The 72089-nt window shown below is 41.0% G+C and overlaps 2 protein-coding genes and 1 long non-coding RNA gene across 3 annotated transcripts; 1 reads left to right on the top strand and 2 right to left on the bottom strand.

The window, feature by feature from the left end:
* The first annotated feature begins 13553 nt into the window (after positions 1-13553).
* On the top strand, positions 13554-15264 carry LOC115680346 (protein EXORDIUM-like 7). The gene has a single exon (XM_030604147.2). The coding sequence runs from the start codon at positions 13822-13824 to the stop codon at positions 14842-14844; it is 1023 nt and encodes a 340-aa protein (XP_030460007.2). The 5' UTR covers positions 13554-13821; the 3' UTR covers positions 14845-15264.
* Positions 15265-15815: 551 nt separating this feature from the next.
* LOC115680348 (uncharacterized) lies at positions 15816-39420 on the bottom strand. Its single transcript, XR_004005635.2, has 3 exons — positions 39296-39420; positions 38545-38737; positions 15816-16383 (listed from the first exon to the last, which is right to left on the bottom strand). It is a non-coding gene; the product is annotated as an uncharacterized LOC115680348 (long non-coding RNA).
* A 2279-nt stretch (positions 39421-41699) lies between these two features.
* LOC115680437 (cytochrome P450 CYP736A12-like) lies at positions 41700-43737 on the bottom strand. Its single transcript, XM_030604242.2, has 2 exons — positions 42876-43737; positions 41700-42592 (listed from the first exon to the last, which is right to left on the bottom strand). Exons 1-2 carry the CDS (start codon positions 43566-43568, stop codon positions 41771-41773), a joined length of 1515 nt encoding a protein of 504 aa, XP_030460102.1. The 5' UTR covers positions 43569-43737; the 3' UTR covers positions 41700-41770.
* Between the last annotated feature and the right edge of the window lie 28352 nt (positions 43738-72089).

Below are 72089 nucleotides of genomic sequence, written 5' to 3'. Positions count from 1 at the left end.
TTTCTACTAATCAAACATTTGTAATGAAGGCTGCTCTTCTTTGGACGATAAATGACTTTCCAGCTTATGGAATGTTATCTGGATGGAGTACAGCTGGGATCTTAGAATGTTCGATATGTTTGGAGATGTCGAAGTCATTCAGATTAAGACATGGTAAGAAGCCTTGCTATTTTGACTGTCACAGGCAATTTTTGCCGATGAATCATACATTCAGAAGGAATAAAAAAGAGTTAATCAAGAATATGATTGAAAGAACTCCTCCACCATTGAGGTTGACCGGTGATCAAATATGGGAGCGAGTGCAGGACTTTCCAACTGTTGTTGAAAACCCTCATGGCACAACTATTGCGTACGGAAGTGCACATAAGTGGACTAAACGCAGTATATTTTGGGATCTACCATATTGGAAAGCTCATCTTATTCATCATAATCTTGGCGTTATGCACATTGAAAAGAATGTTTTCGACAATGTCATAAATACTGGATGTCACGAGAAAAACAAAAGACAACTTGAATGCAAGAAAAGATATGAGAGAAATTTGTGATCGGCCAACATTAGATGTGGATGCAAGCAGCAGGGGATCAAAACCAAAAACAGTTTATACATTGGATAAGGAGCAGAGACGAGTCGTTTGTCAATGGTTGAAATCTGTGCGGTTTCCTGATGGATATGCTTCGAACATCGGGAGATGTGTTGATTTGAACGAATGCAAGTTGACAGGATTAAAGAGTCATGATTGTCACATATTTATGGAAAGACTAATTCCAATAGCTTTGAAGGAACTTCTACCAAACTTTGTATGGGGCGCCATTACAGAGTTAAGTAATTTCCTCCATGATATTTGCTCAATAGTGTTAAAAGTATCACACATGGAGAAACTGGAGAGAGACATTCCAATTATTCTTTGCAATTTAGAAAGGATATTTCCTCCAGCGTTTTTGATTCAATGGAGCATCTTCTAGTTCACTTGCCTTATGAGGCTAAAGTTGCAGGTCCCGTCCAATTTCGATGGATGTATCCATTTGAGAGGTAAAATTTTTTTCAAAATAAAATTCAAAATACTTTATTATATATTATGTTCTGATAAACTTCTTTCTATTGCAACAAGGTTCTTATATCATTTGAAGAAAAAAGTGAAGAATAAGGCATGTGTTGAAACTTCAATTTGTAATGCATATATTGTGGAAGAAGTGACAACATTTGCATCATACTATTTTGAGCCGCACGTGCAGTGCAAGAGGCGGAGAGCAGGAAGAAATGATGAGGGTCCCATCGATCCCAATTGCAAATCATTCTCTATTTTCAATTATCTCGGTCGACCAAGCGGCGCATGTCGGTTTCGTTGCTTAACAGTGTGAAGAACGGCGGCAGCCATACCTATATTTTACGAACCGTCCGTAAGTGGAGCCATACTTCCAAGTAAGTGTATATTTTTGCAAATATATGTATTGCGTGTCAAATATTTACTAATATTTAAATGTAAATTGTTAATAGGATTTTTCAAAATTCAATGTATGGACTACCACCAAATGAGTTCGACCGTTTGTGCGATGAACAATTTGCAGCATGGTTCAAAACATATGTAAGTTACCTATAGACCAAAACCAAGTTATTAATATTTTATACATCATTTAAATATATATTATTGACTTTGCGTGTGTAATCTTATGTTCACAGTAATCATGATCAAGTTGAAGAGCAAGGATTACTATATTATCTGTCATGGGGTCCACAGTCAAGCATACGAATTTGGCCAACATATTTCATAAACGGGTACAATTTTCACACTCGAGAATATGGAATGGAAAAAGCCACAATGAATAGTGGTGTGTGTGTTCGGTCATCCAATTGTGGTAGTTCAAAAGATGATTTTTATGGCTTGTTGGATGAAATCATCGAGATAGAGTACCCCGGACCATTAATGCGGGTTGTGTTATTTAAGTGCATGTGGTTCGACCCCGTCAAAGGAACGAAGGTACATACGAAGTTTAATTTGGTTGAAATAAATCACAAGAAAAGGTATAAGAAATATGAACCATTTGTGTTGGCACAACAATCAATTCAAGTATATTATGCATCATATCCTAATTTGAAACGTGACAAAGCTGATTGGTGGGCTGTATGTAAAACCAAAGCACGAAGAAAAATCGAGGAACACTGGAAGGATACAGCATATCAACAAGAGGAAGTTTATAATGTGGTTCAAACTGAGGAATATAACATTCCTACTCTACGAGATCCATGTGGAGCAATGATAGATGTAGATCTAACTGAAATTCGCGAATCAAATTTAGAAGGTGTTGCAGAAGCTGATTTTCAGACAGAGGATGATGATGATGATGATGATGATGATGATGATGATGATGACGACGACGACGACGATGACGATGATGATGACGATGATGACGACGATGACGACGACGATGATGACGATGATGCTGAACAAGAAGATTAAGATCAAGATGAAGATGAAGGTGAAGACGAAGATTTAGATTTTTGAGACTTTTTACTAATTATATCGTAATTATTATTATTATTATTATGACAAAGTTTATTGTTGTTGTCATATTTATTATTGTTGTTGTTGCCGTAATTATTAGTATTGTTGTTGTTGTTGTTGTGGTAGTTATTATTATTATTGTAATTGTTGTTGAATATTATTATTGCTATTATTGTTAATGAAACGTCATTGTCCGGAAAAAAAAATGAATTACGCGAGTGTGGGATAGTAGAAATGAAATTCGTGGCTAAAATCTGTGGAAAATTTGCCACGAAATTTAGCCACGAATTTCATGAAAAAATCCCACTCACAAGGCTAAGTAATTTTTCATGAAAAGCCAAAAATTAATTTTAGGAAATTCGTGGCAAAAATCCGTGGCAAATTTGCCACGGATTTTTTTTAAAAAAAAATTCTATTGTATTCTTTTTTAGGAAATCCGTGGCAAATTTGCCACAGATTTTAGCCACGGATTTTTTTATTAAACAAAAAATCTATTGTATTCTTTTTTCAACGGATTTTTTTTTAAAAAAAAATTCTATTGTATTCTTTTTTAGGAAATTCGTGGCAAAAATCCGTGGCAAATTTGCCACGGATTTTAGCCACGGATTTTTTTATTAAACAAAAAATCTATTGTATTCTTTTTTCAGGAAATCCGTGGCTAAAATCCGTGGCAAATTTGCCACGGATTTTAGCCACGGATTTTTTTAAAAAAAAAATTATATTGTTATTCTTTTTAGCGTGGCAAAAATCCGTGGCAAATTTGCCACGGATTTTTTAAAAAAATTATATTGTATTCTTTTTAGGAAATTCGTGGCAAAAATCCGTGGCAAATTTGCCACGGATTTTAGCCACGGATTTTTTTATTAAACAAATAATCTATTGTATTCTTTTTTCAAGAAATTCGTGGCTAAAATCCGTGGCAAATTTGCCACGGATTTTTTTAAAAAAAAATTATATTGTATTCTTTTTTAGGAAATTTGTGGCAAAAATCCGTGGCAAATTTGCCACGGATTTTAGCCACGGATTTTTTTTATTAAACAAAAAATCTATTGTATTCTTTTTTCAGGAAATCCGTGGCTAAAATCCGTGGCAAATTTGCCATGGATTTTTGCCACGAATTTTTTTTAAAAAAAAATTATATTGTATTCTTTTTTAGGAAATTCGTGGCAAAAATCCGTGGCAAATTTGCCATGGATTTTAGCCACGGATTTTTTTTTAAAAAAATTATATTGTATTCTTTTTTAGGAAATTCGTGGCAAAAATCCGTGGCAAATTTGCCACGGATTTTAGCCACGGCTTTTTTTAAAAAAAATTTATATTGTATTCTTTTTTAGGAAATCCGTGGCAAAAATCCGTGGCAAATTTGCCACGGATTTTAAAATAAAAATTATATTGTATTCTGTTTTAGGAAATTCGTGGCAAAAATCCGTGGCAAATTTGCCACGGATTTTAGCCACGGATTTTTTTTTTAAAAAATTATATTGTATTCTTTTTTAGGAAATTCGTGGCAAAAATCCGTGGCAAATTTGCCACGGATTTTAGCCACGGATTTTTAAAAAAAAAAATTATATTGTATTCTTTTTTAGGAAATTCGTGGCAAAAATCCGTGGCAAATTTGCCACGGATTTTAGCCACGGATTTTTTTTTTTAAAAAAAAAACGTGTGCAAGCTTTTTGAGGAAAGTCGTGGCAAAAATCCGTGGCAAATTTGCCACGGATTTTAGCCACGAATTTGAAAAAGACCCCAAAATTACCGCGACAATTTTATATTTCGATTCGAATTTGCCGCGATATAATAACAATTCGTGGCTAAAATCGTGGCAAATTAGCCACGGATTGGAAATCGTGGCTAAATCCGTGGCAAATTAGCTACGAAATAAGATTCGTGGCTAATTTGCCACGATTTTAGCCACGATTTTAAATCCGTGGTTAATTTCAGCGAAAATTCAACAAACGGCGTCGTCTTCATGAGCGGGTACAAATTAGGGTTCTTCTTTTCTGTTCTCACGATCGAACCTATCTTCTCACCTTACCTCTGTCTCTTGTCTGTCTCTGTCTTCTCCCTCTTTCTCTGTCTCTGTTGCAGTTCTTCGGCGTTCTTCGGCGCGATTCTTGGCGTTCTTCGGCGGCAGACGCTGGGAAGCGAGGACACCCAGCGCGCGGTCTGCTTCTGTTGGGTTCTTCGGCGGCGTCCGAGAGTGTTCGGTTTGCTTCTGTTCGGTATGCTTCTGTTGGGTCTGCTTTTCGCCGTTATTTCTAGGCATTTGCGTCTGCTTATGCTTATGCTTCTGTTCAATATATGTGTTGGGTCTACGTTTGGGTCCGCTTCTCGCTCCGTGCTTCGCGCTTCTATGCTTCGCTTCGTGCTTCGCTCGCGCTTCGCTCGCTAAGCTTCGCTTCGCTAAGCTTCGTGCTTCGCTTCCGTGTTGGCTGGCTTCGTGGTTGGGTCCGCGTCTACCCGTATTGGCTGGCTTCTGTGTTGGGTCTGCTTATGCTTATGCTTCTGCTTCTGCTTCTGTGTTGGGTCTGCTTCGTTCTGTTCGTGGACGAAACAGATTGGGTCTGTTTCGCCCACGAATTTGGTTCTATTCGTGTGCGAAACAAACCAGTTTCGTGGGCGCTTCTGTGCTTCGGCTTCTGCTTCTGTGTTGGCTTTCGTGGGCGCTTCTGTGTTGGGTGTTGTGTTGGCTTCTGTGCGAAACAGATTGGGTCTGTTTCGCCCACAAACAGAATCAAATTCGTGGGCGAACGAAACAGATTGGGTCTGTTTCGCCCACGAATTTGATTCTGTTCGTGGGCGAAACAGAATGGTTCTGTTTCTGTTTCGCCCACGAAACAGAACGAAACATAATCAATTTCTCATATTTAGGTTGAAATTTGGTCGGATTTAGGTTGAAATTTAGTTGAAATTCGTTTGAAATTTGGTCGAAATAAGGTGAAATGTTGTCGGAATGAGCTGAAATTTGGTCGGTCAAGTGGAAACGGCCCGCTGATCGAAATTCACCGCCTATGGCTATGACGCAAGCCATTTTTTTGGCTTTTTGGAGTCGTTTAGATGGGTTTTTTGGCAAAAAATGATTCTGGTGAATAGTGTTTTCCGTGACATTTCCGCTTTTTTTTTTTTTTTTTTTTTTTTTTCGTTTCGGAGTCATTTTATCATTATCTAGGTTTGAAAACTATTTCCAAACCGTTTTTGGCCTAGGTTGAAGCTTTGGCCATCGGGGTAAAACTATTTCCGTGACATTTGCGTTTTCTGGAGTGGCTCCCTTCGAGGTAAAAATTTATTGATTTTCTTGTTGAAGTTGATATATTCATTTTGAACAGAACTTAGTGATTTACTTGCATCATAAAATTTGTTGTGAAAGTGTAACTTATTAAGTTCTAAGGCTTTCAAAACATGCAATTAAATTTTAAAACAAGTCGAATTACAGAAATTAACTGAAAATTTGATGACCCTGACCAGCTAGATGAGTTCTTCCTTTTTTACCGTTGTAGGACCAGAAATTTAGCTCGTAGACATTTCCGGACAGCTTCCTTTTTTTCAGGGGCCATCTCTCTTGCTCTCAATAACAAAATGGTAAGCTTCACGACGTACGTCATTATGTGTCCTTAATATATGTTCATAATTTTCTTTATTTTTGTCTAACCTTGCACCTTTTAGTATAAACGTGGAGGTCACATGCGTCGTGATGATGCTTCACAAAGAAGATTAGGCCTTTCCTCTTCCTCGTCCTCATCCCCATCCCTTTCCGCTTCCCCTGTCCTTGCCCTTTTATCTAACCCTCAACTAGTACATGGACACATTGGCCCTTCCTCCGACCCTCAAATGCGAACTGAATTTACTTCAGTTCTATCGCCTTCGGTTCCACCTTCTTCTTCAACGCAACACTCGAATTATGAAGAAGATACCCGATTCATGATAGCCCCATTTGGAGATTCGTAAGTATTTCATTTTTTTTAAATATATGTGAATTATTACGGATGCTACGTATGTTGAAATAAGTTATAACCCGTTTGCAGATTCACGGATTCTACGCGTGTTGTGAGGAGACTTAATAAAATAATCGATAACTATTGGATGGGGCAGTTTAGTAGTTGGACCACTGCTCCAAAAGAAGTAAAGGAATTGTGGTGGAATGAGTTCAAGATAAGTTTTGTCCTTTTATTTCCTCACAAACTAAGTTCGATTTAGCATACTGAGCGTACAATTATTTTTCTATTGATTGCTTGCAGCAGAAGTTCAGGTGGGATGAAGCGGAAGAGAAAGAAGTTGAAAGAATTTTTAAGAAGAAAGCCGGTGATCACATGCGAAATGTGATGAATAGAGCAAAGAGAAGACAAGAAAAGCCGAATTTTATTACAGCTGACAATTGGGCGGAAATCAAAAGAATTTGGGACACCGAAAAGCATAAGCAAATCAGTGAAATTAATAAGAAGAATCGAGCTTCTAGTTCTAGTGAAGGGTCTGCCACATATGCTGGGGGCTCTATTAATATCGGGGGGCATAGAAAAAGAATGGTAAGTCTTTTAAACATGTTGTAAAGTTAAATCAATAATTACTCATTTCATTTATGTTTATATTTTGTAGGCAGATGAATTGGGGACGGAACCAACATTTATGGCTACATTTGAACGCACCTTTCATAAAAAAGATAAGACATGGACCGGCAATCGAGCAAAAGTTATTAAGGTATGTAAGGTTATATTTTTTATTTATATATATGAAGTTTTTTTTTATTTTTATTAATATTGTTAATGTAGGACAAATATGATGAACTTGTAATGAGCACGGCTGCTGCTAGTGGTGATGGTGATGGTGATGGTGATGGTGATGGTGATAGTGCTGCTGCGTCCGAGCCATCGGTTGACAGTATGGCATTATGGATGGAGGCATCGGGTGGAATGAGAAGAGGTCAAATATTTGGGATGGGATCCTTGTCAAGGATGTACAGAATGCCGGCTGCTGCAACTTCATCCTCCAGTGCGGCTTTTTTAAGGGCACAACACGAGGAGCGAACGGACCAAGAATTGAACCGCTTGAAACAATTACTGGTACAGAAGGATGAAGAAATGAAACAGTTACTTGTACAGAAAGACGAAGAAATGAAACAATTACTTGTACAGAAGGATGAAGAAATGAAAGGAGTGAACCAACGTTTGCAATTGATCATGCAACACCTCAACCTCGAAGCTGATGACGGTCCTCCTGTACCTCCTACTAATTCAGTAGGTGATGGCCACAATGATGATGATAGTGAGATTCCTGATGATGATGATGATGATGATGATGATGCTGATGCTGATGCTGATGATGATGATGATCCTTGCTAGTTTAAATTTCCAAGAGATACTTATATTTTTGTGCTTCTGCTTTGTGCTTCTGCTGTTGAATAGATGTGAAAAAATTAACAGGGGTTAGGAGTTTGATATTGTGATGTTTGCGCTGCAGATGGACAGGACTTCGATTCTTGGAAATCAATAGTTTGCCGCAACAGTTTGCCACAACGTGAAAGAACTTCTTTGCAAGATCAATAGTTTGCCACAACAGTTTGCGAACTCGCTAATTTAGAACATTGTTTCATTTCTTTCTTTTTGGGGTTTGTTCTTGTCTTGACTGTGATTTTCTATCAATGTTAATCAGATTTCAAATCGAAATCGTTCCTAAACAACATTCGTCGCTAAAGTATTCATTAAAATTCGTCGCCAAATTTGTTTTCGAATAATGTCGGCCGCAATAGTCAAAATTTTTCGTGGCAAAATACTGATAAAAAAAAAAATTTTGCGGGCAAATTAGCCACGAATTTTGCCACGAATAATTCCAGTGGCAAATTAGCCACGAATTTTAGCCACGAATAATTCCAGTGGCAAATTAGCCACGAATTTTTTTATGGCAAATTAGCCACGAATAAACTCGTCGAAAATTTTTTTTTTTTTTATTAGCCACGTGATAATTAGCAACGACTTTTTGCCATGAAAATATTTCGTCGCAATTTCGCGACCAAAAAATAAATCAAAATAATAGCGACGACTTTTGCCACGAATAGATCTCGTGGCAAATTACCGACGGATTCTTGTCACGAATAATATTCGTGGCAAATTAGCCATGGATATTTGCCACGAAAAATATTCATGGCAAATTAGCGACGGATATTGGCCACGAATATTATTCGTGGCAAATTAGCGACGGATATTTGCCACGAATATTATTCGTGGCAAATTAGCCACGAATTTTGCCACGAATAATTAGCGACGAATTTTGCGACGAATTATTTTTCGTTGCAAAATTAGCCACGAATTTTGCCACGAATAATTAGCGACGAAAAAAATTCGTCGCAAATTAGCCACGAAAATTGGAATTTTCCGTGGCAAAATTTTGCGACGGCCTATTAGCGACGAATTTTTTTCCGTCGCTAATTTCGTCGCAAATTCATTTTGCCACGAATTTTGTCGAAATTTTTCGTGGCAAAATTCGTGGCAAAACCCGGCTTTTTTTGTAGTGCAACAACTAAAATTCATAGATAAAAACAACATTTGGTGTTCTTATGAGTTCATCGGTCACGGAAGCACACAAGCCATTTGCTAAATGAGAATAGAAGTCTGCACCCGCATGACCACATTAACAAAAGACTACTCTTCAAACTTCTCAATTAATAAACCATTCCCCCCATCTAGTCCACCAAAAGGTATATCCATTGCAAACTGGATAACTAAATAGGTTCTTAACATAAGAAGAATAACGAGAAGTGAAAAAGACACGGCTAAACCTTATTACTTCATCCGAGGAACTTATGTTTCTGACAACAACTTCAACCCAGCTCTCGCGATAATTGAAACGAGGAACAGCATCTAGCAAAGTACAGATGCAGCGAACCACCGCATGTTGATACAAGGAGACCTTTTCTAAAACCATCAACTTCTGCAGGTGTGCCTGTTAAATAAAATTTGAAATAGTTCAGAGCAAATAAAATCGGATCGAACCAAATTCAAAATCAACCTAGTGTCACTGCTACCCAAAAAGCACACATGTACAAAAGAAATAAGGTAAGAGTAGCTTATACTATGGAATTGTCCATAAGCTCAACAATGATTAACATTACACTAACTTAAACCGGAATGTAAGGGGGCGCATGATAACTATTCTATTTCTGTCCAGAACTAGTTTTCTGTTTTCTGGAATAGATTTGGAATAGAAATTCGTTTGGTAACGCAATTCCATTTCTCTATTTCTGGAACAATTTTTTGTTCCAGAACTGGTTCTGGATCAAGAATCAAAACAAAAAAAAGGTAGATTTTCTATTTCTGGACGAGAAATGAGAACCATTTCTAAAAGAAATTTTGAAATTTTTGATTTTTGATTTTTGAAATGGCTTAGAATACCTGTGAAATGGTTCTCATTTCTCGTCCAGAAATAGAAAACCTACTTTTTTTTTGTTCTGATTTTTGGTCGAGAACCAGTTCTGGAACAAAAAGTTGTTCCAGAAATAAAAAAATGGAATTGCGTTACCAAACGGATTTCTGTTCCAAATCTGTTCCCGGGAATAGAAAACTAGTTCTTGACAGAAATAGAATGGTTATCATATGCGCCCTAAGTGAGCTGGCGAAAACTGTTGGTATTAAAGTGAGCGCCGTACACAACTTTTGACACTTTTAGTGTCCTTCTTCCCTTTTTGCTAACTGCCTCATGTCTCTTTAGGCTTTCATGCCTTTAACCGCAAAACAACCAACATGTGAATCAATCATTGGTATTCATATACAGAACAATACGATGTTGTTTTTCACAGGAAGAATAAATAGACAGCATTTTGACATTTTTCTATGTTGTTTTATCAGTTTTCATTTGCAGCAGATTAGTGTAATCACACAGACGCACACATACATATACGCTTCCATATCATAGTTTAGGGCAAAAGGACACTATAAGTGCCATAACTTGTGTACGGCGCTCACTTTGGTGCCATAACTTTTTTTCAGATCACTTTGTTGCCAAGTCGGAGGAAAAACGATCACTTAAGTGTCATAACTTTTTTTTGGATCACTTTAGTGCTAAAATTTTTGAAAAACGATCACTTAAGTGCTAAAATTTTTGAAAAACGAACATTTAAGTGCTAAAATTTTTGAAAAACAATCACTTAAGTGTCAATCTCCGGCGAGACTTCGGCGAGCCACGTCAGCTTCAGAAATTAATAAAAAAAATGCCACGTCAGATTTCCGGCGAAAAATTGTGTACGGCACCGGAGTTGGCACTTAAGTGATCGTTTTTCAAAAATTTTAGCACTTAAGTGATCGTTTTTCAAAAAATTTAGCACTAAAGTGATCCAAAAAAAAGTTATGGCACTAAAGTGAGCGCCGTACACAAGTTATGGCACTTATAGTGTTCTTTTGCCCATAGTTTAGTGTCGAATAATTCCCTGCAATTTTTTGAAGTGTCCCTAAATTGAGCTTCCTCAAAATTTAGGATGTAAATTGATATGTTTAATTTATCACCTTGAAATGGTAGACACATTAGCAATCAAATGAAAAAGAAAGGTTTAGATTGGAGCGCAACGTCAACAATTTACCATGTAGCTAAAATGCCCTTGCATCTAGGAAAAATCACATCTACCAATTCCTCATCATCGGTCTTCCTCTTCTTTCCTCTCCTCTCTTTGTCATTGCCTCTGCCGCACGGTGCCTTGCAACACTACCGTCGCTCGCCTCTGCCGCCTCTAACAATGCCAACCAACCATCAAGGTTGCAAACGGTTCCGCCGCCGCTGCCATCATCCTCTCTCTCTCTCTCTCTCATATCAGATGCTTTTGCAACCACGTTTCCGTCGTTCGGATTCTCCGCCGTCCTAGCAACCCTCGCGCACATAACAGGAAACCTCTATACCGTCATCGTGTAGAACAAATCTTTGGCTACGTCTTTACATTTTTTTAAGCAGTTTACCAACTCGAGTTTAGTATCCAAAGAATGAAGGTCGTATAGGATCTACCACATGCACGTTGTCAGCGACTGACAGCAACACTCCGCAAAGAACATGAATAAGTGCTCCAAATGTACGTCGAACGACGATCCACTACAATGGGGCTAGCTGGCTGACCAGACAGCATCGTAAGCATCATCTTTTCTCCCATGTAAACTCAACGAGTTCGAATTGCCCATCGATAACGCTCAGTCGCTTGTAATTTAAGCAGTGGCCCGTTGCATGTTCTGCATCGGATGCGGCTGTTTGGCAGCGACTTCCGCGGGAGTTCTTTGGTTATGAAGCAGGCACACCTGCCTCTCTTAATCAAGTCAATAGTGGAATATATTGTTCAGAAGCTCTGCCTCAAGTGCTGACCACTTACTTTGCGAACACATGGGCTGTGAACATGGTGGGGGGAAATTAAAAATGCGTACATAAAACTCCACAAAAGATGTAGGTTTTTAGGAGAAAATTACTCAATTGGTTCCGAACCTATTGTACGGATGTCAATTCAGTCCTCAATTTTTATTTCATTTTATCAATTTAATCATAAATCTTTGCGCGAAATTTACCAACTCTTGTTAGAAACTATTAATAATTTAAAGGATTCATCAACTTTTCCTTATTACTATATTAACCAGTTCTAGAATTTCAACTTCCATATGAATTACACTAAATTTTCTATTGAGTTACTAAATCTGGAAAAAGGAATGTTGATGAGTAACTCGAAGGTTGATAATTTCATGTAATGGTTGGTGAAGTTAAGAAATGACGGTACATTTCCAAAGTAATTAATCACATACGGATCTGTCAATCGTGGGTAAGTAAGATTCTTCTTTGCTGGACAATTCTACCTTGGTAGTTTGAAAACCTTGTGCTTGATCAACAAAAATCTTCCATATCTCCGCACTTGGCTCGTCTTCTGATGTCATTCAACAAAAATCAATTGACTTGTCACTTGAACAATGGCTTTTGGACAAAAAGAACTGTAGTGCGGTCCAATGTCGTATAAAGGGTCAAATGATGTCAGTCCAAAAGTGAGATTACTTTGCGAAGGCAAAACATCACATGGTCTGGTTTTACCCAAGGGGCACACCCATAATTGCTTATTGGTACTCAAATTTGTTGACTCTAATCTTTTGAGCTGCGATTGATTCTCTCCAAGACCATTTGTCAAAGCAGTGAGGCGGGATTAGCAATTGATTAAGTTAAACCGTGGGGACTCGTGCTACTGATGTAGGATTCCCAATTTGATCATGATCTTGCTGGTCAAGGTTATAAAGTAAGGGAAAACTTTACTTCCCTTGTAACAACCGACCCCGGTCCATAGGGGCCGGTACTTGAAAAGAGGCTTTCTGGCGTCCAGTGAAGACTCGAAGCATCCATAAAAGTTCACGTGATATAAAACCAACGCCGTCATCGAGGCCAGTGTATATAGCTCGAAACCACAGCACGCAAGATAGAAGTAGGGGTGGCCACGTGGGTTTGGAAGGCGGCTCCTACCATGGAGCATTTTTATCCCAAACTGGATTCAAAACGGGTTTGATCGTATCTTGTTTACTACACTCGTATCCCTAGCAGCGATATGATACGATTCACATTGAGCAAGCCCTAAAAATAAACGATATAATGTTATGTGAGCGAAGGGACGAGTGCCGATGATTGAGATGAAATTCTGCAGTTCTATATCACTAATTGATATTCTATTTCCTACTCAATGTGAGTGGGTGCCACGACTTGCGTTTTAGGTATGGTGAAATTAGTAAATTTGTTCCCAAGCGATCGAAAGTTAAATGAAGCCTTTCCACTTTGCGTGCATGATTGACTCATGCCATGCTTTCTCTCCTTTCCTTTTCAACCACCTCTCCTTTATGATTCGCCCTACTTTCTTCACTCTCTTTTAATGATGGAAGGACAATAGCTATGCTAATCCAAGTAAAGATCCAGTACATTTAGCATTTCTCTAATTGAAATACTAAACTCCATCAACCGAACGTCGTTCCTCGTTCGCCGAATAAGAATTGTTTTCCGGTGGCGCATATAATAGTAACAAATTTCTTATAATAGTCCAAGTGCTTCGAGTATAGTAATGTATGGGCATCAAAAAGACAATCAAATTGAAGAATCCCAATTGGATCTCGAGAAGGAGGGACAAGAAGATCGAACACGAGATGTGGGGGCAAGCAACATATTATAAAGCAGCAACCATGGAAAGTCGGAATTTATATAAATATTGCAAAGAGAAGAATCTCTCCTTCCCATTACTGAAGAAGAAGCTAGCTACCCCACGTCTTCTCTTTATAATCACTTGCTCTCTCTCTGGCCATCACCATCTACAAGACAACTTCATCAGTAGACAGAAAAACAAGCAAAAATGCAGAACCGGTGGATCGAGCTTCTCTTGCTCTGTGTCTGTCTCTTGAGGTTTTCTTCCACGGCATCGTCACTGGACCAGAGCGGAGAGTTCAGCGAGGCCAAGAACTACGAGGGCTCGTCGGATCTTGTGGACCTACAGTACCACATGGGTCCTGTCCTTGCATCTCCCATCAACGTTTACATCATATGGAATGGCCATTGGTACCAGAACCAGCAGGCCACCATACGAGATTTCATCTATTCCCTCTCCGCTCCATCGTCCTATGCCTCTCATCCTTCGGTCGCCGACTGGTGGCGCACCATCCGGCTCTACACCGACCAAACCGGGTCCAACATCACCGGAGACATTGCCCTTTCCGGGGAGTTCTACGACTTCAAATACTCCCACGGAGGTTACCTCAGCCGCTTGGACATCCAGTCCGTCATCAAACACTCTGTCACCGCTTCAGATCCACACGCTCTGCCACTCAATCCTCACAATGGCCTCTACTTAGTCCTCACCTCCTCTGACGTCCAAGTCCAGGATTTCTGCCGCGCCGTGTGCGGGTTCCACTATTTCACGTTCCCCACGATCGTAGGCGTCACCGTTCCTTATGCGTGGATCGGCTATAGTGGGACGCAGTGCCCCGGGATCTGCGCTTACCCGTTCGCCTGGCCGAAGTACTCGGGCAGGCCGCCGCCGAGCACGAACGGGGGCAACGACCTAATGAAGCTGCCGAACGGGGATGTGGGGGTGGACGGGATGATCAGCGTGATCGCCCACGAGCTTGCCGAGGTCTCGAGCAACCCGCTCGTGAACGCGTGGTATGCAGGGGACGACCCCACGGTACCGACCGAGATCGCTGACCTATGCCTGGGGGTGTATGGGAGGGGTGGGGGTGGAGGGTATGTTGGGGCGGTGAACAAGGACTCGTGGGGGAGTGGGTACAACTTGAACGGAGTTAAGGGGAGGAAGTACCTGGTGCAGTGGGTATGGAACCCCGTGAGCAGGAGATGCTATGGTCCCAATGCTCTGGACTGAGGAGGTTGACTTGTGGAGATGGGTACATGCTGACTTCAAGAATGAGTTCCCACTTCCCACTGTCAATGTCCGGAGACCGGCATGGCTTGCGGAGACCGCGATGCCGGAACCGAACGAGGCTGTGTTGGCACGCCTTGTGACTGCAGCAGCTCAATGAAATTCCCCGTCTTTGCTTCTTCCGACGGTGAGGATCCGGAGAAACAGTGCTTTTGCAGCATCATCCTCCTACAACAAATGAACTCACTCGTGCAGTTCCCTATCTATTGCTTCTACCGTAATAGTACAGTTGCTATCGCTTGTTGTAACTCCAGTAGTTTCTTGTTTTTGAAGTAAATATTAGTGTTGACCCAGCTTCACTATGCCAGTGACGAGGTTTCCAGTATGACCCAAACTACTACAAGGCAATCCAGGAGTACCCACACCTAGTAGTAGAAGCAAATGATCCTTGTTACTGAGAAACGAACCGAAGCACAAGAATGCATACTCTACGGATGCCTAATCCTCGTTTGGTCGTCAAACTAAATGACAACAATTATGCAGCTACTACGTTAGAGAATGAAATTGGCCTTAAAGTTCCAACGAAACTAAATGACAACAATTGTGCAGCTTACTACGTTAGAAGATGAAATCGGACTTAAGTTTCCAACGAGGAGGACGAAGTCCAAAGTGACTGCCGAATATGTAGGTCTCCTGGTGCTTCTGATATAAGTCGTGTACCAAACAACAGAAACAAAGATGTCCAGCTGAACATGCGAAACGTCGCAGGAGGGGACAAGCACGTACACTTTGCTGTAAACAAAAGCATAATCACACATGCTTGCTCGTTGTCCATTTCCTGGCAATACAGGATAATTGCAGATGCCTAGATGATATGATTACTGATATAGCAACGAAGATAGCATACACAATCCTACACGATCAATGTATATAGCAACAGTAAATATTAATTGAAGGGAAGAACATTTTTTCCATTGTAAAAAGGGGTGAACCACCGTTTCCAATTTCCCACTAATTCATTTGTGCAAGCACTGATAAGGAAAAGAAATGGAAAAACTCTTAACACGGATAATAAAGAAAATAGCTGTACAACAACATATATGCCCACCTAACATAATTCCGTATATGGTCGGCTTTCTTCTGAAGCCGTTCCCGTAGGTGGTCAAACCCCCTTCTTCATGGAATTTTCTTTATCATTAAGACGAATACGTAAGGCCCCTACTCATAACCAAAAACTGGGCCACATGTCAGAGCAATAAACCTGAATCTCCTCAGCATTTGACCAGTGATTGCTTCGAGCCAATTAGGGTGCTAGCTGAAGTCTTCAATCAACTTGAGGAAAAATTGGGTGCATTTCACAATACGTCAGAGCAATGGATACATCTGTGGTCAATTAGCCTGGTTACAAGACTTCCTGGCTCAGGAACAAGAGTAGAAGTAACGCTGTTCCAAAAATGAAATGTTGAGGATTCATCCAGAATTTTTCTGAAAAGAGAATCTTGTTGTCCACGTTCAATTTCCGTTGAAGGAGTAACGAAGTATCTGTTTGCAGCTCACAAAGGTCAATTTAAGGGCAGACTAGCTTTTGACATGAAAACGTTAAGCTCTATATGGTCTAAATGACAAAAAAAAGATCTTAGGAAACAACTCAAATGGCATCAGCAGTCAAGAAAAAGTTGTTCATACCAGATCTAATGTGCACGTTTGAAAAGGACTGGCACAGAAATGACATGCATGCGCAACTATATGCCTGTGTTCTCGTCATAACTGATAAATAGATGTGAAGTTACATAGCGTATCATCCGAGAGGGTGCAATCAACATTATTTTTTTGCTGGTTCAAGTTTGTAAGATCACACGCCTCTCTCATAAAATCAGTACGACAGAGGCATACTCAAGGTGCTATCACAATCAGTATTCCTGGTTCAAGTTGTTGGAAATTGACATCTCCAGTTGCCAGGATTAACAATTTAATAATTGCTGCAAATTTTCATGAAAATGCGTGGATTTTTCCCCATGAAACAAAGGCTAAAAGAAGACCGTTAGAAGCAAGCATCGTGAAAGCCATCTACTTAGATTCAACGGCTTTCATCATACTCCATCAAGCCCTGTTTATTATTAAGCCCAGAAAATCCAACTTCATCACGCATGCAGGATAGACATTATTTTTGCACCTTCTCTCAATCACGTCAATACAACTGAAACCTATCTAGACATCCCATCACTTCAGATTGCCTATACATGCCTAATGCTTTGTTTAGCCACACCAATCAGATTGTGATGCTGCTCAATTTTTCAATTGAAGGTTTGAGAAGATTTTAACTGCTGTAATTTAAAAAATGAACTCTCATCTCCCGACATGAGCAATATATCTAGTTTTCACTTCCTCTACTGTCTTGTGTGGAATGTTTCTGGTTCGGGATCCATAATCTAATGACAGATCAAGCATTTTGCCTCTATTAAGCTGATCTATTTCAATTTGCAGCTGATGCTGGAAACCATCCACATACTTGTCGAGGAGGAAATGATGAACTTCACATCCATAAGGATTATAATCCTCATCACAAGCAAAAAGTATTGTTTTTACTGTCTCCCAGAAGTGGTGCAGAAGATAAGAGCGGGTTGTTTCTCAGAAGCAATAGTTATCTCAGCATCCTTCCAAACAGTGACATAATAACTGGACCCGTCTGTGTTGACACTTTCAGTCATTCAAAGTTCTTATATTTCTTATTTTTCCAATTTTCAATCAACTAGCCTTAAAATATTCAGCGGTACAGTCCACCTTCAACAACAACACCTCCACATGGCAAGACAAAACTTATGTACTTTAACAGATAAGAAAGCTTGATTAGAAGGAAATGTAGGTCAGGCTTTCAGCAATTACCATATCCCATGTCCTATCACTTAACTATAGCTGTTAATGTAACTTATCCTTAGTGCATTCTTGCTTCATTTTATGCAATCAGCTTGGGATATTTTCTCATGGTCTCACCTAGTTTGTATATTAAGATGTTCACAGCTTTGAATGATACATCCAAGTGAACTTATGCATTAAGACGTAGTCTGACATGAGGCCTGTTGACACTAAAAATTACCTCTGGTGGGAGTGGGCCGTTCACAAGTTAGAGAGGATGTAAAGTGCGGCCCACATGGCGAAAATCCGAAAAAGGCCGCAAGTCAGGCCCAGAAACATTGAGAAGACCTAAGGTAATTATCGACAGGACACGTCATAGAGGTGTCGACAAGTTTAAAATCATGAGCCTTGCACGTGACATCGACGAGTTCAAGATCACGAGCTTCGCACGTGGCATCGACGAGTTTAAGATCACGAGCTTTGCACGTGGCGTCGACGAATCCAAGATCACGAGCTTTGCACGTGACGTCGACAAAATTCAAAATCACGAGTTTTGCACGGAATCATATGGTAATACACATTGAAAAATTCATTTACACGTGTCAAAAGGTAAAGATATGACCGTGGGCGTGAAGAATGACAAGAAATAAAGAGACACGTGGAAGAAAACTAGCTACTACGTGATGCCCAAGGAGCGTAAGCAATATCAACAAGTCAGGAAACGGTTAAAGCGCGAAACGTAAGGAAGTGAAAAATGACTTTCAAGGAGAAGTGTTCGGTCAACAGTTGTCAAGCTGCTCTATAAATACTCAAGGATTTCCAACGTAGAAGGACCCCTTTTCGCAAACAACACAACATATCTTTTATCTGGCTTTACTTTTAGCGCATTAGGAGTAGTTTTAGCTGTAATTTTCAGATTTTGCGTCGTAGATTCAATTCCGGCAAGAGTCTTTATCGGGTTCAACATTGTTGATTAAATTCCAATGTTGTGTCATTAGTTCAGCGTCGTCGATTAAATTCCGGCGTTGTGCTTGGAATATAGCTGTTGATTAGATTCCAGTCATATTCTCTCAAATTACGTCATTGATTAGATTCTGACGTACCTTGAATGGTAATACCGCATATTAGTTGTGTTGTTGATTAGATTCCGACATAGCTTGGTCTCGGTATTTGCAAGTTGTCATTTCATTGTTAGTATCGTCGAGTTCGGCATCATATCGAGTCATGGTGTAAGATCTAAATTGGGATTAATAAACGCATTTGACATTCTCTGTCCAAGCTTGACTCAAGACCCTAGTCTCCCCTAATAAAATCTGAAACGCAGCGTTCGGTGAAAGATTTTCGACGGAGTAAAAACCGGTGAAACATCTTTTTGGCACGCCCGGTGGGACTTCTATTGAGTTAAGTAGAGAGAGTGCTATGCCACGCACCCGGAGTAGAACCAACTCGGATAATACTACTGACAAGCAAGCTGCGTCGATGGCGGAAGATAATACCTTGCTGAGACATCATCCGCTCAACTTCTTCATACCGAGGTTGCTAACCAATCTCGAGAGGAGGTTGCAGATATGTCGAGGCAGCGTGTTGAAGATAGAAGGCAAACTGAGCTCACACCAGTTGCACTTTCTACCATGAGGCGGACTATCGAAGAAACTCAAAACGAGTTTGCTGATTATGTGGTAAGGCGTATGACTGAAGTGATTAGGCCTTTGATTATTAACACTTATCATGAATGCACGCAAGGTCAACATGGATGGAACATCGTACCGACCCAACTGAGAACAGGATCTCCGTCAGCATTGGGGGGTTCTGCAGTACAGTTTGGAACAATGATGCAAAGTACGTCTCCGATCCCACCCATTCGAATATTACCAAGGAGAGAAACTTTGCCAATAGCACCCAGCGAGGAATTAACTCACGCTAGTGTGGACCCAAATGGAGGAATTGCTCGACAGTCGATGATCGATGAAAACCTCCAAAGGGGACATCAGGTTACTCAGGTGCATGGCCCCTCTGTGGTCTAGGTAAATCGTCCACCCGTAGTCCTAGATGTTTAGAATCTTGCAACACCCTTGCTTAGGGGGCAAGAACAGATCCAACAAATGAACATTCAACCACAACGTCAGGCACCCCAGCTTGTGGCGCCTAACGTAAATCAGCATTTTCCACCCCCTATGGGTCCAAATGTTCAAATCCAGCAACCATTGCCAGCACAGTTAAACCCACCAGCTAACCCACCTCTGATTGCTCACAACGTACCACAGCTAATGCATCCACCACCTCAACAGCAGCCACAGTTACAACAGAAGCCATTTTACCAATTGCCTCATCAAAATTTGAATCAACCATTGCCACCTAATTATATTGTAGCTCCTGCGCCTGTCGTGGGTCAAGTGCAAAATCAGTTAGTAGCGGACCCTGTAATGAGGGGATATGGCCATGATATGGGATACCTCCCAAACGTTTATAGAAAATCATATCCTGATTGGATGGATACTATACCATATCCAAGAGGTTTTAAAATGCTAGAATTTACATTGTTTACTGGAGAGGAAGACCAGTCCACTTTTGAACATGTTAATCGTTTTCTGGCTCAATGTGGTGATGCGGCTTATGCTGATTATTGGAAGTTGAGACTATTTCTCTTATCCTTGTCAAAAACCGTGTTTACATGGTATACTGCCTTACCTGCAAATTTGGTTACATCATGGGAACAAATGGAGAGGTTATTTCACTGCCAATTTCAAAGAGCTGTGCCGGATTTGTCGGTAGCAGATCTATCGACCATGAGACAGTTAGCTAATGAATCTGTCGATCAGTTCATTTCCAAGTTTAAAAGGGCAAGGAATAAGTATTTAGTCCCTTTACCTGAAAAAACTTTTGCAGACCTCGCTTTTAATGAACTAAAGTTTGAAATCCGAGAAAGAATGTGTAACATCCTGAATTTCGACTCATTTCCGGGATCAATAATATTGATATTATTTCTGATTTTAGTAAGTCTGGCCCGAAATTGAGCTCTCTCGGGATACTAACCGATATGGAATGGCTAATTATAAAAACGGTGCGTGGACCAGGGACCCGATCGCGAATTGAGCACCGATTCCGAGAAACGACGAGGAAATATTTTGGGCCAACGTAGGCCGATCCTAGGAGGGTGACGGATTTAGTTTGGCCAATGACGTACGATCGGATCGCGGGTGATTCCGCAAGACCGAGAGTGCGCGTGGCGAACAAATCCCGAACTTAAACCGAACGATCGCGACCTCCGGAACTAGTAATAATTCCTCACGTTCTCCTAGTAATCGAGGCCTTCATAACTCGAGTGACCCTAGGTCGATACGCGTAACCCCTAAATAGCCGCCCGTTAGTGAGAGACCCTAAAATGGTAAATTGAGCACTTTTGATCACGGAATTGGATCCGGACTTGGTCGTCGGATTTCGGGGTCGTGAGCGACTATTTTGCGAGGACGATGTCGTTTTAGTGTGGCCACATGTATTTGGGGTTAGTAAGGTCGAAAAATGGAATTTCAGCCCGAAATTAAAAAATGACCATTTTGCCCCTAGGCTAATTTTGGGCATTCCGAATTTTGGATAATTTTGGGGATTAATTTAAGGCTATATTTCAGCCCAACAATTCAGCAAGTGAAAGACCAAAATGCCCCTCCATTATTGGATAGGGTTTAATGAGGGCCAAGTGTTCAAGGGCATTTTTGGAATTTGGGAAAATTGGCCAAAGTTATTTATTGCCCTTGTCTCTCTCTCTTGATCATTCCTTCACCCCCAAGCCAAGTCATTTTCTCTCTCTCCTTCCTCTCTCCTCTCCCGCCGGTCTTGTTCCCCTCTCGGCCGTCCACCGCCAAGCTCACCGGAGCACCACCACTCGCCGCCGTGCCACCGCCCGAGCACCACCCGACCGTCCATCACCCTTCTCGTCCCACACACACACACTCTCTCTCTCTCTCTCTCTCTCTCTCTCTCTCTCTCTCTCTCTCTCTCTCTCTCTCTCTCGTCTCTCTCTTCCGTTCGGTGAGGACAGCCGGACACGCCTAGGCCGAGAACTGCCGACATGAAGGAGCCGCCAGACCGCCGGGACGCCGCCGCTGATTTCGCCGCTCGCCGGTGATCGGCCGCTCGTTCCCCATCGTCTAGCCTTGTTTGGAGCCTAGGATTAAGCGAGTATAACTCCCTAAACCTTAATTAGGACAATTATGCGTTTCTAGACGGGTTTAGGTAGATTTGAGGGATTAATTAGGTTGTTCGGGACTTGGTTATTGGACTGAAAATGATTGGCTGGTTTGATGACAATTTGAGGAGCCTAAGGAGGTTTTTAATGATGATTTTGTGGTCTGATCGGACTTGAATAGTGGCTGTCCCGATTGGTTTAATTTAGCCTAAGTTCGGATTGTTTAGGATTTATATGTGAAATCTCTAAGGTGCCATGATTGATTGATTGGTGGTTGATTGGTGCCCTTTTTGTACTCAATTATGTGATGCCATGCCGTGTGGTTGTGTGACCAATTAATGCGGTGTGCGATTGGCCATTGATTTGGCGTGAATTAGGGTGCCTAAGAGTGTGAATTATGTGTTGGGCTATGTGGAATTATATGCTCATATGAATTAGTGATTTATTGATGTGCCAGTGTTGTAATTATATGCTCATGTGATTTGCATCATTTGCTCGAGTGCAGGAATTGCATGGCCACGCATTCCGTATGCTGAGAATGAGCATGAGACGAAATTGTGCGAGTATGCGTGCCTGGCATGAGCATATGATCACCCCTAATTGCCCGATGCGTTTTACGCTGGGTTCAGATAAAAATTGGCTGTGTGCCGTGTGATCACTATAAGTCCTAAAGGACAGTACCCGGTTCGTCCGAAAGACGACGTTGGTCCGTGAGGAGATCGGTGTTGCACCTGATGCGTTTTACGCGGGCTAGAGACACCGGGCCGGATGCGCTTTGGCGCGGGCCGTGAAGTGTTGTTGGCCTACGGGTCGTGGCCTTCGGGTCGGTTTATAATGCGGCCTTCGGGTCGGAATATTTGTTGGCCTTTGGGTCGGAATATTTGTTGGCCTTCGGGTCGGTTTATAATGTGGCCTTCGGATCGGAATATTTGTTGGCCTTCGGGTCGGTTTATAATTGCAAAATGAACCGTGTGCGAGAAAGCATGATTGAGCCGGTCATGAGCATGGTAGATGTGTGCTAGAGTATGTGGCTAATGTGCGTGTCGGTGACTCGTGTGTGAGATAGGCATTAATGAGCATGAGCATGCATATGGCGTACGTGTGACCAATGTGTTCGCGTATGTGCCGTGAATATTATTATAAAATGCCTAACCTGTAGGGTCGATTGTATGCTCGATCTGGGCCGAGGGCCTAGGTCAATTGGTTGCAATTATTATGCATTGTGTTTGTTTGCCTGTCAGGAGGTGTATGTTAGCCTAGTTTAGGTTTAGGGGTTTTTACACGCTGAGATTCGTCTCATTGTTGTATAAACCCAAACTTTTCAGACCCCCGGACCTGAGGATGCCGGATGCTCCAGTGCGTTTTGGGATTCCGCGCCAACTAGGGCGGACGTCGACCGAGCATCCCTTATGGAATGGGAATGCATATATTAGGTATCATACTATGATATTGGTTGACGTGGGAGAAGGGTACCCCCAGCACCACGAATATGTAGCCTGGTGTTTTAGAGATCAATTCGGAGAGTATGGACCCCTTCGTACCTTTGATGTCCCGGTTAACGGGCAGGGTGAGGTAGACCCGCAGTGTCCTGATGGAGACGTAGTTAGCCCCGAAGCCTCGTCTGATGGGAGTTCGAGTGCTGGAGTTGAACCTGTTGTCTGGGAGGTAGATGATCTGGAGTCGATGGAAGCAGAAGAAGAACCAGAACCCATGGAGCAGGACATGGAGCTAGAGGGTGCAGTAGAGCCAATGGACGCGGATGAGGAGGCCGCGGAGGCTGAGTACGAGTTGGACTCATTAGATTCCGAGGAGGAGCTGCCTGATAGTTCTTCATCCTCTGAGTCTTCTGGTTCTTACCCGGACTGGGTCCCCTAGGTTGATCCCAGCTTTAGATAGATCGGGCTGTACCTTTTCGACTAGAGCCCCATCTAATCTAGTATCCCTGACTCCCGGCCACTGTCCCTTTTTGATTGTAGTGGCTGTTGATCATTTTTGGGTCTGTTGTTTGTACCCCTGTAAATGAATATTGTATATTTTATGGTAAGGCAAAAGTGTGTTTTTAATCATATCGATTTTCGTTGTTGGGCTATCCATGGTTGTCTTGTTTATTGTACGGGTGTGTGTGTGTATATATATACGTTGCTTCCGCATGTGCAATGATCTGTGCGTTGGGCGTTGGGTCGGCGACTCTTCCTGGGACGTCGCAACAAATTCGACCTTTGCGTGGGATGCTCGTGCTTCGTGGGGTACGGGGCGTGACAGAATGGTTGGACAACCATATTCAGATCTGTTCCAGTTATCAACCATAGCTACTAAGCATGAAAGTCTCCTTCAGGAAAAAGACAAAAGGTATGGTCGACGGGGTGAAGTTCGTTGGGCTGACGCTAACGAGAGCGAGGATGAAACTGAATCAATAGATATAGCAGATGTGGCTCTCGCTAAAATGGTGATAGATAAGTCATACGTTTGCAAGGCTCTAAAGCCAGCAAGAGTTAAAGAAAAGTCTAACCTCATGTCCAAGGCTAAGGAACCTATTTTTTATTCTTTCGATATCAATAAGACAGAGGAAATATTTGACTTATTATTAGTCGACGGACAGATCAAACTCACGGAGGGTCAGGTTATACCTACCAAAGAAGAATTAGCGGGAAAGAAGTATTGTAAATGGCATCATTCAAGGAGCCATGCCACCAATGACTGTCTTGTATTTAAAAAAACGTCCAGGAAGCTATTAAGCAAGGGAAGATAAAATTCTCTGAGGACAAAGGTAAGTCCCCGATGGAAGTTGATGTCGATCCTTTTCCTGTAATGACGGGGATGGTGTCATTAAGGACAAAGACCAGGGGGCATCAGCCGTATCGTTTTTGCGAAAAGTATAGACAACTATTGGAACAAGACAAACATTACTCCAACAGTCGAAGACGTCCGCCTAGTGAAGTTGTCGACGGATTCCGCGACTTGGTCCTCACTGATTCATATGATGAACAAACTCCTCCTATGGGTGTTAATCATCATAGAGGCCGTCGAAGCCATAATAAGACTATTAAGTCATTCAAGCAAAGGTACGAAGAAGGTGATCCGACTATTGGTACTTTGGGAGAGCCTAGTGGTAAATATGATTATTATGTTAGTTATGCTCCACCACCTTCGTACAATGGGAAGATTGAGCCAAGCGGATGGGGTTCTAACTTTCCTGATCAAGAGGATCTTTACACAGACCCTCATCCATCACGTCGACAAACTCTGAGAGTGCCAAAAGACCCACTTGTAGGTCAATGGTATGAGGCCCGCCGAACTCAAAACCGTAGTTTAAATTTGACGCGGACTCAAACAAGGAGAATGCTGAGGAAAAGAAAGGAGTATCAGCTCCAACAACAAGTAAGTCAAGTTCACATCAAGCAGGTTAGACCAACCTTAATCGCAGAACAAAAGGTCAAGCCAAAGTACCATAAACGTAGAAACTTAGTCTGGAAAAGAAAACCAGGAATTCAAGTGTCGACATCTGATCGACCTCAGCAATCTTCACCAAAGCAAGGCATTGAGCCTGCACAGTGTGAACCACAACAATTGTCAAGATCAATCTCGTCATTAAGTTCTTGTATGGTTCGAGTATGTCTTCCATCAAACCTTCGGGTTATGACGGTGGAGCCAAGTCATACGGAAGAAATTACAATGGAAGAGAAAGAAAAAGCAGAATTTCACTTTGATATCGAGGAGGTGGTTGAATTCGAGAAACCTCCACCCAAGGGTTCAAACCATTTAAGGGCTTTGAATATCAACGCAAAAGTTAATGGCCGACCGGTGTCTCGAGTATTAGTGGACGAGGGATCTACACTGAATCTCATCCCATATCGTTTCTACAAGAAACTGGGAAGGCATGACGATGAGATTATTCCGTCGAACATCCAATTGTCCGACTTTACTGGAGAAGTCTCCGAAGTTAAAGAAATTTTCATTGCTGACTTGACCGTTGGCACCAAAACTTCCAGGACATCCTTTTGTGTGGTTAATGCAGATGGATCTTACAATTTGCTATTGGGCCGAGACTGGATCCATGGTAATCAATGCGTACTATGAAGTCTCCATCAGATGCTAGCATTTTGGAATGGAGATAAGGTAGAATACGTCAAAGCAAATACCAAGTCACAGACAACCTATACACATGCATTGGCGCTGGAAGACAGTATATCCATCAGTAAGCCACCTCTCGTTGACCCCAATAGTATTGCATTTTGCTGTTTCGACAAAGGGATCGTTGAGTGGCTCCCGAAGAGTCAACTGGCAGCACAATTAAATGAGGTTGTCCATGGAGAACCTTATATTGTCAAAAGACCTCATTGAGAGGTACTCGACCTATCAGGCCGAGCTCGCAGAACAATTCACAGAAGCTGTCGATGGAATCCTTGAGTTTGAAGAATCACCTATAAAAGAAATTGAAAAATCAATTAAAGCTCAAGACCTGTTACAAGAAGTCAACCTTGGGCTAGGCAATGAACATCGACCTATTTACATAAGTTCGTTGATCGATGATGACTTCAAAGCTCAGTTGATAAGACTCCTGAAGAAGTATAGGGATTGTTTTGCCTGGGACTATAAAGAGATGCCAGGATTAAGTAGAGATGTTGTTGAACACCGACTACCCATAAAAAAGGGGTTCAGGCCTCATAAACAGCCGCCCAGACGATTCGCCTCGGAGGTTGTTCTTAAAGTAAAAGAAGAAGTCGAGCGATTGTTAGCAGCAGGGTTTATTAGAACGGCATGGTACGTCGAATGGTTGTCTAACATAGTCCCGGTAAAGAAAAAGAATGGGAAGTTACGTGTCTGTATTGATTTCTGAGACTTAAACGCAGCCACGCCCAAGGATGAGTACCAGATGCCAATGGCAGATATGTTAGTTGACTCGGCTTCTGGAAATGAAATTATGTCATTAATGGATGGTCATTCAGGCTACAATCAAATATTCATCACTAAAGAGGACGTCCATAAAACTGTATTCAGGTGTCCTGGGGCTATTGGCACCTTTGAATGGCTCGTCATGCCATTTGGATTAAAGAATGTAGGGGCAACTTATCAGAGAGCCATGAACTTCGTCTTTCATGACATGATTGGGGACTTTATGGAAGTCTACATCGATGATATTATTGTCAAATCAGACTAGGTATGTCATTTAAATTATTTAGAACAATCTTTTATTAGGATGCAGAAATTTCACCTAAAAATGAATCCATTGAAATGTGCTTTTGGAGTAAGGGCTGGTAACTTCTTAGGGTTCCTGGTTAATCAAAGAGGAATTGAAATCGATAAGAATAAAGCTAAAGCCATCTTAGAATTGCCGCCCCCCACAACCAAAAAGTAACTTCAGATGATTTTAGGGAAGATAAATTTTTTGCGTCGATTTATTGCTAACCTGTCAGGAAACATTAAGGTGTTTTCCCCATTGTTGAAGTTGAAAAGTCAAGAAGAATTTGTATGGGAAGACAAACATCAACATGCTTTTGACCAAGTAAAGCGGTACTTGGTTAATCCACCAGTATTGATGCCGCCAAGAGCGGGTCAACCATTGAAATTGTACTTGGCCGCTACCGATACTACCATCGGATGTATGCTGGCGCAGGAGAATGGTGAAGGCAAAGAGCAAGCGGTGTATTATTTGAGTCGGATGTTGAATGATCCTGAAACAAGATACACTGCGATTGAGAAGCTATGCTTGTCATTATTTTATGCATGTACAAAATTACGTCATTATATGCTGCCGACTACGGTACATGTGATATGTAAAACAGACGTGATTAAGTACATGTTGACTCGGCCTATTGTTCAAGGCCGAATTGCTAAGTGGGCATTTGCTTTCACCGAAATAAATCTGGTCTATGTACCACTTAAAGCAATAAAAGGACAAGCCATAACATATTTCATTACGGAATATCCTGGAGCACAAGATGAAAGCTGTCAGGGATACGTTCACGTGGTCCCATGGCAGCTTTACTTCGATGGATCTAGTACCCCTGGGTCTGCTGGGGCTGGGATCATGATAATATCCCTTCATAGACAGAAAACGAAACTTATGTTCAAAATGGATTTTGAATGTTCCAATAATCAGGCCGAATATGAGGCCTTAATCATTGGCTTAAACATCTTGGCCAACATGAAAATATGTTTCGTCAAAGTTATAGGGGATTCTCAATTAGTGATAAAGCAATTATCTGGGGAGTACCAGTGTCTTAACGAGAATATTATATCTTATTATTCACTGGCCAAGGAGCTCCTAAATCACTTTGACGACTTTGAGTTGATCTATATTAAAAGAGAGCATAACGTGGAGGCTAATGATTTGGCACAAATGGCTTCCGGTTATAAAATATCAAAAGAGCTTGTTGGCCATATGATTACTCAGACCAAGGTCTTACCATCGATGGACAATAGAGTCATGTTTACACAATCGATAGAAACTTTTGTCGACAACATGACTGTTGAAGAAGTAGTAACCCAAGATTGGAGAACCCCATTTATAGAATATCTCAACAACCCAGTCTCTACTGATAAAAATTTCAATAGAAAAGCCTTCAATTATTTAATGATTGGAGACGAGTTATATCGTAAGACTGTGGATGGACTATTGCTCAAGTATTTAGGATGACAAGAATCTGTGATAGCAATGGCCGAAGTTCATGAAGGCATATGCGGGGCCCATCAATCAGGGATAAAAATGAAGTGGTTACTCCGTCAACATGGTTACTTTTAGCCAACTATTACCCGAGACTGCATAAGCTATGCTAAGGGATGTGAAGCTTGTCAAAGGTACGGACCCATTCAACATGTTCTTGCAGCCGTAATGAAACCTATTATCAAACTTTGGCCGTTTAGAGGCTGGGCTATGGATATAATAGGAAAAATCTACCCCCTTTCGTCAAGAAAACATAGCATCATTCTAGTTGCTACCGACTATTTTATCAAGTGGGTTGAAGCGGCCTCGTATAAGAATATAACACAAAAGACAGTGAAAGAGTTCATCGAGGAGCGCATTATCCATCGATTTGGCATTCCAGAATCTATAACTACGGATCAAGGCACGATTTTTACTGGGCAAGAGGTGATTAGTTTCGCCAAGGCTAGAGGCATTAAAATAATTCATTCAACTCCTTATTATGCCCAAGCCAATGGCCAAGCTGAAGCCTCCAACAAAGCCATCATTGCACTAATTAAACGACACCTGAAGGATAATCCCAGAGAGTGGGATGTGTTGTTGTTGACTGTATTATGGGCTTATAGAACGTCCAAAAAGACTACTACCGGAACTAGCCCATACATGCTCACCTATGGACAAAAGGCAGTTCTCCCTATTGAAGTGACGGTTCAATCCCTACGAGTCAGACTTCAAAATAACTTGGCCAAGGAGGAATATGACGAGTTAATGTTTGCCAACGTCGATGAATTATGAGAGAACAGAGCGATTGCCCTGGAAAAGCTAATCCTCCAGAAAGATAGAGTTGCCAAAGCATATAATAAACATGTAAAACATAAACAGTTCGAAATTGGCGACTTAGTCTGGAAAACCATTTTGCCAATGAGTTTGGACAGTGAAAAATTTGGTAAATGGTCACCAACTTGGGAAGGACCATTCATGGTAGCCGAAGCATTTGTCGAAAATGCTTATCTATTAATGGACATCGATGGAAGGGAATTTCCCCGTACTATCAACGGTAAATATTTGAAGAAGTATTATCCTACTATGTAGGAGATGGGAGACATGAAGGAAGAAGAGACTGAAAATTCTGAGTAAGTCCAGTTTCATTCACAAGCAAAAGACAGATTACAAAAAAAAAAGGAGGGGGACATTATTTTGGTTTTCTTCTCCTTCTCCTTCTCCTTCTTCTTCTTCCTTCCTTCCTTCTTTCCTTCCTTTCTTCCTTCCTCCCGAATCCAGACCTGCCAGCCATCTTCACTCTCTTAGGCCGAGACCGACGTGTTCTCTAAAACGGGCCACGAAGTACTGCATCCGCTCTTCTAAGCGCTGATTTGCCACTTCAGCCTGCTCTTTGGCCTCCTCGAGTTTGGGGAGCATCTCATCCAGGTTCGACAGCCGTTTGTTAAGCCCTCGGATAAGTTCAAGGTGGGACTCCACCAGTTCATCCGACTTTTCGGCCAGTCGACCCAAGGATGTGGAAGCGGAGGTGACAAAGGTTTCACAACGAGAATCCATCGTGAGGTCCATCTCGATTTCATCCTTTTCGGGGCAAGGAACTCCTCGCCTCAGTCATTTCTCCGCTCCCCAGATCCGATCAACAATCGGCTCTCGGTATTTGTTAAGATGCTCTTGGGAAGAGTGAAGTTGGCCCTGCACGTCAAAAAGTGTGTTGTACACCACATCAGCATGCTCGACCTCCTCCTTGATGCTCTCGGACAAGCGTTCCATAACAAAGTACGCACAGATGGCCTTCCCATTGTCCTGGAACCGGTACACCCCGTGCTCGAAGACGGTCACGAATTCCTCATTGTCAGCAAGGAAAGGATGATCGGAGGGCAGGTCATCGAGTCTCCCCTTGCGAATCAGCTTCTCGACCTTGGCTACCGCCTGGGGCTTGAGGACTAGAACGGCGTAGGTCAGGTTCAGGTAGGAGATGATCTCCTTCCATAAGGCCTTGAACTTGCGAGCACTCAAGGTTGGTGACGAAGCACTGGATTCCATCGATGATCGGCACAATAAAAGAAAGAAGATTTTTTTTACAAAATGAGGAGTTGAAATTCAAAGTCAAGTGGTGAAGTCTTGATCGCAATAGACCCACTATTTATAGCCCACGACTTGAGTCTCAAATCTTCACGAATCGGTACGAGAAGATCAAATGACGTGACGAATATCTCGGTTCGCACGATCGTATCTGTTTGATCAGCCCAAGATACACGGATTGGAATGTTGCGAGTAATGGGTATTTATTCCTTGAAGGTTACGAAGCAAGATTTGGGAAAAACGTGCCGAAGATTACTCCCAACCGTTCGATGGTTTACACATGTACCGATGGGATTTAACTATTACTTAGGCGCATGCCCATACGACGACAGAAGTGAATTGTACCGATAAAGATTGATTACGTATCGTACTAATTCATTAAATGCAAGTGCAGAAGGGTGCACACATACGTCTTTTCAAGACCATAAAGAAAGGGTAGTTTGGTCAATAATACCATATAGGTCATCAAAGCAGCGCAGACTATGATTATTTAGATAATATTCAAGGAAAAGGAAAAGCAGAGCAGTAGAAATATTTACAGCAGTACTATTCTCAGCATTAGTAACATGGAAAACAAAGGAAAAGATGGTGCTAGCTGTAAATTAAACGAAATGTTGCTCGAGGCCCAAGATGAAGCCGTGAAGTTGGACTTCTCGATCACAGTTTAATTCTAGAATTTCGTTCTTTCTAGCTTGGCTGTCCTCCACCTCAGTGCTCAGTTGCTTCATGATCGCTTCAAGGTCTAGAATGACCTTACTTTGACCAAAGAGTGTCGACATAGAAATACTGTCGTTAATACGGAATGCCTCAAAGACCTTACGGGCCCCATCTAGCTCTTTTTCTTTAAGACTCAAGGTCTTCTCTTTGCCCTCGATGTTATTAACATATTCAAGCCTTGCCTTAAAAGCCTTCATAGTTACATCGAATGAATCAGAGAATTCATGAAGAGCAAAGTCTAAAGCTCGACAAGGTAAAGGGTAAAGTAAATTAGTCAGATAATCAAGCAAGGACCTGACTTTGCTTTCGATCTCTGGGACGTCACAAATGACGTCGTACCCTTCCTTTAGGAGCTCACAAAGTTGGGCTCCCTTTGAGCGAATTTCATCATGATTAGCAGGAGGGAAAAAGTTGCTTACCGAGGGACGTTTACCCCCAATGACTTGAATGTTGTTAACCTGAGGAGTTTTAAGGGAAGAATGATCCATAGTAGAGCTCACTTTGTCCATCGATTCGCTTAGAAATTCATCCACATCGGAGAAAGATAATGATGGCGTGCTCGGAGATAAGGGCATATCGGACGTAGGAAATCTCCTGAAAGGATGTAACAACCCCATTGGGAGCAGGGTTATCCTCGACAAGGCAGAATCTAGGTCTTCAGGAAAAATCAAGACCTTATATTCATCCCACCATTGATTAAATGACATTGAACCATACGGAGTGTTGAAATTATCGACAAGCTTGAACTGTCCGAGGATATATTTGACAACCTCATTGTAACATGACAGAGCATCATTCCTTGGAGACAAAGGATAAGGGAAGTTCACCGAGTAGATGATTGGCATGGGAATACCTTGCACCAATCCAAATTGACGGGCACAGTAATGAGGATTGTATGCTTCAAAGCCAATAGAAAACCTTCCTCCGAAAGTGAATTCCAGTGGAAGATCGGTGGGAACAAGGATGCTTGCCCAAAATATTAAGGTGTCATGTTGAACAGGTGATGGGTCACACACGAAGTTTACGCCAAACCTATGAAAAGTGAAGTCCTTCAAGGTAAGCAGAATACCCAGAAAGTATTCCAAGACTGGAAGCCCTCCAATTGGTTGGAGAAAAATGCTACAAAACTTTCAGGGGCCAAAAGCAGTCTCTATGGGTTGCTTCTGTGCATCATACCAGTCGATGGGTGTGGAACCGTAAGACGTGAATAGATGAGGAAAATATGATCGAACCCAACCATGCAATATCCACAGAGGACCGATGAAAGGGTCAGGATACGCACTAAACAATGAAGATTGTGCATCGATCAGGCCTTTATACAAGGCACACAAGGCCATTCGACCTAACCCCATATCGACACCCTGAGTAAGGGTGTATGCGATGTCCACAAACCCATACGATATGGAAGTCGAATAAACGATATATCGACAGAGCCAACAAAGCAGGAATGCAACATGTTCTTGAGAAGTTATTGGTCCGTCTGGCTTGCTAAACTCCTTGATGAAGTCATGAAATGAAAGATCAACGGAAGAGATACCATAAAAATCTGGACATGACCACGACTTCTGATTATAAAATTCCACAAAAGGGGATAGGCCAGTCAGTGACCACATATCGAGCAAAGTGATGGTTACCGGACCAGGGGGCAGGAAAAAGTAATTAGTCGATGGTGACCAGAGACAGCAAAGAGCTATGATAAGCCCATATTCCACAGGATCTATGGAAAGATAGCTTAGTGATAAGGCCTCTTCTATCTTTGCCGCTTTCCAAATGCTGGACATCTCTGGCTTCATCCTTTGGTACCACCGAGAGAATTGTTCGTCATAGCACGGATACGAGTTGAAACGAGAATTTGGTGATGCCCAAGTGGAGATGCTAAGTCGAGATCGACTAATGGGAAGAACCTCCTTATAATGACCTGGAAAATGCTAAGTAAAGATGGATGGTGGAGGTGTTGATTTGAGATACGGACCTAGGATCACGTGACGAGCTTTTGCATCGTAATCCATAAAGGATAGGGAAAGACGCCCTTGTCGTTCAAAGCTCCGAAGGTTCTCAAAATAATTCAGGCGAAGGAGAGCTTGAGCATTGGCTGGGGAAAAAGAAAAGTTAGCCATTATGATGGAATAAGTGATGAAGCTTGTTAACAGCTACTAGGTATTTATACTAGTCTATTTGGCCGATGAGTTAGGCCCACTAACTGGTGACGTGCACATAAACGAAGATGCAAGGCTCGGGATCCATTATCAAAACTGGTTATGAACAATCGTGGCACACGTAGGACACTCAATGAAAATAAGGATATTTTATTGAGGAGAAGAAGGTTTATCCGACAGAAAGTCGTGAACCCCTCGTTGGAGCAAAAACAATTGAGATTCTAGTCTATTCATCTCTGAAGTACATGCGCTTTGATTTTGACGATGTTCTATTGCGGAGTTCAGTACTCGAATGTGCTCCTGTTGCTTCAAGCTTTTCAAGACACCGACATGATGACGCAGTTCTTGCTCAATTTCTGCCTGTTGACGAAGCTTTATCTCTCGTCGTCGACGAGTCTCTTCGAGGATCACCGTAAGACGCCTTTCCTTCTCGACAAGGACACTTACTTCGTCCGTAATAGCCCGAAGGGACTCACGACGAGTGTTTACTGTCTCACTAGTCTCCTTCACAATGTCAGCTGGCTCTTCATGTATTTCTGTGGGAATGGCCACCTCTCGTACGTGGCCCAAGAGTTGTTGATATTTATCGAACATAGTCTGAAACTCTTGGGAGAAAATCTTGAGTCGTTTCCTGAGTGTCGAAGGAAGAATAGACCCAACTTCGGCATTGTCATTCCCAAGACGCTGAATGAGGAGTTTGAACTGCTCTAAGGCTGCGGTATCATATGACATCCTCGCAAATCCTCCATAGAGAAGTCCAAAAAGTGCGTCAACTCCATCTTCTTCTTGACAATGGCCAGTTTTGATTGACAAGAATGAGGCGACAAGTCATATGGATTAAATGCCAAAACAATTCAGCCTCGTTTATAGTGTGCATTGCCTTGTCCGTATAAACGGTAGTCGACTGATGATCAGGAGTTGATGAGACAGGCGTCGATGATAAGGCCTCAGCAGAGTTAGTTGCGAGAGCCGAAGCTACGAATACTGGAGAAGACGTCGATGGTAAGACTGTGGAAGGATTGACCACAGTGGCTGAAATAGTGGTCCGTTGGACCATAATACTTGTCGATGGGCCACATGCTGTAAAACCGGAATAAAATCTCAATATCAGAATTAGAATTGAAGACAATGTAATGTTTGAAAGACATGTACCTATCTCAGGCATAGTTGTCTCACGTCCAACCATATTAGGAGCGACAGTGGTTCCTACGGTGGAATCAAGAATCGGAGCAGTTCGGGCAAATGAAGAAGTGGGAACAATTGCTGGAATAACTAGAAAGAGAAGAAGAACAAATAAATCCAGTAAACACGAGCAGAATACGCCAGGCAAAGACAAAAGTTTACCAGGGGTCACAATAGTGGATGAACCAGGCTGAGTGAAGAGCTGTACTCGGGATGCCATCGAATTGGTAACAGAGGCGCCGGAAGATATCAAGGTAGTTGCGGCCAGTGTGGTGCTAGAAATACCAGTCGATGGAATTGAGATGTTGCTAACCCGCTCGACAGAAAGAAGACCAGTAGATGCCAAGGTGGTAATAGGGTTCTGAATTGTGGGAACAGAGATGCTATCTCTCGGACCTTTATCCAAAGAAGTATTGGGTTTTGAAGAAACCACATCACGTGCAACCGGCTCAGCAGATGGTTCAACAGATAAAGTGCTGGACTTCTTTCTTGGAGAAGAAGGAGAAGATCTTTTCCTTTTTCTTTTCAGCAATGATACCATCTCTTCCAATGTTTCCTCTTCGTTTATCCCAGAGACAATCCAGAGGGGAGAAAGACCTTATAAGTAACAAACTAATATAAAGAAGAGGATAAGGTGAGTTGACACAGAGGAAGAAAGACAGAGATTTACCATCAGTAGGATTTTCTACAGCATTGACACCCTCTGCGTCAAAGTCTTCTTCTGTTTATGAGTTGAGAAATGGTAAGTTAGAAGATGCACCGGATTGAAACTGAATAAAAACGTAGAATGGTGGTGTCTATACCTTGGGTAATCGGTTTCTTAGAACCACTCCGCTTCACACGACCAATCGCGGACCGGAGGGCCTCTTCGTATGTACTTTCAAATGCAAAGGAATACCGCCAAGTTTGCCATTCAGCAAGGTATCCTGGATGGGCTCTGAAACCATTAGGGAGGTCTGCACTGAAATGGGTGCGCATTGTGTTAGCAATTTCAATATAACAGATAAGTGGGCTTCGATTCTTGAGAGAGTATTCTTTCTTCTTGGTCCCTTCCGTGAAGCCCATTGAATAAGGAATTGGCATGGGAATTGCTTGCCAGAGTCCAAATTGCCTAGCACAATATTGTGAAGAGTATACCTCAAACCCAGGATAGAATCGACCCTTCAATGAAGTCCATATGGGAAGATCTACTGTAGATAGAGCACAAGTCTAGAAAGGCCTATAAAGGTTGAATCGAGCTGGATCGAACAAATAATCAAACTCTCCATGGCCATATTTAAAGAAAATGACTCGGTCATGATTCAGTTCAATAAAAGCTCGAAGATAGAAGATAAAAGGAGGCGCTTGAGAAGCAATATGCCGAGGGGAACAGCTCAGCAATCGACACCCCAAGGGTAAAGGTACAGGTCTTCCATACCCTTGCAGAGACAATTAGGGAAGATGACGATCACTTTTACTAAAAAGGGAAGGGAAATACAAAACTATCCATGCTTGAAGTATCCAAAAAGCGCTCGAGATAGTTCCAGAATCCCCGAACTTCATCGCCCGAGAAGCATGAGTAAAGCCTCTATATAAAACTGCAAGAACAAGAGGGGCCAATGCGAGGCGTTGTCCCGTGGCTAGGGCTGCGGCAATTTGCAGATAGTCTTTGCAAACTTTAAGGGCAGGACTAAAAAACACATATTTTAATAGCCAAAAGAGCAAGAAAAAGAGACGCTTATCTTGGGTAACAGGACCCGAAGCTCGATGAAATCGAGATAAGAAATTGCTGTATGCCAGAGCATCTTCAGAGATAAAAGGAGTGGACAGTACAGGCAAATTCTCGATGGCGTGACTAACCAATTCAAAACCCGCTATGGCAAACACATCGAGCATAGTGATGGACATGTGGCCCTAAGGAAAAAAGAAACAGTTGTTGGAAGAGGACCAGAAAGTGACGGCGGAGCCCAATAACCCACGTTCTAGGTCATAAGATGACATACTAATCTCGAGAGCGATGTCGATTCTGGCAGCTATCCATAAAAGTCGATTTTCTTGGTCAGCCTTCAACCAAATAAACCATTTATGAAAATCCTCTTCGTAAGAAGGGAAACCTCGAAATTGAGAAGACCCGGTGGACCACACATCCGTAATAAAAGAATGTTGCAGTGCCAAAGTCTCACTGTGTTTATATGGGAAATGGAATTGGAGATTCACAGGTATATTGAGATGGTCCATGAAACTGGGGCCTAGAGAGAAACAGTTGCATTCATCCTCGACAGCTTTCGGTAAATGAAAAAAGTAATTACCAGCGCGCGGATCGTCTTTAAACTTATCAAAAGCTGCGATGTAATCGCTGGCTGAATATTCAGACTTTTTGGACGCCATAAGAAGCGATGGATCAAGATCGGAAAAGGGTTCAAGAAAGGATCGTCGGTGAAACAAGGTTTTTACAAGAATAAAGGATGAAGAAGACGATTTGAAAAGTCACAACTATTCGGGAAAAATACGAGGTGATATGTCCAACAGGTATTGGATGAAGAATTCGTAGGGACTGCTCGAAAGGACGTCAAAGGACAGAAAAGCATGATCATCGCCTAGGGATTCGTACACAGACAAGGTACACCTTTAAAAGAAATAAATTCAAATTTATTCCTTTTAAAAGGGGGCATATGTGGGAGTGGGCCGTTCACAAGTTACAGAGGATGTAAAGTGCGGCTCACATGGCGAAAATCCGAAAAAGGCCGCAAGTCAGGCCCAGAAACATTGAGAATACCTAAGGTAATTATCGATATGACACACTATAGAGGTGTCGACAAGTTTAAAATCAAGAGCCTTGCACGTGACATCGATGAGTTCAAGATCACGAGCTTTGCACATGGCGTCGATGAATCCAAGATCACGAGCTTTGCACGTGACGTCGACAAAATTCAAAATCACGAGTTTTGCACGAAATCATATGGTAATACGTGGTGAAAAATTCATTTACACGTGTCAAAAGGTAAAGATATGACCGTGGGCATGAAGAATGACAAGAAATAAAGAGACACGTGGAAGAAAACTAGCTACTACGTGATGCCCAAGGAGCGTAAGCAATATCGACAAGTTAGGAAACGGTTAAAGCGCGAAATGTAAGGAAGTGGAAAACGACTTTCAAGGAGAAGTGTTCGGTCAACAGTTGTCAAGCTGCTCTATAAATACTCAAGGATTTCCAACGTAGAAGGACCCCTTTTCGCAAACAACACAACATATCTTTTATCTAGCTTTACTTTTAGCGCATTAGGAGTAGTTTTAGCTATAATTTTCAGATTCTGCGTCGTAGATTCAATTCCGGCAAGAGTCTTTATCAGGTTCAACATTGTTGATTAAATTCCAATGTTGTGCCATTAGTTCAGCGTCGTCGATTAAATTCCGGCGTTGTGCTTGGAATATAGCTGTTGATTAGATTCCAGTCATATTCTCTCAAATTACGTCATTGATTAGATTCTGACGTACCTTGAATGGTAATACCGCATATTAGTTGTGTCGTTGATTACATTCTGACATAGCTTGGTCTCGGTATTTGCAAGTTGTCATTTCATTGTTAGTATCGTCGAGTTCGGCATCATATCGAGTCAGGGTGTAAGATCTAAATTGGGATTAATAAACGCATTTGACATTCTCTGTCCAAGCTTGACTCTAGACCCTAGTCTCCCCTAATAAAATCCGAAACGCAGCGTTCGGTGAAAGATTTTCGACGGAGTAAAAACCGGCGAAACAAGGCCATGACTTTCTTGCACCCAAAATTATGTGGACCACACACTCATATGCAATTGGGTCAAGTAGGGCCCACATGGCTCCTGGTGCTACATGCTTCTGCATATAGATACTTCCAACAAAAAAAATCATACACCAAAGAAAAGAGATACCTCGTAATATCTTGGCTACTAATAGGAAAGAAGACGAAGAAGGGTAGCACTTTCAACTCCAGCAGCTCAACTTCTCTTTTCCCACTTCTTGAAAAGTTTTCTGCCACTCTTGTCAAAAGATCGGTCCCATTCCATCTGAACTGTATCATCATACACCGAGTAGAACTCCCTCAAGCACTCCATTATGAAGGGGCTGCAAGGGTAGATTAGCAATTAACGACTCAGCATAGAGTAACAAAAAAAAAAAAATAACGAATCAATGCATGCCATCAGCAGTATGTTATACTAAAACAAAATAGCAGATACACACTGGAGCTCTCCTTTCATTTTATTTAAGGATCCAGAAAAATATCCAAAGTAATCATCCTTTTCAAGTTTCAAGCAACATGAGAAAGCCAATCCTGTACACATTTAACACAAATATTCTTTTTGTGGAGATGGGGATGCGGTGTCAAATTCATGTTAAAAAAGAACTTACAATAGTTGTAAATAGTAATGGTATTGCCGAAGGAAGTAGAATGTTCAAACAATATAAAAGACATGATGAAAGAAGAGAAAAAAAAGTAGCCCTCAATTGCACAGATATATCAAAACAGTGCCATATTCGTAAACCTCAGTTACAAAAGTCATTTGGTGAAAGCATCTATCAGTGGTGAGCAAAAGAAACACAAGCAGAATCTACAAAATGACAAGTTATAATCACAGTTGACAGCACATGCATAATTCCTTCATGGCTAGAAACAAGAAGTACCTATGCCTTCTGAATGCCATTACAGCACCATTGATAGACCGTCGATCAAGCTGACTCTCCAGACCAACAGTGTTGTTGAGAGAAGAGAGTGATTTCAACACAATGACATCAAAATCAATATATATATATTCTACCATATCTGCAAAGAAAAGAACAAAAGATATGTAAGTATGTACGTCGAAATTAATTATTCATACTGAGGCACTAGTTGTTGTGGTATTGGCTGTGGTGGTTGTGGAACTGGGTATTGTGGTATTGGTTGTGGCGGTGTTGGCAATCTCCCCTAGATTTTTGCATTAGTATTTGCTCTGAACAATGCCTGGGGAAGATTAGGTTGAGTAGTAAAACCACTTGATGGCACATTGTCATACGACTGGTACAACATTGTCTGCCGAGGAACCAAATTCACATTAGCTTCATTTGTTTGGGCTAGTCCAGATAGATTACTACTATTGGTCAATGGCTGACCTATAGTGGTATTTTCATTCCTTGGTAATAAATTCATCGCATTATTTTCACTTGTAGTCGCATGGCTATAAGCTTGGCTAACCATCGCATTTTCTCCCTTTTGAAGAATCCTTACCGGTGTAAGAGACGTAACTTGCCCTGTGATTCCAATGCCAGGAAGTGTGGCGGTGGGCTGAGCAAGACTTCTGACTGTGCCGGGAGGAACAACAGGAACAATCTATGGCTGAGTAAAATTAATCGATGGGCTTTGCCTGCTGGTAATCTCCTGGACCATATTGATAATCAGTGGCCCAACAGTATCGGCTACACATCTACTGACCAAATTGGCTAAATCATTGTGCTGTTCTTCAATGATTCTCCTCATAGTAGCAATTGTGACTGGATTTGGTTGCAATTGTCTTCTCTGTTCCTCAGTGAGATGTCTGGGGACATCCATCTCCCTTATTTGTCCTTGCTCTGCCATTGTCCATCTATTTGATGACTCTGCACGTGTCACCCGCTCTACAACAGGATTCAAAGGTGCATTACTTCCTACAATGTTGTTGCTATGATCTAATTGGCTCTGACTACTTGTTCGTGCCATTATAACTCCTCAAATCGATTATACAGGTCCCACCGGGTGTGCTAAAATTATGTTTCACCGGAAATGCTCCCGCGACGAAATATAATTCACCGAAAGTTGTTTTTCGATTCTTAATAAGAGGAGACCGGGTTCTGTGGCTAACTCTGGATAGGAGATATCCGGGCATGAACAAAAAGCTTGTTTATTTCGATCAGCAACACAAATTTATACCGTGACGAGATTTGGCTAATAAGAGCTTCAAACTTTATAATCGATTTAGACAAATTCGTCTGGCCACTGAGTAGCGGCATCTGAACTCCATCGATACGACATTACAAAACTACCGTGCTTAAAATGTAGACGACTACAACTAGGGAAATTAAAAGTGTAGTACTGGAAAATAAAAATAATTAAAAGATAACATTTTGATGTGTGTTCGGGAGGGGGGGGGAGGCCTTTTCTGGCTGTCGGGTAGTATTTATACTGGGAGTCTGATAACTGCCTTCTGATACTATATTTAATAACTACTGTTGATCTCATCTTTGCCGTTCATTTTATGACACCTGTCCATTAACTACCATCGATTTTATCCTTTTTGTCTTGACACCTATCCTTCTCTATGCGATAACCGTCATCGATCTATTTTCCATCCTGACACCTGTCCTTCCCTATGCTATAATCGTCATTATCGCCATTGATCGCTTTCTGTCTTGACACCTGTCTTTCCCTATGCGATAACCATCATCGATCTTTTTCCGTCTTGACATATGTCCTTTCCTATGCGATAATCATTATTGATCTTTTTCCGTCTTGACATATGTTCTTCCTTATGCAATAACCGTCATCGATCTCTTTCTGTCTTGACACCTGTTCTTCCCTATGCGATAACCGTCATCGATCTTTTTTCGTCTTTGCACCTATCCTTCTCTATGCGATAACCATCATTGATCTCTTTCCGTCTTAACATCTGTCCTTTCCTTTTTTTCTCATCGACAACTTCAATGACCTAGGCTCCCTATAGAAATTTTCATCGATGACCTTCGGTATGGAAGCTCAGGTGGCGCTTGCCTCTTCTACAATTCCAGTCTTTTCAATTTCAAATTCCCAAATTTTTCTGCCAGGATATTCCAATGCTTGCCAGCTGTATGCTTACGTAAACAACCTTTTATGGGTTACGTCACTTCCTGATGACCTTCACACATTTGTCTCCGTTACTTTATTTATTTTTGCCGTCGACAATCTAATTAATTATAGGTGTCAACAGTATGTAAAGTACTAATTAGTACCACAACAATAAATCTATCGATTATATTACCACAACCAAAAACAATATTGAAGTCTCATGTGTTACTATGGAGTGACGGGGACTTGATCTTGTTACTGAACAAAGTCTCATATGTTACTATCAGATATTTACAAATAACAGTGAAGAAATTCCATTAAGTTCAAACAAGCAGGCGATAACTCGGCACGAGGAACAAGTGCTTCGCTTTCGAGAGCGATAGCCCAACCTCCTCGGTCATGTCCAAGTCGCTCGGCGACATCCCCTCCGGCAACTCCCAATCAAAGCAGTGCACCATTTGGGCCAAAAAGAGCCGAGTATTGATCAGCGCCAAGTTCATCCCGGGGCAGCCTCTTCGGCCCGACCCGAAAGGTATTAGCTGGAAGTCTCGGCCTTTGAGATCCACACTACTGTTCGCAAACCTCTCCGGCTTGAACTCCTCAACGTCGTCGGCCCAAGCGTTGATATCTCTCCCGAGAGCCCAAGCGTTCACGATGACCTGAGTCCTCTTCGGTATGTAATGCCCATTGATCTCGATGTCCTCCGTGGACTCATGCGGGATCAGGAGTGGACCGGGTGGATACAGCCTGAAGGTTTCTTTGATCACCATGTCCAGATAACTCAACTTCGACAGGTCGGACTCCTCGACCATCCGGTTCATTCCGACGACGGTTCGGAGCTCTTGTTGAAGTCTTTTCCTTGTGTGTGGACTCCTCATTAGCTCCGAGAATGCCCAGTCCATCACGGTCGAGGAAGATTCGTACGACCCGGAGATCAGGTCGAGGACTATGGCCTTGACGTTGGTCCGGTCCAACATGTCCACTTTGTCCTGCGCATTGGTCATGGGTTGGTCCATTACGGAGAGGATTGTGTCCAGAAAGTCGCCCTTGTACTTGCCGGTCGTGTCTTGCTCGTGTTCTTTGATGATGCCCTCCAAGACCTTGTCGATGGCTCGATGAATTACTTTAGCACGCCGAGCCAATCCCTTGTCAACAACATGGTCGGAGAGTAAATTGAATTCTAGCATAATGGTTCTAGTTCTAGTTCTACCTCGAAAAGATTATGACACGAATAGACTAAGGTAGAAATGCACATAATATACATCGAGTTCATGATACAACGAAAAACATAGCGGAGTGTAAAGAACATATTCTTGCGCAAACTATCTCCGATGAGAAGTTCTTCTGTTTAAAGAGATTTCAAATTAGGAGATGATTTCAGCGTTGATGGTTAATGATTGGTGAGCACTAAGAAGGATTTCATGGTACCTGAAGATCGAACGGTCCAAGAAGAGGCACGTAATCCGCCAAGTTGAAAGCACCAGCCAAGCTCAAAACCTCGTGAATCAACGGCTTCAAGTCGAACTCATCCCTGCCGCTGTTGCTACCACACCCCAATATCAACCTACACGACAGGTTCCCCATGAGCTCCCCCACCTCCGCGCTCACGTCCACCACCTCACGCGCTGCCGCCGCCGCCCTCACCCTCTCCATCAGCCTCCCGAGCTCCTCCCTCCTCGCCGGCGCGTACGACTCCACCTTAGCCGGGCTCAGCAGCCGCAACGCGCACAGCTTCCTTGTGCTCTGCCAGTATACTCCACCCTCGGTGAACGCCATGCCCCTGTTTCCGTACGTCAGATGGTGCGTAACCCGCCCCTTCGGGCGGCCCAAGAAGACGGCGTCATGGGTCTTGAGGACCAGCTCTGCGGCCTCCGGCGAGGAGACCACGACCGTCGGCTTGTTGCCGAGGCGGAGGAACATGATGGGGCCATAGGTTTTGGCAAGGCAGTGGAGGCGGCGGTGCGGGAGGTCGCGCAGCTGGTGGAGGTTCCCGATGATGGGCAGAGCCGTTGGACCGGGCGGCAGTTTCTTGGAATTCCGGTGGCGGAGGCGGAGGAGGAGGAAGAAGTAGTAGAGAGTGACGAGAGCGGTCAAGAGAATAGCCAGGTCCAGAGTTTCCATGGGTGTGCTTCAAGCTAGCTCGGAGGCCATGCGGATAAGTTGGGAGACAAATGGAGCTTTCTACCGAGAGCTCGTAATGGTAGCAAATAAGGTCCGCTCAGAAGAGATAGGTCAGATAAAAATGACAGGTTGACTAAGTCTGCATGATATTGTACAATCAATATCATTGTTAAAAGGCAAATCTACATCTAGACTTATCCTGTGTAATGAGAGTTAGCCTTTTTTGAAGCCATCGTATTCGACTCTGTAGGCCCGAGACACATTCATCACATTTTTGTATTAAGTTATGATGATGCGCCTTTATTAGTAGTTCTTTTTTTTTCTTAATTTATAATTTATCATAAGAAATATATCATAGTGTTTAGTGGACACCATTTCGGATGAGGCGTTGACTGTCCCCGGCGGCTAGTATCCTCTTTCCAACCACCTTCTTGATTTTAGGATAAACATATAAAAAGAAAAAAAAATTATAAAATGAACCTTCATTCATGCTTATTTATATCAATTCCTCTTTTACAAATTTATTGTCGTGAAATCTCGAGACCCAATATATCCAACTTTACAGAAAATCCACATCCGCTAGTGGATCCGTGTAAGTGGATGCAGATCTATTATTCCTCGTTGTGAATCAAGATATTTATAAAAAAAAGAGAGTCTTAAATCTATTATATTTGTGTCAATTTGATCTTAAATATTTCAATTTGGTCAATTTAGTCATAAATCTTTTGATAATTTATCAATGTAGTCCATCCGACTAATTTTAATTGGAAATCGCTGATGTACACACCGGCTATCCTACATTCATATATCATTATATGAGTGTAGTTTGTGTACTAAACTCAATATGGACCGTCAAAATGAGTCTTATGTTAGATCATATTAGTACCGATTTCACTCAATAATCTCTCGTGGACTAAGTGCCTGGAAGAAGTTCACGTAAAAGAGAAATTTGGAAAATATTTTGGGAAGCATCCGATGATTCATGCACCTCAAGAAGCGATACTTTAGCTATTCATTTATCACTTACATGTATTTGCTTTGTTTATAGTATTACCTACGTGTAGTATTTTATTTCGTACCGGTTGATCATAGTTCAATGGGTACGAAATATAAGCTTTTTATTTGGACACGATGTAAATATTTTTCAATAAAAAAGTATCTAATCTTTTATCGTGACGTGCATAATCATCCTTTGAAAAATGATTGAAAGGAATAAAGAAAAAGAATATTACGATAAGTTGGCCGTGAAAAAGAAATCTCAAACATCATAGAGCTAATTTGGCTTCATTTGAGTATGAAAGTGGCCAATAGGTATGCGATTCTGCTGGTAAAGGGATTGGTGGGGGGTGGGGACGCTAGTATCATAGGTGTGGGGTTCGACTCTGTCGCGACCTACCTCTCGAGGGCCAAACTAGATATGGCGGGTTTAGAGGTAAGTATTCATGAAACGGTCCAAATGGCACATCATAAAATACAGCTTTACCGAAGCGTTGATCTTTTAGTCATTCATACGGTTCGCATGGCATATCATAAAAGACGGCTTACTAAAGCGTCGATCTTTTGGTCATCCATATGGTCCATTTGGCACATCATAAAAGACGGCTTACTAAAGCATCGATCTTTTAGTCATCCATACGGTCCATTGATCATGAACGTGGATTTTCTCTAAATCCATACCTCGCGTGACAGCGGATTGATTTTATCTTTTTAGGAGTCGCCACTAACCTAAGTTGGGGGTCGGCTAGAAAACCCAACCGAAACGCGGGAGTTTCGTTTAAGTTTCTACGAAAACCAGAGATCATGAGTTTGGGAACTAGCTTATGTTAATATTTCTATTAACGCCCTTTCGGTACCGCTAAACTTAACATAGCTATTATCTAAATTGTCATGCATTTATTTTTTTACCATTTTTCATGCCAAAATCTTAGTCCACTAGGTGATCATGCATTTTATTTTTGTGTCTTCATTTAAGATTCTAAACTAATCCTATCTTAGTCTAGAAAGGAAAGAAACAAACAATTGTATTGAAAAGCATTGTGCAAAGTAAACACTCAAGGTATTAAAAGGACGAGCTAATTCTAAGTGCGAGAAAGTAAAACCCTCAACTCGTCGGGTTTTTATTACAACACAAATTGAATACAAATTGAGACCGGATTGGACATCGGTCTATTGCCACCGTCAAGTGAATACAAACTGGGACCGGATTGGACATCGATCTATCGCTTTGATCTTTTACAATTTTGGACTATCCCTTATGTTGTGATATAACGCTGAAATGACATGATCTTGTAAATTAAGTCAATGCGAAAATACCAGAGAAATAAACGAGTAACGATAAAGGACACTAGAGATTTACGTGGTTCGGTTCGAATATCGGTACCTACATCCATTAGGAGAGCTAGTAATAAATAATCCACTATAATTGGAGAATCAGAGTTACAATTCGCTTATACACTCGAGTATTTTCCACACCTAAATTTAAGTGTAAATTCAAAGTGTTTACGAATAAATAACTTAATTGGACAATATAAATTCACTACACAAATCAACACGTGTTCAAGCCCAAAGCAAAATGCTCTCGTACGATCAAATTAAAGAACGTCGTACGTACTTTACTTTTGTTCTCGCGCGGTGTCCTTCCCTAAGAGCTTCGTGGGCGTTCGCGGCTAGTGCGGCTCGCTCAATACCCTATTCCGTTCGGCAACATATACATAGGCAGAGTCTTCCTTTTCTACGTCTCTAATAGAAGGAGTCCATGTACGGTTCTGCAGGAGATAAAAGCAAAAGAACCCTTGCTTTCTTTCTTGCTCAGACAATGACTATTTTACCCCCACAAGAGAAATAGATATAATAAAATAAAGTGTGCCCCTAATTTTTTTTGTCTTTTAGTGGCCTTCTTTATTTCTCTATTTGTGCTGCCAAGAGCCCCTCATCTGAAATCAGCCAAATACGAAGGAGAACTCAAACTCGAGACATAAATTCAACATCTTCCATGGATCGCTTCTCGGGTGTCGGTGTTTATATTCATAAGATACATTCACGACAAATAATGCATAAAAGAACAACTAAAGAAAGGTAATGATGCAAACAATTCACTAATCAAATATGGGCCTCAGGATTGGTCTTTGCTTTACATGCATTTTGATTCACCCACCCACTTAATCATATAACATTATTTGATTAATGGTTAATGATAACGGGCTACCATTTACATTCACAAAACGGTAATTCATATCGATTAACCCCTAAAGTTGAGTTCTAAGTGACCTTAATGGGCTACCCGTTGAACATGCACCGGACCTAATATACATCTAACAAACACATGCATAGCAATGAGTAAATCATGCATTCAGGCCCATGAGCCTTGTTTCTCAACCAATCAAGCAATGGGAAGTGGGCCTCATAAGAGGACCACTTAATCAATCATTAATTACTAAATTCGGACCCATTCTGTTTGAGTATGATTAATCAACCTAATGATATCAAAATGAAGTGATTAAGGTGTCGTTAGAAAGCTTATGTCATGAGAATAAAAAGTCAAGAAGACTACTTTTCCTAGTTCCCCACCGATTTTCATGAAAAAGATAATTCTACCCCCTGTGACAGTCTGGACCCGGTTTGAATTTGAATTCAAAAAAATTGCGGGAAAAATAGTGACCGTTATCAAAATCCCACCAAAATTTTTAGACAATTAGGATCTCCGTGTATGACAGTTTTCCTATTTTGAGTTTTTTCTGAAAAGCCCTCCAAATTTGTATAAAATTCTGTTTTCACCAAGGATTCATTTGTGAATCAAGTTTTAGGCCAAGAGGGCCTTATCTGAGACTTTTAGCAAATTGACCCCATAAAAATTGCTATTAGGCCCTCAAAATATCTATTCTACATAATAAGGCCCTAATGAACAACTTTGTAGTTTTGAGTTTTCGCAAAAGAGGACTCAAAGTTTGTCAAATTAGGAGAAACATATTTTGGATTTCAAAGAAAGGAAAATCAGATCAGAACACAGATATTTACTAAATCATAAAAATTCCTTTGAAAATACAAATGAACTCATATTTTTATAAAATTTTTGACAATAGAAAGCTCTCAATCTCAGTGTGAACTTTAATGAAGAACATTTTTTCAGATTTTGAATATAAGAATTTATAAAAATCGAAGAACACATGAAGGTCATTTAGAAACTCATCTGTTACCAGAACTATGCCTAGATGACGTTGCTAATTGTCCTAACCTAACATATTTGGAATTTTATGAAATTTTTACAGTGAATAGATATGAATGTTCTCGACAACTTTTATGAAGAAATTTTTCTCAAATAATGAACAAATAAAATCAGAAAAATCATCCAACCGAACAAGGTCATTCAGTATCACAGAATAATAGGACACAACATTATCATTCCAGATTCTGATCTCGACTTTCGAAGGAGTTTTGACCTAGCAAATGAAGTCCAATTGAGGCATACAACATATCAAATTGAAGCTCTCGACATATTCTACGATTCTCTAGTTGATCACTTCTTCAGATTTCGACATTTACGAGATGAAATCAACATTTTAAGCATGCAGACCTCATTGTGCACGATTTCACGGGATAAGATCTAAGTATACCTACCTTGTTTAATGATGTTGCTGAGCTCAAATGAGCTATTTTGGCCACCAATGATCTCCGGAATGGCGCCAAATATAGCTTCCGATATCTACATCACAAGGTAAGAAAATCAACATGAGATTGCGATCCAAAGAATAAGAAGTAAAATCAAGCTTAAAGTGGAACTTCGGTGGCTTTTCCGGTGGAAACCGGCCACCACAGCTTCGAGATGAAGTTGAGGATGCTGATAGCAAGCCTCAAACCGCCTAGAAAGAACATCGGGATGCCAGAATCACCATGGAAGCCGGCTAGATCAATCATCGGCTCGGTTGCCGGTGATGTAACCGAGAGAAAGATGGAGCTGATCAGAGGTGCTCCGGCTACCAGCAGCTGTGGCCAGCCTTGCGACTGGCTCTGGGACATCCGGAGGGCAGCCGGAGTAGCAGCGGTGTGCCGGAAATCGGCCGACAAGTGGCCGGCGTGAGCAAGGAAAGCTCACGGCCAAGAGAGGAAAGGGAGAGAACGCGAGATAGAGAGAGACGGAGACAGATGAGAGAGAAAACATATTTGGAAAAATGAGAGTCGCCCTCCAATTTTGGAGGGAAAAAGCTTATATACCCCCCAAACTTTGAATCCTAGCCCTTAAATCGATCTAATGGCTTATAATGCATTCTTCATGATTAAGAATATTACTTAAGGGTTAAGAAAAGGTGACATGACATTATGGATGGCCATGATCAATTCTAAATGAATGGCCATGATTAATTTGCTTACCCCCTAAGTAATTTGCTTAATCCTTAACGAATGACATTTTAGTAATTTCACTTAGGGGCATTTTTGTAATTTTCATTTAAGGGCATATTTGTCATTTTGGGTTCAAAAGGATGTGGCCGACCTTGGCTGGTCGGAATGGACCGCTGGCCGTTGGATTTTCGATCGGAAAATGGTCGATCCGATCGGACCGGTTCAATTTGGGTCAAACCGGGTCAAACCGGTTTAACCTGAGTTTGACTGGGTTGAACCAGTTCAATTCTCAGCCCAATTTGTTCTAATTTTGTGCAATTTAATCCCTATCATGATTGATTGACCTAATTAATATTGAAATTGATTAAATTGGATTGAACCAATTTGAAATTCACGCACAAATTGATCCAATTTAACTTGTTTAACCCAATTGTTCTTTGATTTGAGTTAAATTGCATGGCCAAGCTAAACTAACGAATTTAATTGAAGTCTGATTAGCCAAATTGAGCCTCAATTCATCAAATTGTATGTTAGTCTAGAATGGGTCAAGTTGAATCGCACTAATTGGACCAATTACTCTTAGATTTCTCAATCATTAGATCACTAAATTGATCATATTGGCTCAAATTCATGTGAATCTTCCAAAATTGATTTCGAATTTGGATTTCATATAAGAAATTAGGCTCATTCGTGTCTTAATTGCGCAAATCATGATGAATTGATCAAAATTACTGATTGGGGCCTAAATAGGGGGTTTTTGCGCTTGGCTTGGAATTACAAAATTGGTTCCAAAATTGAATGTAATACAACCTCTAAATCAAATGTTGTGAAGGAAACTAACATAAAAATGAATAGAAATGAAGTAATTTCATTTTTGGCAGATTTGAACAAATTCCGCAAATTGGGGAAAAATTGATTCTAAATTGATTTTTGCAGAATTTCAAATCCTAAAGTCAAATTGAATGTAAAATAAGATGATTTTGGGATTATTGTATTTTTTAATTTTTTTGATCAAATTTAATTTTTTTTGGGATTAGTTAACTTTTTCACTAGGAGTTTGATTTTGTGATCAAATCTTTGAATTTTTCTGAAATTTCCACTTTTAAAGTGAAATTAAACTCAAAAGAAATCTTTTTATAGGAAAAGCCCCAATTTGACCGGAGTTGACTTTTGGTCAAAGGGTTGACCAAAAAGTCAATCCAAAAGTCAACCGTATGACTTTTCGGGTTTTCGTGTGAAATGAATAGAAAATTATTTATAGAAGCTAAATTCACAAATATAATTGAAAAACGACACTTTTTGTTTGATAAATGGACTCCGTCACGATCGGAGACCCAAATCCCGAGTTTTATGTTTTTTTTTTAATGACACGTCGGCTAAAAATTAGGTGTCAACAACTGCCCCTCTTTGAGTGGGAGTTCAAAGAGGTTCCGCTCAAAGATCAATTTGCACTTGCAAATTTTTAGTCGACTCAACTTGGAAAATGAAAGAAAATAAAGACAAAGACATTTGATTAGAGTCTTACCTGAAGCATTTACCATTGGCCATTTGGATTGTCAGCTCATTTATGTATTTCTCTCTTCTCTCTCTCATATGGTAGAATGAAGGAAGAAAAGAAAAAGAAAGGGTTTTGTAGGAAATCTATGGTTTAAGGATAACAAAAAACCTAAAGGACAAGGTTTAAGGATGACCAGGAACCTAAGACAAGGTTTAAGGATGACTAGGAACTAAAGACAAGGTTTAAGGGTGACCTAGAACCTAAGACAAGGTTTAAGAATGACTTAGAATCAAAGGTAAGGTTTAAGGGTGACCTAAAACCTAAGACAAGGTTTAAAAATCAAAGAGACGATATGAAAATCAAAAGCGATGCATGGTTTAGGATAACCAAAAATAAAAAAATGAGGGATATGATTTAGGCTGATCAAAAACCGATCTACTGAGGAAAGATATTTTGAAAAAGAGGGAGTTCCGATATTGTTTAACAACAAATCAAGCGGAATTATTCACATTTTGGTAAAAGACACTGATTATCAAAATTCTTAAGAGGAAATTTTAACAAAATGATCTTTGAATAACCACCTAAAGGTTAGATCAAAAATGCCAAATTGGAAATAACCTAATCAAAAAGGTCTTTCGCACTAGCTATCATAAAGGCTTTGATTCCCATTCATTGATGTTGGAAAGCTATTCAATTCTCACTGGTGATGCCTGTGACATTCTGAAATCTGACCTACTTGGGATTTATGAAATGGATGATTTTATGGACGTACTTGTAGTTAGATCTCACCCGAAACTGATCACTCCTGGGATACTAACCGATAGGGAATGGCTAATTAGGGATTTAAATTCGCGCGACCAAAGAAACTTGATCATGAACCGACTTTCGACTATGAAAATTGTCGAGGTGACATTTTGAGCCAATGTAGGCCGATCCAAGGATAGTTAGGGATCAGTTCGCCGCTGTCATACGAGTGGATCGCGGGTGATTCCGCTTGACCACGAGATGAATTGACGAATGACCCCAAACCTATACCAAACGATCGTGCCCGTCGGAACTAGCGATCGATCCTCGCGATTAAGTGACAACCGAGGTCGTCACGACCCGAGTGAACTTAAACGTGGCTTGATTCAGTATCGGCCACGGGTCAAATGTGTGAATTTCCCCAAAAGCCACCCGTTAGTTCGAGATACGCTCAAGTTACGTTAATTAAATTTAATCATTAATTAGAGACCAAGTTTGGGCATTGGAAATTATGAAAGTCACGACAGGATAATTAGACGACGTTGTTATTGGCTTAGTCAACCTCAGATTTGTCCGGATTCTTCAGAAAATTCGAATTCTGGCGAGAAATGGAAAATGACCGTTTTACCCCTGGGACTTTGTTAAGGCCAAGTATTATGGGAGAGGGGCATTTTGGTCATTTCACACCAACTTTAGAAATAGAAATTTTTGGACAATTTTGTCCTTGGAAATTTTGTGAAATTTCAATTTTGCCACTGGATATTTTTGGCAAGGATTAATCTAGACCGTTGATCTTAGGATAAGATCAAATCGTAGCTGTTGATTTGGGAATAGAGAGGATGGTAGGATGGTCATTTGGCCAAGGAATTAGATACCAATTATTGCCCTTAGCCTATTTCTCTCTCTTTTTTTCTCTCTCTCTCTCCCTCACTCTCCCTCTCGCCCAACTCCTCCCCACCCCGCTGTGACTGTGGCCAGCCGCCAAGGCCAGCCGTCGCCGTCGCTTCCCTGCCGAGCCGGATTAGCCGCACGCCGGAGCAATCGCCGCCGCCGTGGCCACTCGCCTCACACCACCACGCCTCACCGTCACTCTCTCTCTCCCCTGTTTTCCTCCTCACCGAACACCATCACAGCTCTCATTCGGTTCAGCCCCAGCTGAGGTGAACCAGCAGACCGTCCAACCACAGCCGCCATCGCCGTATGCCGCCATGCAGCCGCCGCCGTCGCCGTACGCCCGTCGAGTGGCCGCCGGCTTGCCGCCCCTCCCTTTAGCCCGAGCTAGACTAGGATTACAAGTAAGTGGCCTCTTAAACCTTACTTAGGATATCGGGTATCGACGAACTTGATTAGGGGTTGAATCGGGTTGATTAGTGACGGTTTAGGGGTTAATTAGTGGCTGTTTAGGGGTTATATTAGTAGACTGATTTGGAGACTGGAATTGGCTGAACTGTGGATGAATTTGTGATGTTTCGAGACTGATTTGATGCTGAGTTGAGTGCTGGAAATCGTGGCGTGAAATGAGGAGCATATGGTCCGATTTAGGGACTAATTGTATCGGTTTGGTGTATTGTGTTGCAGCCGGTTTGTGGTGATTGTTATGGCTGGAAATAGACTTGGAAATGTTGAATTTATGCTCATGATAGTGGCTGTGATTATGGGTCCAATGGCGGCCTTGTATGCTCGTTGGATTATGTAATAATTGACTGAAATGTGGACCGTTATATGCACGCATGGGCTGAATTGAATTGACTGGAAATTGGCCATGTTTGGGTGTTAATTGAGCATATGAAATGCGTGAGGTTCGATGCGTGCATGGGCTGAATTTGATTGGCTAGTAATTTGGCATGTTGGTGTGTAAATCGAGCATGATCGTATGAGGTTTGAGCGAGTGAATGAATGAGAAAATTGTGTGAAATGTGGTGCGTGTGGCCACGAAAGTCCCTGAGGCGTGTACTATAACGCGGGGAATTGTGCCGTCCTGAGGCGTGTACTTTAACGCGGGACGATGCCCGGTATTACTGAAAGACTGCCAACCTGAGGCGTGTACTTCAACGCGGGTTGTGCCGTAGGTGAAGGATGTTGAGCCTGAGGCGTGTACTGTAGCGCGGGCAAGAGACATAGCCTGAGGCATGTACTGTAACGCGGGCTAAGAAGTGTTGTGAATATGAGATGGTCGCGTGTAGACTGTGAATTGACAGTGGACCTAAAGCATGTACTGTAATACGGGTCGCTGGCAAGTCGAATGAAAATAGTGTGATGAGGCATGAATGAGTGTGTGAAATGTGGAATTGGAAATGCCATACGTTCGACTTGTGTTTCGGGCATGAAATTAATTTGCAATGTGCATGTGGTTGGAAAATTGTGTATTTGAGACTAACCTGCAGATTGCGCGTATCAAAAACCTAGGTAAGTGCAAATTGTGTGCCTGTTATGTGGTCGTTGAATGTGATTGTGTTTGGACTTGTCTGGAGGTACGCGTTAGCCTAGGTGGGGTTTAGGGTGTTTACTTGCTGAGACGAGTCTCATTGTTGTTTCAACCAAACCATTTCAGAACCCCGGTCTGAACCATGAATCTCCCGCCGCCGCCTCAGCGTTTTGGAATACCGATGCACACTGACCATAACATTGTAGAGTATCCGATAGACGAGAATATGACCTGGATCAAGCATACTACCATAGTCTGGGTAGACATAGGGCAACCCCTCTGGCAGGCCCACACTTATACCGCCTGGTGCTTTTGGGACGGGATGGACGAGTTTGGTCCTGTCCGAGGCTTCGATGTTCCTTTTGACGGAGTAGGGGATTGGGATCCGTCGGCCATACCCCCTCCTGACGGTGAGATGACTAGTTTGGAGACTAGCCTAGCATAGTCCGGACATCAGCCCGCACCTGCAGTGCCCGAACCTTCGGTGGCTGAGCCTGATCCGGAGCCGGAGGAATCACAGACAGGGTATGATCCGATGGATGTGGATCTAGAGGCAGTGCCAGAGGAGGAACTTGAAGAAGAAGAAGAACCAGAAGAAGAATACCCCGAAGAAGAGCCTGAAGAGGCGCCGGAAGAAGACTCAGAGGTGGAACCAGAGGACGAACTAGAGGATGAGCCAGAGAACGAGCCAGAGGAAGAGCCAGAAGAGGAGTCTGATGAGGAGGAACGGATTGAGATTCCGCTAGAGTCGGGTGATGAGGATAACCCGATTAAGATCGAGGCTGATTCGGAGTCCTCAAAGGAGCAGGTGGCTCAGAGGGATTCAGACTCGGGTTCTGGGGAGTCAGATTCGGAGTGGACGCCATCTAGAGGGCGTAGGGGCTAGTTTAGGGGTTTAGTAAATCTTTTGAAGTATCCCATTTTTGGAGTTAGGGTTTACCCCGGGCTACTGATCCTTTTTGATATCACTGGTGTAAAGTCTAGAAGTTCGGTGTGCATGTATATTATGTGGATTGTAAATGGTGGATATTGTATAAGTTTGAATCGGAAATAGATGTATATTCTCTATTAGCCCTAGTTAATTATTGTCAGGGTGTTTGTGGCTTTCGCTAGTGCTTTATCTCTAATGTGTTGTTATGTGGGGTTGACGGCGTTTTCTGGGACGTCGCATTAATTCGACCAAAAAGGGATGCCACGAGCTCGATGGGGTTCGGGGCGTGATAATGCCTCACGAATCTATGTCAAAGGTTTTTGAAAACGTTCACATTGAATACAAATTGATTGATCAAAAAGGTTTTTCAAAAGGACCGTAATATAGGCTTAGTCATGGGCTTACACAAAGGGTTTTTACTTTGAGGCTAATAAAAGAAATATACCATCAACATCTTCAGCGGGTTTACAAGTCAAGAATCTTGAAGATCAGACAAGATATGATTGCTTCCACTCCTTTTAGCGGTAGCTCCCACATGAGATTCTCATTTCGACTCGAATCATCCCAATCGGAAGAGACTTTCAGATGTGGATCGCAATGTCGGTTCGGGTGAGGCTTAAAAGGCTTAAATTTTTCATACAAGGAAGGGTTCGAGGAGTTGGTGATTATCTTGGCATCATTGCCATCACACAACTTCATATTAGTGTGACTCTTGAAATTTGACTTATCTTGAGAGTCCTTTAATCAATACACATGTGAGCTTTGCTCTTTTTCCTAAAGAAGATCGTACTTGCAATGGATGTTTTTGCAATTGCAATGAATATTGTTGAACTTGCAATACTTTTCTTGCTTTTGATGTAATTTTTGCGTGGGCTTAGGCCTTGCTTTTACTAGACACACTACTTTTGTAAGCCAATTTTTTTTTACTCTTTTGCTTTTCTTTTGAGTATCTAAGACTCTTGAGATGCTTTTATCTTTTTACCAGCATTTTGCTTTGATGGTAAATCACATGTATTGCCCCAACATGGAGAGATAATCACCACTCGAGTTTCAAAAAGAATTGCATTAGGCTCAAATTGGCTAAGCAAGGGATAATTGTGTTTGGGTAGAGAAATGAATGCTTTTCTTCACTTTGGGATGCTTCGAGCTTTCGGTGGAATTCACTTGGAGCTAGCACAAGAAGATTAATGCAAGTGAAAGCAATGAAATCTTTCTTAATCCTTTTGCTCCAAACATGATCAACCAAAACCTCCTATTTTACCCAATTGTGGGGTGGTTCTTGACAGCGGTATTTTGAAAATTCTCCTTATTTGGCTCAAAGTGGCTAGCAAATGATAAAATGAGTGTTTAGGATAGAGAAATGAAATGCCTTTTATCACTTCAATCCATGTATTCAATGTGAATGAACCCTATGTCCTAGGACATGGTTTTTTCGCTCAATTTTCTCAAAATGGATATAGAGACGTGTTTGATCAAAGGTTTGCTTTTTATCATCCTAGGCATTTCCATTTGGCACTTTTGAGAAATCCCTTTTTTGTTTTTTCAAAGGATCATTTGGTTAAATCTCCCGTCCATAGGGAATTTTGATAAACCAAAACACTTGGAAATGATTTTAAGAATAATGATTCGCTGACTCCTTGGGGAATTTTTTTTTTTACAGGATCTCAAACTTGAAAAACCTTTTAGATAGAAAAGGCCCTCACAAATAGGATTTACTTCCTAAGCTCTAGGGAGAAGATTGATTTTATGTAGCTGCTTTCTCGAGGTTGACTCTTTGGGGTTTAGAATAGTCTCCTTGGGGAATAGCTGAGTACCTGCAAAATGAACAAATATGCAAAAATGCTATGTACGCATGAGATGCATAATACAAATGTCTTAAAGTGGCTCGGATTCAATCCAAAAACAGCTAAAAGGCTTTTTATTCAAGGAAAGTATTTCTTGACAGCATTAACATTTACAGGTTTTGGCAACTCTCGGCCATCCATTTCTACAAGAATCAATGCTCTGCCGGGTAACACCTTCTTGATGACATACGGTCTTTCATAATTGGGGGTGAACTTCCCACGATCCGAAATGATGGGTAGGACTTTCCTCAAAACCAGGTCATTAACCTCAAAATGCCTGGGTTGAACCTTACGATTGAATGACTTAGCCACTCGTTTTTGGTAGTTTTGTCCATGGTACAGGGCTTTTACCCTTTTTTCATCAATCATGTTAAGCTGTTCAAATATTTGTTGAATCCATTTTGCTTCAGAAAGCTTTACTTGTGAAAGTACCCTTAATGAAGGAATTTCCACTTCCACAGGTAAGACTCCTTCCATTTCATACACTAATGAAAATAGTGTTGCCCCAGTCGAAGTGTGAATAGAAGTTCGGTAAGCCGTTAATGCATACGACAACTGATCATGCCAATCACGGTAATTTTCTGCCATCTTGGACAAAATCTTCTTGATGTTCTTGTTTGCCGTCTCCACAGCTCCATTCATTTGTGGGCGGTAAGGAGAAGAATTCAAGTGACGAATGTGAAACTTATTGAGTAGCTCATCCACTACTTTGTTATTCAGGTTTGACCCATTGTCAGTGATAATTGCTTCTGGAACCCCATATCGAGCGATAATGTCACGACGAATGAACTTTACCACACTTTTTGCAGTCACGTGGGCATAAGAATTGGCTTCGATCCATTTGGTGAAGTAATCGATAGCCACTAGAATGAAATGGTGTCCATTTGATGCCTTAGGATTAATTGATCCGATAATGTCAATGCCCCACAATGAGAAAGGCCATGCCTCAGACATTTGATGTAATTCATTGGGAGGAGCATTGATTTTATCTCCATAAACTTGACATTGATGGAAACATCTAACATGTTGAATACAATCGGCTTCCATGGTTAACCAGGAGTAGCCTAACCTCATGATCTTCCTTGCTAGAAGGTGGCCGTTCATATGAGGACCGTATTCTCCTTCATGTATCTCCTTCATTAATAAATTGGCCTCTTTAGTGTCTATGCACTTCAGCAGGACCGAATCAAAAGATCTTTTATATAAAGCACCTTCGCTGAGAAAGAATTTGGAAGCTAACTTAGTCAAGTATTTCCGATCAGTAGCTCGACTTCCTTGGGAAATTTTCCTTCTCGAAGGTCATTCATAATGTCATAGTACCATGGTTGACCATCGAGTTCTTCTTCTATAACCATGCAATACACAGGCTACTTTAAAACATCGATTTGTAAAGGATCAATATTCAAACCATCTGTTACTTGTAACATTGAGGATAATGTCACCAAGGCATCAAAAAATTGATTATGAGATATTGGCAAGTAATCAAATGAGATCTCTTCGAATTCTTCCACCAAATCCTTAAGATACTCATGGTAAGGAATCAGTTTTGAATCACGAGTTTGCCATTCACTTCATATTTGAAGAATGATAAGCGCGGAATCACTATAAACTTGTAATCTCTTAACCTTCATATCGATGGCTAATTGAAGACCAAGGATGCAAGTTTCATATTCTGAAATGTTATTGGTACATGGAAATACCAACTTTGTAGCTACTGGATAATGCTAACCCGCTGGGGATATCAAGACTGCTCTAGTGCTAGAATCGGAGAGGTTAACAGCTCCATCAAAATACATGGTCCACTTGTCATGTGACACCAAATGGATTCTTTCATCAATTTCATCCCAGTCGTCTGACTTTAAGGGATTCTCAGCTAACATGTCAGCTATGGCTCGGCCTTTGACAGACTTCTGAGACATACTCTGGATATCAAATTCAGAGAGCAATATTTGCCATTTGGCAAGCCTTCCAACCAGTGCAGGCTTTTCCAAAAGATACTTGATAGGATCATTTTCATTCACAAGCAGGATACAATGGTGAAGAGTGTATTGTCGTAATCTGTGCAATACCCAAATTAAGGCTACACATGTTTTCTCAACTTTAGGGTATCGAGCTTCACCAGAGGTAAACTTCTTGCTGAGGTAGTAAATAGCGCGTTCCATTCCATCCTCCGGTCCCTTCTGCGCTAACATAGCTCCTAGAGACTTATCATGAATGGTGAGATACAAGATCAAAGGTATACCTGAAGTAGGCAGTACCAAAACTGGTGGTTGTGAAAGATACTGCTTCAATTTTTCAAAGGATTTTTGACAATCTTCGTTCCATTCAACTTTGACATTCTTCTTCAATAGCTTGAAGAATGGCTTAGCTGTTTCAGATAACTGGGAAATAAATCTTGCAACATAGTTCAGTCTTCCTAACAAGCTTCGGACCTCTTTGACAGTAGAAGGAGGTTTTAAGTCGCAAATGGCCTTCACCTTCGAGAGATCAATCTCGATGCCCTTGTTACTAACCATAAATCCGAGGAGCTTTCCAGACTTTGCCCCAAACACGCATTTTGCGGGGTTAAGCCTTAGCTTGAACTTTCGAAGTTGATCAAACAGTTTTCTCAAGACTTCAACATGGTCTTCACCTTGTCGTGATTTAGCGATCATGTCGTCGACGTAAACTTCAATCTCTTTACGCATCATGTCATGGAATAGTGTCACCATGGCTCTTTGGTAAGTTGCCCCTGCGTTCTTCAAGCCGAGGGGCATAATCTTGTAACAGAATGTTCCCCGTAGGGTGATAAAAGATGTTTTAGTCTTGTCTTCTTCTTTCATTCAGATTTGGTTATAGCCAGAGAAACCATCCATGAAGGAGAATAATTCGAATCCTGCCGTGCTATTGACCAAGACGTCAATATGTGGTAATGGGAAATCATCTTTGGGACTTGCTTTATTCAAGTCGCGGTAATCGACACATACCTGAACTCGCCTATCCTTCTTCATGTCTGGGACAATATTAGCAATCCAGTCGGCATAATGAGTAACTTCAATGAAATCAACTTTCAACAGTTTCATGACTTCTTCTTCAATCTTCTTGGATAATTCCGGCTTCGTCCTCCTAAGCTTTTGTTTCTTAGACGGAATGGCAGGATCGAGAGGCAATGTATGTTCTACAATGTTGGGGTCCAGACCCGGCATATCAGCATAAGACCAAGCAAAGACATCCCGGTACTCCTTCAAGAATTCGATCAGTCGATCGGCATCTCTTTGAAAGAGACTTGCCCCAATCTTTATTTCCTTGGGATTTTCAGAATCACCCAAATTTATAATGATAGTTTGTTCTTCAGTGGGAGGTTTGGATTCTTCATGTCGGATCCATTCTCTTTTAATAACCTTGAAATCTTCTTCATTTTCGGGATCAGAATAATCGGGTTCGCAAGAGTCTTTTGGACACGAATCCGAGCCATGCATAATTATGCAAAGTGTTATGCCTGAGATGCAACAAAAAATGGTTAATATATGAAGATAATAAATATAATGCATGCAGATGTGATGAAAAAAAAACCTTTCGAATTCCAGGTTTTTGAAAATTTCATGGGGAACTTGTTCTCATATCACTGGACATCCTCGTTCCAACAGATTGTTTTGAAAACCATAGATCGTGCAAAAGCCCAGGCCTCAAAGCATCATCATAGGGCTGGTTTGGTATACTTTCACACATCTATTAACAAAACATGAGAATGCTTTTATTGATATGTAGTAAATGTCATAGCGTTTTGGATCCAAAGTTCGTGATCCGAATTATTACAACATATGAAATGAATAAATGAAAGTCCCTCGTAGGGGAGAATTAGATGGATTACAACTGAAAACAAAGTAGAACATGAAAACATCCCTTACACAGCGGGATCGGTAGGTGCATCATCCTCAAAGCTTTTGGAAATGGCACCCACAAAGCTCTCTTCAAACAGGTCAATGATACCATGGATATCCACTTCTTCATCTTGGAGCAACTTCGGCGGTCCAGGGAAGAAATCTTTCAATGGAGGAGGGAGCACACGTCGGTAACTCTTTTCTTTGATGTTTGGGCCTTTCCGATTACCTTGACCTTATTGATCACCTTGGTAACCTAAACCTTCTCGCTTCCTTCTCTTGGTCACCTCAACGGGCGTGAGGATGCCTTGGGACAGCTTACCCAATCCTTTGCCAATAGTGAATCCATGCTCGATCAACATTTTGCTAGATATAAAGGTAGCCTTTGAATAGTGAGGCTTCCTTATGATAGTACCTGCGGGCACATGAGCCACTGACACTAACTCGACTGAGTGGTAGCTTGATTCCTCTTTTACTTCTGACTCCACGTAGGGAATTGCATTATTGTTGAAGGTTTCAGTGTCCTCGCAATGGACAGTTATAATCTTGCCACACACGACGAAGCGGATTATCTGATGCAGACTTGAGGGTATAACACCCGCAGCGTGAATCTAAGGTCATCCCAGCAACAAGCTGAAGTTACTTGGGATGTCAAGCACTGGAAGTTTTTGGGTGAACATAAGTGGACCAATCATCAGCTGCAGGTCAATCTCCTATAGAGCTTCCTTCTTCATGCCATTGTCGCGCCGCGTTTTTTTTGGAATTTTCGGGGTTTCCGCGCTAAGGAGGTACTTCCGTGCAAGGGTCTCTCCGAGACCATACCTCACGTGACAACGGATGATAATTTCCTATTTAGTCTAAGTTCTCGATTTTGGAGTTGCCACTAGTCATTGTTGGTAGGTTGACTAGAAACCTAATCGGGGTATGGGAAAAATACCACGATTCTACGAACCAGAGATTCTGAATACGGGGACTTGGTTACGTTAATGATCTCCAATCGAGATTCCTAACGCCTTTTCGGTACCTAAGAATGATACGATGTCTAACGTGTCACGCAAGTTTCTGAGACTTACCCACTAATCTTATCCATTCTAATTACGGGGAAAATCAATCAAGAATTAAATGCGCAATCAAGGTCAATCAAACCAAACAATCCTAAATTGTCTCTAAAAATGAAATCCAACCAAAATATTCAAACCCTAATGAAGCCCTAAAGGCTTGTTCATTTCATGATTTGTCTCTTTTTAGGGTTTTTTAGGGGTTATAACTTCTGAATTTGAGATTTTCTAAAAATGCCACTTGGGCATTTCCAAATATTCAAATTTCACTTTCCAAGGTTGGCCACAGTGTTTTTGAACCATTCTGTGAGTTTTTGAAATTTTTTATTTTTATTTATTATTTATTTATTTTTTTGGAATTGAATTTCTGAGAGTTTCATTAACCGAGAATTGATTTTTATGAATTTCTGATAATTTTTTATGGATTTTCGAATTTTTTAATTTTTTTTAGATTTTCTGGATTTTTCACATTTTTTATTTGTATTTTCTGAATTTTTTGAATTTTTATGGATTTTCTGATAGTTTTTGAATTTTTATTGAAATTTTCCAACTTTTAAAATTTTTTTGAAAATTTTTTTTCTAGTTTTTTTCTACTTTTTATGATTTTTTATTGATTTTTCCAATTTTTTCTAATTTTTATTGAATTTATTGAATTTTTTTAGATTTTTTTATTATTTAATTTTCCCGCCAAAATGGCGAACCGGACTAGCTCGGTTCAACCCAGTTTGGTTTGGCCGAACCGGGCCTTGCCGGTGCCGGTTGCCGATTGTCTTCTCCGGCGAGAAACAGCGCTAAAACGGCGCCGTTTTTGGCGATTTTCTCTTTAGCATTTCGCCGAGCACCTAGTGTGCATATTTTCTTGTTTTGAGTTCTTGAGGCCATGGCTTTGAGCCTTCCTCCGACGACCTTCCGGCGACTATTTTGCCATTTCTTTTGATCTACCATCAAGTTCATATGTTCTAGTATTGATCTAGCCTAATCAGAGTGTCGCTGGACGTTCGTCGGCCGGCCAAAAATCGGTCTAAATAACCTAACTTGTAAACTGTTCTAATCATAGACTTTCCAGAATTGCTAATCCTAATTCTAACCGCCCTAGCCGTCTAGATCGCTCAAAACAGGCATCAAATCATCACAAAAGGTAAAGGAACACTAACTTGACCGGCCTATGGCCACGGTGATGCTCCGGCAACATTATCCGAGCTCCGGCGATATTGTTCATGGGGTGGTCGACTCGGCTTATGCATTTTTAATGCCCAAAATGCAATCAAACAGCACCAAATATGATCAGAAGCATGTTTTGAACATCTATAAAGCCAAGATTACGATTAAAATGGCATGGACAACAAGATAGAACTAAATCATATCTTCTGGAATTTCGCCTAAACTGTGACAAGGATCGAAGTTTACCTTCTCCGAATATGATCAAATTTGTGTTTCCGAGCTAATCAATCGCTGTGGAACTCTTCCTTGACACAAGAACTTCGAGTTGGAGGTCTCGACTTTGTCAAAACATCTCTGAACTGATTGGCCGAGCTCACGTTTCAGGCCTTCGCGGTTGATCGAACCGAAGCAGTTGCAAGGTGAGAGATCATGACCAAACCCTGATTTGCCGGCGCCCCGCCGTCGAGGGCGGCGCCGATCGCTCAGGTAGGGAACCTCTAACCTCTTCTCTCTCTAGTTTTCTCTCTTTTCCCTTTGTTTCTCTCTCTGATATTTCGTCGAACAGCTTCTTGTTCATCACGTTCAGTTTTTTCTCCTCTTTGTTGATCGATTTTTCCCGCCTAAAATCCGTTTCCACCGCCTTCCGATCGGTTGGAATGACTTTCTGGCGCCAGCTGGAGATTCTCCAATTGGCCAACTCAATTAAAACGTGTTAATTTGATCGGAGAAGGTCGGCAAAATCGTGGGTTTGGGAAGATATTTCTAGGTTCATTATGTTTTGGGACGAATCAGGTGAAGAAGACAGGTTCCCAAGTCGGGTCGGGTTGACTCGGCCGACCCGGTAAGCCCGATTTTGGCTAAAAATTCAAATTGAGCCCAATTTTAACCGAATTTTCAAAATTAAACCCTAAAATTGAATTCCTCATTACATTTTGAACCCAAATATATGATTTTCTCCAATTTTTGACATAATCATGTCCAAGATTTTTGAACTTTTGTATTCGGGTTATTGGGATTTTGTTCAATTCAATGCCTTAATGACCTGATTAGGCAAAATTGGTGCCAAAATTGAATTACCCACATCTGATTGTCCCTAGAAATGATGGTCTCATGGTTCGACAATTTCAAATTGGGCACGATTCCCAATTTGGGTTCAAAATTCCTAATTTTCAATTGAGTTTTGGGCATTTTTGATTTCTATGATAAATTGTGCAATTGGACCAACCATTATGTAATTCAAGGTCCCAGAATTATCTGTTGTGAAGACACTATGACTTAAAAATGACTAGAAAAGATCTAATTGCATTTTTTGTTCAATTCGGGTTTGATTTTGCCCAATTTTGGAAAAGACACATTCCCGATTGAGATTTTTCAAAATTGATGATGTACTAATGAAATTGGATTTAAAAGAAGACTAATGACTATTTTTATGGAATTTTCTGATTTCATTTGCTATTTTTCTTGATTTTCTCACTCATTTTGATTAAAAGAAATTAAAGAAAAATTCAGGAAAATGCTTAAAAAAATCATTTTTGGTTTAGAAATAGGTTTCTAGGCTTGGTCAAGATTCCTAATTCTAATTTTGAGATTTTAGAAAATATGAAAAAAAGCTAAAAATCAAGTGTCAACAGCTGCCCCTCTTTGAGATTGAGCTCGTTAGAGGTTGATCTCAAAGACAAGGTGACACCTGAATTTTTAGTTGTCTCAATGAACAAGACAAAATGAAAATTTCACAACAACTGATTAGGGATCTTGCTTTTGAAATTCGTGATATAATCCAAAGGTTTTCTTTTCAGAACACATTTTGAGAGGTTCTTAATGATTGAGTGAGAGAAACTTACTTGTTTGTGAGCGTCTCTTTGTTGCTTATCCAAGTGTATGAATTGATGGCGATGATGATTATTCTGATTTCGTGGTTTAAGGATGAACCCACGAACCATGAACACCTGAGGCTCCTCGCCTAAGGATTCGAAAATTTGCCTAGTGGTTCCTCACCAGTAGGACTTTAAAATTTGCCTAGTGACTCCTCGTCAGTAGGACTTTGGAAATTGCCTAGTGACTCCTCGTCAGTAGGACTTTGGAAATTTGTCTAGTGGCTCCTCACCGGTAGGACTTGAGAAATTTACCTAGTGGTTCCTCACCAGTAGGCTTTTGGAAATTTGCCTAATGACTCATCGCTAGTAGGACTTTGGAAATTGCCTAGTGGCTCTTCGCCAGTAGGACTTTGGAAATTGGCCTAGTGGCTCCTCGCCATTAGGACTTTGGAAATTGGCCTAGTGGCTCCTCGCCAGTAGGACTTTGGAAATTTACCTAATGGCTCATCGCTAGTAGGACTTTGGGAATTTGCCTAGTGGCTCCTCGCCAATAGGACTTTGGAAATTGCTTAGTGACTCCTCGTCAGTAAGACTTTGGGAATTTGCTTAGTGGTTCCTCACTAGTAGGACTTTGAAAATTTGCTTATTGGCTCCTCGCCAGTAGGACTTTGGAAATTTGCCTAGTGGCTCTTCGCCAGTAGGACTTTGGAAATTTGCTTAGTGGCTCCTCGCTAGTAGGACTTTGGAAATTTACCTAGTGGTTCCTCACCAGTAGGACTTTGGAAATTGCCTAGTGACTCATCGTCAGTAGGATTTTGGGAATTTGCCTAGTGGCTCCTCGCCAGTAGGACTTTGAAAATTGCCTAGTGACCCCTCGTCAGTAGGACTTTGGGAATTTGCCTAGTGGTTCCTCACCAGTAGGACTTTGAAAAGAACTCGAACAATGTGTACCTGGGGCTTCTCGCCTGAGGTCTTGATGATTCGTCTGGTGACTCCTCGCCAGCAGGATTTGAGAAGGCTTCAAATAATGAGTACCTTGACCATGAGTTATGTGATTTTAAGATTTCACTAACTTTTGTATGGTTTTTAGTTGACCAAAAACTATTTTGAAAAGTGGTTTTGAAATTAATCAAAAACTGTTTGAAGTGTGGTTTTTTTAGCTTACCACAAACTGTTTGAAAACTTGGTTTTAAGTTGACCAAAAACTTTTGAAACATGGTTTGGAAACATGCATTCTTTGTATTAATGCATTTCAGACAATCAAATTTCCTTTTCAAGGAATTATTTGAACAAAGTGCTTGCAATCTTTCAAGAAATGCTTGAAATGATTATTTGGAAGACCTTTATTAGAAAGGATTTGTCTCAATCTATGAACTTGGTCTTTTCTTTATCTGATTGAAATGGGAATTGTTTGATATCCCTCAATTTTATCTCTCTTAACCAATCCTCAGGTGTTCGGAGATGTTCGCAATGTATACAATCCAATCGATCTGATAAGGTCTTTCAAAAGGTTGTAATATTGGCTTGGTCAATAGCTATTCAAAGGATAGGCATTTTGAGGCCAAGAAAAAGGATTTCATCATATCTGACTTCGGGTCTACAAGTTAATAACCTCGAGGACAAGACAAGATATTATTGCATACACTTCTTTGAGCGATGACTTCTTGTCATAAAGTCATGTTTCTACTCTCAACATCCCAATCTGAAGAGTCTTCGGGGAGGGGTTGTATTGTTGGTATTGGGTAGGCTTAAAAAAGGCTCATTTGTTTGAATTCAGGCTTCTTATGAAATTGGTGATCTTCTTGGCATCACCACCCTTTTTCTTTTGTCTATTAGGGGTCTTTCTTTTTCTGAACATCAGAGTCCTCTAAATGTTTATCAGGATTTCTTTTTTTTTTTTCGCTTAGACTCATTTGTTGTGATTTATGATCTCTCACAATCTTGGCTCTGCTTTATCATGACTTTTTTTTTTTTTGTCATTTCGAGCTTTCTTTTGAACCCTCTTTTTCTTTCTCATTTTCCTTGGGCATTTGGCCTTGCTTTTACTAGGCACACTGCTTTTTCATGCCCCTGATTTTTTTTCATCCTCTAATCTTTTAGCTTTTGACTTGTTTGAGTTCTAAGGACTCTGTGTCATGCTTTTTTTGTTTCTTGTCTTTTCAAGGTGGATCATATACTCATGCTCCGGTGTGAAGAGATGATCACCAATTTAGGGTTCTGAAATGAATATTCAGGCTCAATTGGGCCTTGCCAAAGGTAATGTATTTGGGTATAAGAAATGAAGTGCTCTTCTTCCTCTTGGGATGTCTTGAGCTTCCATATGACTTCATCTGAAGTTATCACAGAAAGATTGATGCAAGAATATACAATAAAAATCTTTATTGATCCTATTCTCCCATGGCTGTCAACCACAAACCTCCTGGTTTGCCCCAATGCGGGGTGGTTCTTAACAGGGTTGTTTTGGAAAAACTTCTCCACTGTTTCGACTCAAATTTGGTTTGCAAGGGATAAGCATGTGTTTGGGATAGTGAAATGACTGCCTTTCATCATTTCAATCCATGTAATCATTGCGAACATCCTCTATTTCCTTTGGATGAGTTTTTTTTTCTCACTCACTCCTTCACTTTGACTTTGAGTGTATAGGGAACGTGTTTGGATACGACTTACCTTTCATCATTTGAAGGTCTTTCTATTCGATTTGATCCAAACTTTTTTTTTGAAATTTTTCAAAGCCTTTTGTCAAATTATCCATTTTTAGGGAATTTTGATACTTAATGCATTCTCAAAGAAAGCGTGTTTCAAAACTTTTGATTTGAAATATTTCTGAGGTATTTTCTTTTCAAAACAATCTGTTTTGTTTTGCTCAGTCTTAGTGTCATTCCGCTTGGAGAAGAAGAAGTTCGATTATTCTTCTTTTGTTGCTCCCTTTTCTTTGTCTACCTGGGGATGATTAAAAAAAAGAATAAAAAGAAAAGCACATTAGGGAATATCAACGGAAAAATTGAATTGGAAGTGATACTTCCCTCTATTATTTGACAACTTCGTTGGGGATTCTGAAACCATCGACTGGTTCGGACTCCTTTTGCTTTCTTCTGCAAAACAGATAAATATGTTCATGAAATGCGTGGTATGCGTGATATGCACATGTTCTAAAGTGACCCAAATCTCTTCTTGAATGTTCGTCTTCATTTCATGGGTAGAAAATTTTGACAGCATCTGCATTTACAAGATGGGCCAATTCTGTTCCAAACATATCTGCAGGAATCAATGCTCCTCCAGGAAGGACTTTCTTGATAATGTATGGACCTTCATAATTCGGAGTGAATTTGCCACGAGGATCTAAATTATTGAGGATGACTTTCTTCACTACTAAATCCTCTGTTTTGAAATGCCTTGGTTTCACTTTTTGGTTAAAGGATTTGGCCACTCTTCTCTGATAGGCTTGCCCATGGCATATAGCTCTTAATCTCTTTTCATTGATCATGTTGAGTTGTTCATATCTTTGTTGAATCCACTCAGCTTCTGAAAGCTTCAATTGGGATAGTATCCTTAATGAAGGAATTTCTGCTTCAACAGGTAGCACTGCTTCCATTCCATAAACCAAGGAAAACGGGGTTGCTCCAGTTGATGTTTGAATTGAAGTTCGATATGCCATCAGAGCATACGGCAACCTTTCGTACCAATCACGATAATTTTCAGCTGTCTTGGTCAATATCTTCTTGATATTCTTATTTGCCACTTCAACTGCTCCATTTATTTGTGGACGATATGGGGATGAGTTCAGATGTCAGATGTGAAAGTGTTCGAGTAAATCATCAACAATCTTGTTGTTTAGATTTGAGCCGTTGTCTGTAATTATTGCTTCTGGAACCCCATACCTAGCAATGATGTCCCGCCTAATGAATCTTGCAACATTATTGGCAGTAACATTCGCGTAGGAGTTTGCTTCAATCCATTTGGTGAAATAGTCAATAGCAACCAGGATAAACCGGTGCCCATTTGAGGCCTTGGGGTTGATTGGACCAATCATATCAATGCCCCACATTGAAAATGGCTATGGCTCAGACATTTGATGTAGCTCATTTGGCGATGCATTAATTCTGTCTCCATAAACTTGACATTGATGACAACATCTCACATGTTGGATGCAATCTGTTTTCATTGTTATCCAATAATATCTCAACCTCATAATCTTTCAGGCTAGAAGATGTCCATTCATGTGCGGTCCACATTCACCCTCATGAATTTCTTTCATGATCTGTTCAGCTTCTGTAGCATCCACACATCTTAGTAGGGTTGAATCAAATGATTTCTTGTAAAGGGTTTGACCACTGAGGAAGAATTTGTTGGCTATCTTCCTTATAAAATTTCCGTTACCTGATTGGCTTTCTTCAGGAAATTCTCCCGATTGAAGATACCTTTTGATGTCATGAAGTCATGGCTCATTGTCAAACTCTGCCTGGACCATCATGCAATGAGCTATTTATTCAAGAATATTAATTCTCAATGATTTTATATCCATACCATCTTCAGCTTGTAGTAAGGATGACAAAGTTGCAAGAGCATCTGCAAAATGATTCTGAGCTCTTGGGAGATAATCGAATGTTACTTCTTCGAATTTTCCTATTATCTCTTCTAAGTATCTGTGATGAGGAATTAGTTTGGCATCTTGAGTTTGTCATTCACCAGTTGTTTGCAATATAATGAGCATAGAATCTCTATATACTTGCAACCTCTTTACTTTCATTGAGAGGGCTAATTGCAAGCCGAGAATGCACGCTTCGTTTTCAGCGACGTTATTGGTGTATGGAAATACCAGTTTCGTAGCTACCAGATAGTGTTGGCCTTCTGGGGAGATCACTACTGCCGCAGTTCCTGATCCAGATAAGTTAGTTGCACCATCAAAATATATGGTACATTTATTGTTGACCAATGTTAATATATGATCATCAAGTTGTTCTTCAGGATTGGCGATATTTTGTGAACTTTCCGCCAACATGTCTGCTATTGCTCGTTTTTTGACCGACTTTTGGGATGAACTTCTGATGTCAAATTTAGATAACAAGACTTGCCACTTTGCTAATTTCCCAACCAAGGAGGATTTCTCAAGAAGGTACTTGATCGGATCATTCTCAATCACTAGCAAAAATTGATGATGGAGGGTGTATTGCCTTAATCTGTGTAACACCCAAATCAACGCAACGCATGTCTTTTCAACTGCCGAGTAATTCATTTATGATGTTGTGAACTTCTTGCTCAAGTAATAAATGGCTTGTTCTTTACCATCATTTGGTCTTCTTTATACTAGCACCGCTCCTAACGACTCATGGTGAATCGTCAAATATAAGATCAGTGGAACCCCAGGGATTGGTGGTACCAGCACTGGTAGGCATACCAGATATTCTTTGATCTTGTCAAAGGCTTGCTGACATTCCGCATCCCACTTGACTTTGGCATTTTTCTTCAACAATTTGAAGAATGGTTTAGCAGTCTCAGGAAGCTGATAGATGAAACGAGCAATGTAGTTTAATCGCCCCAATAGGCTTATCACTTCTTTTATCATAGAAGGAGTCTTTAAGTCGTATATTGCCTTGATCTTGGAGGGATCTATTTCGATGCCCCTTCTACTGACCACAAATCCTAGCAGTTTGCCAGATTTTGCCTCAAATACACACTTGTTGGGATTTAGTCGCAACTTGTATTTTCTGAGTCTTTTGAACAACTTGCGAAGCACTTCAACATGATCCCTTCCTTGTTTGGATTTTGCGATCATGTCATCCACATATACTTCGATTTCTTTATGCATCATGTCATGGAATAAAGTTACCATTGCCCTTTGATATGTGGCACCAGCATTTTTCAAATCGAAAGGCATCCACCTTGTAACAAAATGTGCCCCATGGTGTTATGAAGGATGTCTTCGCCTTATCCTCTTTCTTCATGAGGATTTGATTATATCCTGAGAAATCATCCATGAATGAAAATGTTTCGAATCCAGTAGTGCTATCCACTAATATATCGATATGTGGAAGCGAGAAATCATCCTTAGGGCTTGCTTTATTTAGATCGCGATAATTAATGCACACCCGTACTCGACCATCTTTCTTCATTACAGGTACTACGTTGGCAACCCATTCTGGATATGGTACCACTTTAATGAAACCGACTTTGAGCAATTTCATCATTTCTTATTCTATCTTCTTTGCCAATTCCGGCTTCGTTTGCCTAAGTTTTTGCTTCTTTGGCGGAATACTTGGATCGATTGGCAAAGCATGTTCAACTATGCTCAGATCAAGGCCTGGCATGTCAGCATAAGACCATGCGAGTATATCTTGATATTCTCTGAGCAAATCTATGATTCTTTCTGCTTTTGCTGAGGGAAGACTTTCTCCAATCTTAACTTCCTTGGGATTCTCTTTATTGTCCAGATTAACAGTGATCATTTTCTCTAATGTGAGTAGCTTTGATTCTTCATGATGAATCCATTCCTTTCTGATCCATTCCTCATCCTCGTTATCTTCTTCAATATCGCAAGCGATCTTGTTGACACCTAATTTTTAGCTCATTTTTTTTTTCATATTTTCAAAAATTTCAAAATTAGGACTAGGAATCTTGGCCAAGCATAGAAATCTATTTCTAAACCAAAAAATAATTTTTTAGCATTTTTCTGCATTTTTCCTTAATTTCTTTTAGTCAAAATAGGTGAGAAAATCAAGAAAAATAGCAAATGGAATCAGAAAATTCCATAAAAATAGTCATTAGTCTTATTTTAAATCCAATTTCATGAATACATTGTCAATTTTGAAAAATCCCAATCGGGTATATTTTTTTCCCAAAATTGGGCAAAATTAAACCTGAATTGAACAAAAAATGCAATTAAATTTTTTCTAGTCATTTTTAAGTCATAGTGTCTTCACAACAAATGATTCTGGAACATTTATTGCATAATGGTTGGTCCAATTGCACAATTTGACATAAAAATCAAAAATCCCCAAAATTTGATTGAAAATTAAGAATTTTGAACCCAAATTGAGAATCGTGCCCAATATGAAACTGTCGAAATATGAGACCATCATTTCTACGGTTAATCAGATATGGGTAATTCAATTTTGGCATCAATTTTGCCTAATCAGGTCATTAGGACATCAAATTGAACAAAACCCTATTACCCGAATATAAAAATGAGAAAATCTTGGACACAATTATAATAAAATTTGGGGCAAATTATATATTTGGGTTCGGAATATGATGGGAAATTCAATTTTGAGGTTAAATTTGAAAAATTGGGTCAAAATCGGGTCGAATTTGAGAATTTAGACCAACCCGGGTCTGTCAGGTCGACCGGGTCAACCCGACCCGACCCGGGTTACTCACCTTCTTTGCCCGACTCAGCCAAGGCGCGCCAAACCCAGAAAATCAGTTCATGCCCGCAACTTGACCGATCATTCTCGATCAAACTAGCACGTGTTAATCGGTTTGGCCAGCTGGAAAATATCTGGCTAGCACCGGTTAATCATCCCAATCGATCGGAGTTCGGTTCCAACAAATTTTGAGCGGGAAAAATCGCAGAACAAAAATGAAAAAAAACTGACCCAAGAGCAAGAGAGGTGTTTGACAGAATGCTATAGAGAGAGAGAGAGAGAGAAACAGAGAGGAAAAACCGAAAATCTAGAGAGAGAGAGAGAGAGGAGTGGAGATCCCCAGGTTGAGTGATCGGCGCCGGTCGATTGAAAGGCGCCGGCAAATCGACCGTCTAGGGAGGATCTCCTCCTCGGGCGAACCAGAAGGAGGTTGACTGTGAACGTCTGAAAACGAGCTCCGTCCGGCCAATCCAGACCTGTTCCGGCGAATC

Source organism: Syzygium oleosum, unplaced genomic scaffold (genome assembly GCF_021117445.2).
Source record: "Syzygium oleosum isolate NSW1041296 unplaced genomic scaffold, Sole_v2.1 Sole_v2.09, whole genome shotgun sequence".
Lineage (NCBI taxonomy): Eukaryota > Viridiplantae > Streptophyta > Magnoliopsida > Myrtales > Myrtaceae > Syzygium > Syzygium oleosum.
Note: the sequence above shows the minus strand (reverse complement) of the source record. Positions and strands in the feature narration are given on the sequence as shown.

Bases quoted from the DNA above. Each gene is read 5' to 3' on its own strand.
- LOC115680346 (XM_030604147.2), top strand. From the start codon at position 13,822: ATGCAGAACCGGTGGATCGAGCTTCTCTTGCTCTGTGTCTGTCTCTTG.
- LOC115680437 (XM_030604242.2), bottom strand. From the start codon at position 43,568: ATGGAAACTCTGGACCTGGCTATTCTCTTGACCGCTCTCGTCACTCTC. The intron at 42,593-42,875 runs GTACCATGAAAT...GTTGTTGACAAG, and splicing joins TTGGACCGTTCGATCTTCAG to GGATTGGCTCGGCGTGCTAA.